Raw genomic sequence first — 71,920 nt, 5'->3', positions numbered from 1 at the left:
TAGGCAAAACAGAAGTGATCAGCTTAGTTGTGATTTCATGGCTAGTTGCACAGATATTCATGTGTTACTTTGCACAGTCAGGCTAATAACCAGCTTTCAGAAGGACAGACAGCGTAATGAATGGGTTGTAAAACAGGCTCATAAAAACATTATAGCATGTCTTGGAGCATTTGTTAGCTGTTTGTGATTTACTGGGTCCCCTGTTTTACATTTTCTTATAACTTGCACATTTCCTCTGAAAAATAAGCTTTCAATGTGCATGCAATTTCTTTTATTTCCCTCCCCCCTCACAAGATGATAAAACTTTTACAGCCATGCAAGAATGGCAATATTGTAGTCACGAGGTTCATTATACAGTAATTAATACATGTTAATATCCTGTAAATATTATGTTATAATGGCTTTAAGTAAATACATACTGTACATTTGCAGTACCTATTAAGTCAGCACCACTTAAAATGAAATGTGACTAATTAATCTGTTTAAAAAGTCTAATGTCAACTTGGATATTCTTTCAAAATTACAGTAAAGTGTTGCAAGCCTGAGCAGTGATTCAGTCAGCATTTAATTATGGGACTTTGACATTAATGGTTACTTTCCTGGTTATTTAACTGGATTGGACACATGGGCCAGCATTAAAGGAATAAGAAGGGTAGAAGGAAGCCTGATTGTTATGAGAAGCTAAATTCCCAAATAATACACCCCATTACTGTTAGGTTGAGTGTCTGCAAACTTGCCCATGGATTGCTATGGCAGTCTCCCCTTGCACAGGCCTGGCAGCAGCCACAGAGCAGTGCAGCCCCAGCAGTGCTGCCTCAGAAGGAACTGGAAGGACTCCACCGTGGGTTTGTCCATTTGAGGCATCATCATTTGAGGCACCCCCTCCCAGGACTATCAGCTTTTTTACAAAAGTTTCAGTTACTCCCCATTGACCTAAATACACAAAGAAAATAAATTCCCTTAATTCCTGCTGCTACAGGCACAAATGCAAGACAAGGTGACCCATCCTGAATGAGGAGCCCAGGAAGGGTCAGCTTTTCTTCCACCTACACAGAAGACATGACAGAAGGCAAAATCATTCCCAATGCATCTCATAGGAGGTGGGAGGTGGGAGGTGGGAGGTGGGAGATTGGCATCCTGGGCTGGGATCTCCCAGAGCTGTCCTCCAAGGTAAATCACTTACCAGCCCTGTGCCTCAGTCTCCCTACTGCTAAATCACTGCTCATGTTTGGTTACCTCCTAAATCATCTCTGGGCTTATCTGATTAACATTCACAAGACCTCCAGAGATAAAGCACTTTCTTAAGTGCATTGTGTGTCTTGTAATCTCTTGGTGTTCCCAGGCAAAAGAGATGTCACAGAGCACGGGAATTACCCTGGGCAAGCTCTGATCTGCTCTTTATTTCCAAGAGCTCTTTTCTCAGTGACCCTTTCCTTTAGCAGCACATTCACCTCTGCCTCTTGTGAGTGGGAGTGGTGTGCAGCATCCCTACCACCAGCTTCCATCAGCCATGGAAACCTGCTGTTATGGCCAGAGAGAAGCAACCAGCACTATTATTTGGATCATTTGCTGAGGTTTGTAACCTAGAATTAATTTTCACATTGAGTCCAAACGCTGCCTATTTCACACATATCTGGGTAGCAGACAAGAGCCTTCTTAGCAACAGAAGCAAACAGAGCTACAATCAAGCAGCCCAAGGTGCAAACCCTTAATAGTTCAGTAATCAGTAATAATCAGCCCTTCTCTTTATGTTCAGGGAAATCTAGTAGAACCCAGCTACTCTACAGTGAATACATTTTCATTTATAAGACTAAATGTAAGCATACGTTATCTACTTAATTAAAATCTAAATTCTCTAACTAACCATTTGTTGTTTCTCCTGGGTGCACGTTACATGCATTACTGGTGTTTTCCTGAAATCTACTGCTAATGGATTAAAATAACTGGATGAAATGTTTCATTTGCTGCATGAGGTTATGAGAGACCACAAAAAGCTCTGATACTGAGCACACAGGGAACTCCTCTCCACTGTTATCCCAGGACTGCAGCTCCATTTTTCTGTGCTAGGAACCCCAATCCTTTCCACAGGTCCCTCTCTGGGGGCAGGGAAAATGTGGCTCTCCCAAACACCAGTGCAAGTGCTCAGACTGAAAACTCATCTCATTAGCACTTGGTCAGGAAAGGTTTTGGGAACAAAGTACAACCCTGGTGGGGTCAGAGTGAGGGGACAACATTCACAGATTTCACAGAATCACAGAATCACTGGGTTGCAAGAGACCTTCAAGATCATTGAGTCCAACTCAACCTCAACACCTCAACTCAACCCTGGCACCCAGTGCCACATCCAGGCTTTGTTAAAATACATCCAGGGATTTAAACACACCCACTCCACCACCTCTCTGGGCAGACCATTCCAGAACTTTATCACCCTTTCCATAAAAAACTTTTTCCTAATATCCAACCTATATTTCCCTTGGTGCAGCTGGAGACTGTGTCCTCTCATGCTGTCAGTGCTGCCTGGAGAAAGAGCCCAGCCCCAGCTGAGCACAGCCACCTTTCAGGGAGGTGTAGAGTGATAAGGTCACCCCTGAGTCTCCTTTTCTCCAGGCTGAGCACCCCCAGCTCCCTCAGGGGTTCCTCAAAATGGCTTAACCATACAAAGGGTGAGATTTGAGGTCCTGAATGTACAACTCCACTGTCAGGTTTGTCAGACATGACACTGAGCCCACAGAGACCTGAACCTTCTTAAACACCAGCTGGGAACCTGGCAGGATCTGCCAGCACATCTCTAATGGCACCAGACACAGATCTTCAGGAGCAGAAATGCTCCCAAATGTTCCATCTCCCTGGAGGAGGGAGCACCTTGGATTATGGGAGTCCCTCTGTACATCTGCCAGACTTTGGGAAGAAAAGACAACAGAAATGAATTAACTGCCATGGTTTAATTAGGAAGTTGTCCTTGGTAGTTTCCCTTTCTCTGAGTCAATTCTGTTCTCCAAATCTTTCTGCACAGGAAGGTGTGGCTGTGCTGAGTTGGCTGGGTTGTGTGTTGGTGGCACATGGTCCCTGTGACCCTCAGTTCCTGTGTCTGCACTCCCAGGGCCCCTCAATACTTAAGGACTCCATTTTCTCCAAAAAGCTCCTGTAAAGATTTGAATGTCATTGCTTCCCTGTTGGTGAAACATTGATTTCCTTGCATTTTCTGGTCTCTTTCCCAGAGAACCTCCATCCACCCTCTGAGGGGGCACAGCTGGCTCTTTCTCTGACAAAAGGCCAATTATGTCCAAATTAGGAACATCTCAAAGGGTCACAATCTTCAGCACTGGTGCTAAACCTGGCTCATTCTCTGTCTCTTGGTTACATCTCCTTTGCAAAGGTGTTAAACACCATTAGCTGCTTTGAGTGTCATGAAGAATCTTCTCCACAGAAAAGCAGGGAGAGGGAGAAGAGGGGTGGAAGTGAGGCATTATCAAATTAAGACTGATGGCTACTGCTCATGAATGAAAGGAACCTCCCTACAGCCTCTCATCATTACTGCAAATCACATTATTTAGAAAGATGCCACCAGGAATTCTGCTTTGCTTCCAGCAGACACAAAGTAAAAGGGCACCTTCTCAAAGCCATTCAGGCTATTATGCATTATAATTAAAAACAATTTCTATCCTCAATAGGGTTTGATTCAGGTAACTCATTACCCCCAAGAGCCATTTGTGAGACTGAATTGAGAATGCAAATTAATGTCAGCTTTAACAATAATGCTTTTTTTCCTTCCTGCTTTCCACTTCTTTTGCTAGCTTCCATTTTTGGAAGCTTTCTTTGATATCAAGCAGGTGCCTAGGGCAGAGTTGCCAGGGGACAAAGAGGGTTTTGTGCCTCTCTTATTAGATGCTCGTTAGTGCTCAATTGCTGCTGTCCTGCTAGAGCCAGTGCTACACCTTCAGTCAGCAGCACCGAGGTTCCTGCCTGTGCCAGCTGCAGCCCTGGGCCAGGGTTTTCTCCATCACCTGAGAGAGTGGAGTTCTTGCTGAGGTTACAGGCAGGAATTCCCCAAACCCCTCTTCACAGTCCTGCCACAAAGAGAAATTGCTCAGGTTATTACTGTAACAAGAGCTGGAACATCTGTGAATCCTCTGCAAGGAAACCAAAGCTCTCCAAGCACTGCTCTGCCTCCACCTGCACTTGCCATGGCTCTCTCTAACTTGCTGCCCTCTTGTTTGGTCATGCCATTATATTATAATTGCATACACTTCTATAATATAAAAATATAAATATATACTTATGTAAATACAATATATTTTGCATGCACTTCTCTAACTCCTGGCTTGTATCCAGTCTGTCGCTGTCTCAAATCTAGCCCAACCAAAGGACTCCTGATATTCTTCACAAGGAACAGAGCAGCAAATACAGGAACTGAAGAGTTTTGCTGCTGTTGCTTGCTTAGACAAGGTGTGACCACAGTAGCAGTGTGGAGTGACACGAGGTTCTGGCTTTGGTTAAAGGGCAGGAGTGTGTGCTCAGGGATGCTGCCCTGATCAAGCATGGCTTACCCATAAGTTCACACCAAAAGGGGAGTAAGAGTCCTCTGTGTCTCCCATCAAACACCCACAAAAGGCCAAACAGGTAAAACTGACCAAATAATTATTGCTAAAACTGAAGTAGGTCAGAACCCCCTGGATGGGGATGGCTGGAATGCAGAGCAAGCTGCTGCTGCTGGTACCTGCTGGTGGTTGTCTCAAAAAGGCAAAGTTGTTATTTATGGTCCTTTATTCCTGTAGCATTTGATGTCTTTAATGCAGTCTTCCCACAGGAGTGTGATGAAGTGCTCTTACTTCCATTTCACATACAAGGAAAGAGAGACACAGTCTCCTATTCTCAAAAGGCACTTGAGATCCAAATGCCCTTGGAAATCAGCTGTAGTGGAGCTCTGAAATACCTGGGAAAAACACACATGAGCCCCAGGGGCCCATCCAGCCCTGCCAATGCTGGCAGCTGACACCTGCAGAGTCCTAGGATGTGCTGGATGAATGCCTTGGGGGCTGTGTCTGCCCAGGAGGGAGCAGCTCTCAGGGGCTGATCCCTGCTCTGGGGCAGCCCCAGGCACAGCTTGCCCTTCCCACAGAGCCACTCACTCCAGACAGAAATGTCCTGCTGCAGAAAAGCTGCATCTCAAGCACTCAGAGCACCAGCAAACTCAGAGCATGGAGGATGTGGGATGTGGTTTGGAGCCCTTCTTCCTCCATGGCATAGGTTCATAGGAGTAATCCCAAGGGATTATTCCTGTTCTTCAGCAAGTGGAAGCATTTTGAAAGTCCTCTGACTCATACAGGGGAATCCCAGCTCTGCTCTTAACTTTTCCGTGGCCCTCAGCAAATTATTCTTCATCTTTATGTGTCCCCATCTGGAAGAGTCAGTTGCTGGTGCTGGCCTCAGATTTGATGGATTAACTTGATACTAATTCCACTGTGTTCAACAAGTCCAGAGCATTCCTCACTAATCAGCAGAAACTTATTAATTCTCATTATGACTGCTTCTCATGTCCTTTCTGATAAAGCTCACTGGGAGATACAATAGTTCTCCAGAACACAGGCAGAGTCCCTTGGAAAAATCTGCAGGAAAAAACAATCAACCCATTCCTTTACAAAAATAACTTCATATCTCTGTGGGAATTTCCCTCACATTAGATTTCCAGAGGAATTTTCCACTCACTCAATTTCTTAGCTTTTTCCCCACAGAGAAACTGCCTTTTAAACCCACATTTTCTGGGTAATTGGACTGAAAATGGGTTTTTCATGGCAGAGAATGGAGCTGTCTCCTCCATGGTTGCCAGCCCACACCCCAGAGGCTCTTCACTTTGTCCCCTGAACATGAAGCTGACACCAGCCTTCCCAGTGGGCTGCCAGATGCAGACATCAGAGTTTCCCTGCCAGGACAGTGCCAGACAGGATCCCACATGGCAGAGTTCCTCAGGAAAGCCCTTCCTGCAGAGTACCACAGCTGCTTCTGGCTGGGGTGCAGGGAAGCATCTCCCACTTGTGGAGGCTGCTCCCACCATGGAACACCCTGTGAGAAAAGCAGCAAAGCAGTCCCAGGATGGAAGTTCTGCATCCAGCCCCAGTGCATCCAAACAGGGGCATTGGCAGGATGCAGGTGGTGTGTGGGGTTTTTCCCATTCAAGAGAGAGGGGGAAATGTGGGAAATGAATTTGATGAGAACTCTCAGAGCCTGCAGAAGGCTCACACTGTGCATCTGTATGCAAACCTTGAGATAAGAAATGCTGACTTAGAAATGCCATGGAAGAGGACAGATATTGCTGAGAGAGAAAGGGAGCTAGAAACAAGTTTCAAAAGATGACCTTGCAAATAAGACTGGATACTTTGGAGAAATAGAACTATGAAAAAATACATTGTAATAAGACCCACAAGAAGTTATTTTAGATAATTAGCTTTCAGGCATTTACAGCATGGTGTGGCAAAAGCTGATAGGCCAAGTGATGCCAAAATCTGATGCCTTGTGAAGGCTGACCTAGAACAGAGATTAGGCAGAGCTAAAGAATAAAGCAGGGATTTATTAGGAGGCCTCAATGGATCCACCGTGGGCAGCACAAGAGCCCAGCCAGGGCTGCACCCCAGGTGAACCCAAAATGGTCACAAAATGCACAACCGGTCACAGGGTCTCTCACTTTTATAAGTTCTGCTCCATTTGCATATTGGAGTTCATTGTTCAATTACTGCTCTAGCCTATGCAGTCCCATCCTGCTTGTTTTTCTCTCTTCAGCCCACAGTGTTTGTGCTCTTGGGCCTGAGATTTGGATCATTTGTCCTTGGTCCCCAGCTAGAGAAGGAATTGTTTTTTCTCCCTGCTCTGTGCACAGAGCTCACCATCCCCTAATAGGAAGCCCAGACCCACACACTAAAGCAGCACAGAATCTGAAAACTAGAAAAGCTAAAACCTAAGGCATCACAAGAAATGCTTATAGTGAATTGTAATTAACAAATAGTTAGTTTCTGATTGTGGTGGTGTGAATTATAACATCTGTATTGTTTCACCTTCTCATGAGACTGAAAATAGAACAAAAGTTTTTAAAATGTCTCTCAGCTGCCCCTTCTCTGGGTCAGAAAGGGGCCTAATCTGACAGTGGTGGCCTTCATGCACAGGGAGCTCCCACCTCACTGGGATGCCTTGGCCTCGGATGGATGCAAGCTCTGCTACCTCTCAGTGCCTCCTTTCCCAAGAGCAGGAGTGTGACAGATGAGCAATGCCATGGGTGACTCTCACAATTAAAAGGCAAATATCCTGTATGTATGTTAGGAGAAGTTTTATAGATTTATAGTTGTGTTTTACCCCCTTTGTGCTGTTATCAGGGGTGCCCTGGGTTTGGGACATTTGGGAGGGTCACTCGTTCCCATGGCAGCACCTGAGCCCAGTCAAGGTGTCAGGCAGTGATCTCAGCACTGGGCAGGGAAGGAGGAGTGGATGGACAGAACTTTGGGAGGGCCAAAGGGTTAAAAGGGGAAACCTCCATGGTGTGGGTGAGCCCATGGTGGGAAAAATCCTCTGCTCCTGGCACTGTAATATTTTCTCTATTAAGTCTGCTTTTGTATTTTTGATAAGATTTTAATAAACTTTTTAAATTTTTGAAAGTGAGTATTGTTTTTCTCACAGGAGCAAGGGGAGAAGGAGGTTGTTCAATTTTATTTTTTTGGGAGGAGGCGGGGCAGGGGGAGGTGAATGTTTTGGTTTTTTTTTAAGCCTGGCTAACATTTTGACTTTGAGCTGCTTGGAGCAGCTACATCTCCAGCTATGCATATTCATGATAGCCAGATCCTTGCTGACACATCAGTCACCTTTGGAACTAAAACAATGAACCAGGACAAGGTGTGATAGCAAGGGCTCTCACCCCTGCCTGCTCAGGCACCATAACAAGCACTTTCAAAGCCAAGAGGGCACATTTCCATACTAGAGAGGGAGTTTTTAGTTTGACCCTCCAAAATAAAAAATGTAAGCAAGACAACAACCCCACACATTTCTTTTTGATCTTCTGGTGGGGAAAAAAGACCCTGAAAATTGTATTTTTTGTTTTAAAAAAGTGTTCATTTGGAGGAACACTGTAGTTCTTTAATGCCTCAAAAGGCACAAGAACTCAAAAAAAAACAGATAGGAAAATCTGACATTTCACATTTATTAATTAGTTTCCCTTCAGCTACCAAATTCAGATCTCAGTCTGAATCCATTGATATACGAAAGTTTCTTCCTTTTTGCACTATTTTGAACTATTATTGAAAATTAATTTTTATTTGGAGTCCAAGTCCTTGGGCAAAGCAATAAGCCCAAATTTCAAAAAGAGAAAACAACTAATATCTCTATTTCCTTGAGAAAAATAAAATCTTAACAAGTCTCCAGATGATATCACACATCAAAATCCGTCAGAAATTGCTTCCTGAGAGAAAAGATTACTCAATTTATCAAATAACTTGTAAATTCATATGTCTGGCATGGGCAAGACTCAAGGGAGTTGCATGAATTATAACAAAGGACTCTGGCTCCTCCCTGCCCATTTCATCTGAAAGAAATAAATGTCAAGAGAAAGTGGCCTGAAATGTCTTTTGAAATAAGATGTGATTCCCCATGATGAATGGAGGATTTGGTCCCTAAGGCAGTTTGGCAGCAGCTTTGGCCTGTGGAGCTTCTGCCTGGGGCAGCACAGCCCCTGCACCCTCCTGTATTGTATTTGCATTGCCCCAGAAAAAGGCAGGAATGGTGAATCTGACTCCATGTTCTCAGAAGGTTAATTAATTATTGTATGATACTCTATTATATTAAAGAATATTATACCATACTAAAGAATACAGAAAGGATACTTACACAATGCTAGAAAGATAATAATGAAAACTCATGACTCTCTCCAGAGTCTGACACAGCTTGGCCCTGATTGGCCAAAGAGTGAAAACAACTCACACCAGAATCCAATGGAACAATCACCTGTGGGTAAACAATCTCCAAACACATTCCACAGGAGCACAACACAGGAGAAGCAAATGAGATAAGAATTGTTTTCCTTTTCTCTGAGGCCTCTTGCTGCCTTTCAGCTTCCCAGGAGGAAAACCCTGGGTGAAGGGATTTTTCAGAGAATGTGAATGTCACACTCCTGCACCTCTGTCCCCTCTCCTGTGTGCTATATCTGTACCCCTTATCCTTCCCCAGCCCTTACTCTGCTGCTCCCACCCCTGCACTGCTCACCTTCCCAGTGTTCCTTCTCCAAAGGCAGGGACCCTGCAGGGCATGGGAGAGCCTGGAGGGATGGGATCTGACCCCAGAATCTCCTTTCCAGCAGGCAGGTGCTCCCTAACAAGGGAGCAGCACAACAAAACCCAGAACACCCTCCAGAAACTCCCTGGAAGTGTTCTGGGGCAGATGGCTCTGGCTGGGCCAGTGGAAGGTGACCCTGCCGTGGCAGGGCATGGAACCAGATGAGCTCTAATGCCCATTCCCACCCAAAGCAGTCTGAGATTTCCTGATATTTCCCTGTAACCTGAGCAAGCTGCTGCCATACTGATGCCAGCACTGAGAGTGAGGGATGGGGTGGCTGATGGGGCAGGAGGAGACCCCAGCATGGGCAGATTCCTGGTCTTGCTGCCTCCAGGCACTTCAGAGGGCTGCTGTTTTGAGGGCTGCCAGGAGGTGGATTCTCCCCAGAATTCCAGCCTTTGCCAAACCCCCTTGCCATGCCTGGGTGGGCTGGTTTTAGTCACAGACTCATTGTAGCAGCAGTATTTTACCTGCAAGTCAATACACAGACATGCCAGTCATGTGTCTGAAGAGACATTTAAGTTGTGAGTCTTTCTTAGCTGAAAGCACACCAGTGCACCCATAAAAGCAATATAATCTCAGGAGCAGAGGGAATGCTGCTGGAAGGATTGGTTTGAGCCAGGCTGATTTCTGCTCTATTTTCTCAGGCAAAATCTCCAGGACAACTGTGCAAGAACCAGAACCCCTGATCTGGCTGCTGGGCTCACCCTAGCTGTCACCAGGGGTTTTCTGGGTGTCCTCACTCTCACAAGCACTTCTCTGACTCTGTTCAGTCCTGCCTGGGAGGCTGAGTCCTGCCTGTCATCAGATCCAGCTGAACCATGTGTCCATCTGTGTAAAGCCCAGCTTTGGGAGTCCAAGGCCTGAGTTCAGTTCTGGTCCTGAGACAATCTCTGCCTAACCTTTGGCAGGAGGCTGGGTATCAGTGAACTCCACATCCTGCAAGATGGGGAGCACACTGCTTTGTGTGCTCAGACTGTCAGCTCAGTGACCCAGACACTGGGCAGGTAGGCACACACTGGCTGAGGACCCTTTAAATGTCACTGCCACACAGCTGAACATTATTCTTTGGGAGAAGCAAATGGATGTTAAAGTCCAGCCACTGTTTAGCCTAAACATTTTGTGTATTTGCCTGTAGATTCACAATTCATGTCTTCATAAGAGCAAGCAGAAAGACCATCCTGCTTGGCTAACACATCCAAGAAAACCCTTTAAGTGATCCCTGCAGTCCAAATCCACGGGGCAGGCTGGCAGCCCAGAGCTGCTGTTTCCTGCACTGTCTACACCTCCTGAGCCATCCTGTCCCTGCAGGGACACCAGTATTAGCTCTGGTCACCTGGCAATGTCACCAGGCCTTTGGGCAGCCTCTCATGTGGATCCTGCAGGATCTCTGCTGGCCAGCACAATGTGAGAGGCACTGCAGCCCCAGGGACTGAGCCATTTCAGCCTCCTCTGGAGCAGCTACCTGCACAAACCACAGCAACTGGGCAAGCTCAGAACTGTGCTGCAGGGTGAGGGAGGGAGGAGAACAATGAAAGCAGTTGTCCACAGCAGAAGTGCCAGGCTCCACAGGACAGGATTCCATCCCATGAGGCTGTTAAACAACAAGTACTCAGTGACACTCCTGCTTACACATTTTCATTCTGCTGTAGCCAGAGAACTTTGCTTCTGTGAGAAGCTGTGAGTTTGCATCTAGTGGCATTTGGAAGTAGCAAACCCATTTCCTGCTAGACAGATGGGGCACAAGGAACCTCAAAATGAGCTGGGAAAGCCACAGGACCCAGACTCACATCTGCAGGGACTCACACACAACTCCACTGAACACACAACTCACTCCAAGATGAGAATCTGAATCAGAATTGCATTTTTTCCAGATGATAACATTTGGATGAGAGCACAAGTCACTAAAAGTCTGAAACAAACATCCTCTGTCCTGTGGTGGATGAAGTATTTTTGTTCTTCAGCATTTGGGGTGGCTCGGGAGCACTGGTGGGGAACCAAAGCCCCTAAGTTTAGACAAGGGAAATAAATTTACAGCTTGTCAAGATAAAGAAAAAAGGTGTATTTGTTTTTTGAATTAATAAAGTTCAGTTTAATCTCTGTTCCACTAGGCTGCAATTCCACAAGGTGTGGTGAATTCTTGCAATAGGAGCAGAGGGTATCCTGCAGGCCCCAAAGCTGTACTTGTGCATGAATTAACAAAAACTCAGTGTTCTGTGCAAACCTCATCTGACTGTAAGCTGAGCTTCCTAATTGAGAAGGCACTTTTTTCTTCAATTAGAGAACCTTCAGAATTCAGCTCTTGAGCCTTCATTCTGAGTGACAATATGCCCCACTTCCATCATAAATCTAGCCTAGGTGCCACACTGTCTCTGCTCTACATTAAACCATGGGCTGTGGTGATGAGGGGAGTGGGATGGCCTGAGAAGAGTTGGGTTTCAGCATTGCCAACACTCCAGGTTTGTCCCAGCTTTCTGCCCACAGGCAGCTCTAAATCTTCTTTGATCAACCACGCACACCCAAGTCATGCCAGTTCTCCCACCTCCAGCTTCTCCTTCTCCCAAGTACAAACATTCTCTGGAAACACAAACCTCCCCAGCTTCAGAAGAAAAACCTACTCACTGAACTCACCTGAAGGTATTTATTTTGACCTGATTGTGCCTTGCAGGAGGCAATGTGATGTCATCTCCCTGCACACACCTCCTGGGGTACACCACACATCCTCCAGAGCAGCAGCACTGGCAACAATAAACAATAACAAATAACAGTGTTTTCAGCATTCTGCAGGGTCTAAATGCATTTCAGGTGCTCCTATTGCTAGAAAATGCAGTCATTAGTTTGATCACTCTTTTGGGGTTTGGAGGAAAAAGGCTGGTAAAGAAAATGTCCCATCACCTGCAAGCTGAGCAACCTACATGGTATTTGTTCCTTCTCCAGCCTGCACTAGAAAAACAGCCGAGGGCAAAATCAGGAGAACTTGGGAGAGACGAGCAGAGGCCAAGAGTTCCTGTCCTCTCCAGAGGATGAAGGAAAGTTTTCTACTATACCTGAGACAGGGCAGGAGGGAAGACTGGTCTCAGGCCATATATGTGAGTACTGAAGGGAAATTATTATGAAAGCAGAAAGGTTTGTGTCCTTAAAAAATTGTGGAATTCATTACTTTTGTTCATGTGGTCTCTGAGTGGCATTACTGTGCATTATGCTGTGTAAAGAATGAGGTGCTCTTCACACTGGCTATTGAGATATTCCAGGCTGCCAAGGCCTTCTATGAAGCTATTTTAGTTTTTGTCAGAGGAAACCAATGCCTTTTCAACAAATAGAGAATAATAAAAAGGAAAAGAGTCCTCTTTTCTTTTTGCCATTGTTACTAGCAATGACAAGGCTGCTCCAGGATGGATCCACAGGCACCATACACAGCATCAGGTCATTGCCTTCAAAGCCTAACTAGTTTATGCCAGCCTGGGACTTGGCCCTGTGTCTTCAAGCCCACTTCAGCTCTCTCCACATTCTCCCTTGCTATTAACTCTGCTGAGCTGTGGCCCAAATCACTCTTTGCACTGATTTTTCTTGATACTCCCTCTCTCTGACCTCTTTCGGAAGAGCTGGTAACAGCTTGCCTCCTTGAAAGTGGATTGTTTCCTTCACATCAGCTGAGACGCAAGGTCAAGATCCAGCTGATAGCTTTAAAACAATAACTGTTGGTGGAGACCAAACCAATCTGCTCCCAGCTCTTCTCTGGGGAGAGCTGTGAGGAGTGGGTTGAGGATGGGCCTTTACAGCTTCTACCCAGAGCAGGCAGCCTGCTCTGGTGACAAACTGTGGCATTCACATTCTCTGAACAGCGACAGACACAATTCTCTCTCCCAGGATTTTTCCTGGGGAAGGCAGTGAGAAGCTCAGAGAAGAGAAAACAATTCTTATCTCTACTTGCTGCTCCTGTTGTTTGGCACATATGCAATGTGTTTTGGAGATTGTTTGCCCAAAGTGATTTGTTAATTGGACACCAGTGAGGGTTGTTTGGATTGATTGGCCAGTTGGATCAAAGCTGTGTCCTGACTGTCTGGAGACAGTTCAGGTTTTTCTTTAGTGTCTTTTTAGTATAGTATCTCTTTAGTATAGTTTTAATATAGTATTAGTGTAATATTACAAGATTTAATAAAGCATTTGTTCAGCCTTCTGAATCAGGGAGTCAGAGCACATTATTCTCTATGTTGGGGTCACCCTGAATCAATAACAAACTGGGTCAAATAAAGTGCTGGTAGAAGAGATCACGGGGCTGATCACAGAGAGCACTCAGGCAGTGTGCTGGTTCCCACAAGAAAACATTTCTTCGGAGACTAAATGCTTCACTTTTGCAAGGAGAAAAAACAAAACCCACTTAATAATCTATATATGACACAAGCATCGTTCCACCACTGTATTTTGTTACTTTGCTACTGTGAAAGGCTGGTAAGGCTGGGAGAGCAGATGGTCTGCACAGAGCCCTACACACTGCTGGTTTCCAGCACAATGAAGACAGAGGTGGGCAAAGTAGATTAAAACACATATTAGCTTATGATGTGCCAAATTTCACTTTCAGGAACTTAGGTAATTGTGCTTTAACAGAAGTATAAACAAACCAAGACCAACCAAAAACTCAGGAGAAACCCCCTGTGTAGCAATGTATCTGAACAACTCAGACTGAACTGTGCACCAGCCATTTCCCTTGTAAATGTTTATCAGAAATTTCTCAGCGCTCTCTGGAATTCATCAAGGTTTCTAAGACATAAACTGTGCTAAAGAAAGAAGAAGTTAAGAAACTGAATTCCAAGACCACAAGAAATAGATAGCAGAGAACTGTGAGCCACCTGGACTGTGACCAGTTACACATTCTGAGATGTGCATGCAGAACACGTGGACAAGCAAAGGCACCAGTTAGAAATGAGTGATCAGAGTGTGCAGGAGGGTTAGAATGTATAAATAAGTCCATAATGTAAACAATAAACAGCTTCTGCCTAATCATATTGGTCAGTTGTCCAGGAGTCCTGAATTTCCCACCCCCTGAATCAGGAGGAGCTCAGCAGAGCCATGGCCAAACCTAGAGTCCATCCCTGCTGAGGGACAGCCCAGACTTTCTCAAACCAGCTTGCCCAGCAGGCACCAGACACTGTGTGACTGGTAGGACCTCCTCAGGAAGCCTTCACAGTGCCAGAACACATTCCACACCTCGGGATGGCACCAAGAGCTGCCGGTTTGCCCTGCACTGTTCCCCACCCTCCCAGCAGCTGCATCTGGTGTGGGTTGAGGCACCCTCCCCTTCCCCACCAGCACTGCTCAGGTGCTCAGCTGGCTCCTGTTCCTCCAGCCCTGGAACTGAGCCCCAAGGCTTCACTGGGGTGTCTCTGGGGAATAAAGCTAAAGGGATTTGGGCCCTCAGCAGGAGGTGGGATGAGCATGTCTCTCATCAAGTGCCTCTCTGAAGGGTTTTGTTCACTGGTCCTATAGCCTGAACTTGAAACATTGCCTCCTGAGCTGCTGCTGAAAGCCAGCTGTCTACCATTTATATTGTTAATTCATTAAAAGCAGTTCTTTATCCTCTCAGGAAATAACGGCAGTCCTGCTCACTGGCAGACAATAACATCCGAGGGCTGCAATCGCTGACAATATCAATTATTTAGTTTTCTGCCAATTCCTATTAGACTTTCCAGGCTAGAGAATTTACACTGTGTTATTGAATTAAAAAACAGCTAAAAGCTTTAGGGAATCCAAACTAATTAGCCAGCATTTGTAAACCCCTTTGTTCATGGTAATTTGTTTACAAGAGTAGCTCAACCTTTTAATTATGGGCACACTCACAGGCCACATCCTGTACTATTACAGGCAGCTTTTTTTTGTTTGGTGCAAGAAGGGCAAAGATGCAGAGGCTAATTTTACTTTAATGAGTTGTGATGACCCTGCTTGGCACTGGATGACCCTAAAATGGAAGTGTGTCTATAATTATAACTAAGCAAAAACCCACTCTAGATGCTTTGAGTGGGCCAGAAATTATCAGCATCCAACAGCGCTGGCAATTCAAGTCCAGAGCCCTGCCTCTCACTCCCTCTCCAGCCTCTGTTACAGATCTCATCTCAAGGCAGTGCTTCACCTTCTTGCCTATTCAGATCTATTTGGTTTTACTCCTTCTGCTTTAGGGTTGAAAGATGAATGGTTTAGATGTTCTAGAGCTCATCCTCACTTGTGATGACAACCCTGTAGTGACAATGGGCACCTATCACTTGGCAGGTTGTCCTCTCTCTGCCTGTGCAGTCATTTGTCATCACAAGCCATGGCCCTGCTCCCCAAACCATGAGCATCACCAATGTTTCACAGGTCCTTTCCCTTTAACATGGAAGTCAGGGTTTAGTTTTGGAAGAAATGCTTACAGTTCTGATTGATAGAGGATTTTTAGTCCATTAAACAGCAAGCTGTAGCAAACTGCTTTCTCTTTTGATGGCTTTAGCAGGCTGAGCTCTGGGGCAGAGCTGTTCCACAGGAGCTGGGCAGATCTGTTTGGGCTGAGGTCCCAGGAGCAGGAGGTTTCCTGCCTGCAGTCTGTGACCATCTCTCCTTATGGAGCAATGCGTGGGCATATAAATAAGAGAAACAGCCAGTGTTTCCCCACTCTGTCTGGTTTCTTCACTGAAAAGCTGTGCAAGGCTACTCAAAATCAACCGTGAAAATCTTGATGTTTGCCTTGACATTGAACAGAAATTCTGAATATGTTCATTTCTGAGGCAAGGGGTAGCAAAGAAGGGAATGAAAATGAAGTGATATGTTTCTCAATGAAGGAACATGCAGTAGATTACAGGAAAATTGGAATGCAAAGATTACAGTAAAGTTCCTGCTTTATTTTGAATAGTTCCAGTGAAATTGTTCAGATAAAATCTGTATCTGTATTTTTTAAAATGTATCAAACTTAATTTAAGGGGGAAAATACCAACAAAATGTTTAAAATTGCTTAATCACTGACAGGTACACAGTGTATTGGGCATCCATCAGTCTGAACTAACAGATACAGCCTTAGCCTATGGGATCAGTGTGAGTGAAAGCAATCTTTCCACTCATCCCATGGGTGGAACATGACCCTATAGCAACTGCCCAGTCAGAGACTCCCATGGCACAGGGTACAGGGATCCTGGGGACAGCAGGGTCTAACCAGAGCACACCACTGCTTTCTCCCAGTCTCTAGCACTGGCTTGCTGTGCCCTTGGCCAGATTACTTTTACCCTTTGTTGTTCTGTTTTCCAGTGTGGAAACTGCTCCCAGCTCATCTCCCATCCCACCCCATGTCACAGCAGGTGTTGGTCAGAGTGCTGTGACCTTCCTGAAAAAGACACCTCAGGGGCACAGGCAGGTCTGTGCTGACCCCAGGCAATTTCAGCTCCTCTGGGAGCCTTTGTTGAGCTTCTTCTCCAAAAAGGTCCAGGGAGCAACAGCCCCTCAGCAGGGTTTATATAGGAATCGTGAGGGGTGGGACAGAACACCAGGGCCAATGGGATGAGGGCATAGGGGTGGAGCCAGGGGGAATATCCAATGGGATATATGGAATCTGCATGTCACAGCAAGGCATGCTGGGAGAAGCCTTTTTCCTCACTCTAACAAGGTGGTTATGCTTGAGGGGTTTTCCCAGTAGGGGAAGGTTGGGGGGTTCTTTCTCAGCCCCCCATCCTCCCCAGCCCTGGAATTGTTCAAGGTCAGGTTGGACAGGGCTTGGAGCAAGCTGATCGAGTGGAAGGTGTCCCTGCCCGTGGCAGGGGGTGGAATGAGAGGAGTTTTAGGTTCCCTTCCAGCCCCAAGCACTCTGAGATGATTCTGTGACTCTGTGTCTCTCAGGCACTCTGGGATCTGCGTGGATATTACAGAGCTGACTGGCTCTGGGTGTCATCTGACCACATCACATTTAGCTCTGCTTTAAGGGCAGCTGAACAGCATGTTTAGGTAGAGCAGCTGATTTAATCTCTTTAGGATTTTTTTTATGAGGCTCAAATAGCATCCATAAAAATGGAGATGGGCACAAGTGTCCCTCAGACATCCAGGTCTTCCGGACCACGTTTAGTTAAAATATCATTAACTGTGCAGCATGTTTGACAAGAATGTATGACAGCAGCAGCCATATGGAAAGCATAAATATTAAATACTGTATATTGCAGCCATTTGCAAGAAACTGCATTAATCCCTTGAAGGTTAATGAGAATTATTCATGTGCATCTGAGGGAGAGAAGTACTTCACTTTAGAAATTGAACAGCTTGACATGCCTGATTTTTCACTTACCAATAAATATGAAAATGGAATATGGATGGACATCTTAGCATTGTGCCTGGATGAGAGGCTCATTGAGCAACTCAGAGGTTTGTTTTTTCAAATCAATATTTTACATCATTAATATTTTCAGTTCCAGGAATCAGTGGAATAATAAATCTTGCCTGATCACAAATGGTTGGCCACTGTGTGGATATTCCTGCAAGAGGGAAAACAAATGTCAAGGAGTCAAGACAACCCTGGTTTGTTTAGTTAAGACCTGAGAGTAAAAAGGAGGGATCAATACTTGTGTAGGGACCCAGAAAAAAGAGGGAAAAGAGAAATGAGGCAGAATTGTCCTTGATGGGCAAGATCTACCACTGACATCATGGAGACCACTCTATTCAGATGTCTGAAGTGTCTCACCAGAAAATATGGACAGATATTTAAAAAGAGTTTCAGTGAGTAATAGATGTGGTTTTTTGCAGTAATCCCTCTTGAAATGATTTCAAATGGTTTTGAAACAGCTTTGTTATGGCCTGTTTTTACATGAGCCACCTGCATCAGCAGAGTTATTAAAAACTGAAAGTGATAAATTTTCTTTGAATTTATGAAAATCATTTGTTGTCAGTGAAATCTTCATGCTGCTTTGCAAGGAGCAATTTCTAGAGATAGCTAAAATTTGTGGATAATTTTCTTTAATTAAAGTGTGGGATTTTTTGGTTTTTTTTCAACAGCATCCTTCATAATGAAAATACTTTCCCTTCCTTTTCCTCCCACCTTGTACATTTTTCATAGTACAGTCACCATATTCATGCTGCACACTTTGGCACATCCCAGTCATGACACCTGCATGGTTCATGGTAACTAGAAGAATTTAGTCTCTACTAGCCATGAATAGCATCCTGTGGAAAACTGGGACATTTAGCTGTCTCAGCAAAGAGAAAACCATATTGGAACTAGAAACCACACCTTCCAGAGCCTTCAGGGCAGCTTCCAGCACAGATTTTTGGCTGATGTGAATGGCAGGAACTCCCCCAGCTCTAGGAAGCAGTGGGGCTGGACTGATCTCCATCAGCAGAAGATTTAGCTCTGGACTTGCTCCCTTCAGTGCTAAATGCTTGTGCTCCAAGCTCATTCCTGCTCAGCCTGAAACAGGCAGGGAAACAGCAGGAAAATACAGGGAGCTGCCAAAGGCACCGTGTCTGCAGAAGCTCCTTTGTCGTGGCGGAGATGGAGACAATACAAAGCAACACACTCCATTTTCAGAAGGCTTCAAACTGGTTTTTATTCTTGCATGCATGCTTTTTATACATTCTTACAAAGCTCATAAGTTTACACTTTACTCATTGGTTACAAGAGAAAAACAAAGTGTTCATTGGAATAGGCAGTTGCAGGCTTCTCTTATTTGCTAGTCATATTTTCTGGAAAAAATCCCTTTTTTTTGTCCAGGATTCTTCTCCTGGAAAGCTGAGAAGCCTCAGAGAAAAAGGAAAACAATATTATCTGATTTGCTTCTCCTGTGTTTTGCTGCTTTGGAATATGGTTGGAGATTGTTTATCCAACAGGTAGGTGTTTCATTGGTTTCTTCTGTGAGTTGTCTTGACTTATTGGCCATCTGGGGCCAAACTGTGTTGGACTCTGGAAAGAGAGTCATGAGATTCATCAGTATCTTTTAGCCTTCTGTTAGTATCCTTTCTGTATTCTTTAGTACAGTTTAGTATAGTATTCTTTAATATAATATAGATCATGAAATAATAAATTAACCTCCTAAGAACATGGAATAAAATTAATCATTCCTTCCTTCATCTGGGAACCCCATGAATACAATACTTATTTATCTTTCTTTCTTGGTTTCTATGTCAGGGACCTTGGTAGAAAATTCTTTCAGGGGTAAACATGGATCCACTTATCAAACTTCTCTCTGGCTCACAGAAGTTGCTGTAAAACTTCTTCCACACTCTTTGGGAAACAAAGCCTGTCCACCTGAGGAGGGAGGATGCAGCTCCACCTTGCCTGATCCCAGCTGTGCCCTCAGCCCTGGCTCTGTGGATCTGGTTTGGGCAGGGCAGAGTGGGCAGGAGAGCCAGTGCAGCTGAAGCTGCTGCAGGGGCCGAGCAAAGGGGCTGATGGTGACCAAGGGATGCCCTAGAAATAGGGCCAGGGGAAGGAGAGGGAGAGGGAGCTGTCAGATCAGGCACAGTGCTCTGTCTCTGCACAAGGATGCTGGCAGATGTGCCAGGGCATCCCATCACACAGGTTTTTCCTTCTCAGATGTCTGGGGTTCCAGTCCTGGTGCTGCAAACATGGCTTGTGTGAAACAGGTCCAGGGTGTCAGCAGCCAGCCATCCCCCTGCAGCACAGTGCCAGTGATGGGAAGCTGCTGGGAGAAATCCTGTGCTACTGGGCACATCCTGCCCTGTTTCCTGTGCCAGAGCAGCCCTGTGCTGGTGTGCAGTGATGCATGTGGACCAGGAGAATTGCACATACAGCCAGCTCTTGGTCCCACAGAAACCTCACTGAATCACATGCAAACTCAGCATTGTGGTTATCAGCAGCTGGACTTGCAAGGAATTAATGCACTTGATTCCTCTTGCACTGTGTGCAAGGCCAGAAAAGCAGCTAAGGGAGAGTGGTTTGTATCAGAGGTATATTTATTAACAGCTTCTAAAGGGTTAGGTAAAGGGTGTTTGGATAAGTAGCTAATCAATTTGCACAGATTATGATGAGACCAGCAGAGGCACAGGCTGCTTATGAATGCCTTACAGTGTCAGCTCCCATTATGCACAGAACCATTTGATACATGTATTAGTCACCTCTGCAGCAGCTATCACCGAGCATTTATAACAACAGCATCTATGTGGAGCTCCTTACAACATCAGTGAATCCATGAGACTGGGACTCACTGACCCCAAAACAGCTGAGGAGCTGGACCCCTCCTGCTGAGGGGGATCAGGTAGGATGTCTCTCCCTTGTCCAAGGCATAATTTCTCTCTCAGGTGTCTCATCGCCCAGAAATCTGGGAACCCATGAGCTCCAGTAGCAGAATTTTGCTCTGTTTTCATTGTCAGACACAGCACACAAGCACTGTCAGATTGTGGGAAGGAAAACACAGCTGGTGATTCTGAACTATGTTATGTTTTTATTCTGAGTCATTTACCATCTCCTTTAAATAATCCCAGAAGCCTCCTCAGGGATTTCCTTTTACAGCATCAGATTGCTCTGATCTGTGTCTGTCTCTGGCCTTTTCCTTCTGCTTTTCAATTTCTGTTCTGGGCCAGCTTCACTTGAGGAGAGGATGGGCTCAGAGTCATTCAGAGGAACATTTTAAGGCTCTGAGGATGATCCACAACTGATGTAAAGCACAGCAGATCCAGTGGCTTTGGAGAAGCCTTGCACTGTTACACCAGTGGTGCATCTTCAGCTTGCAAAGTTGCACTGATACTGCCTTCCCAAAAAACACAAGGCACAGCTTGGCTGGGCAGGAAATGCCCCATTTCCAAGCCATGGCATGGCACAGTTTGGGCTCTGGCCACATATATCTAGAACACAAATCCATATTACCAATTGATATTGTGTGTTTGACAGCATTGACTAAAATATTTAAATGCATCTCTTACTAATAGCTAAAGGCTATTCTGCTTTGAGCAAAGGAGAACAACACCTTGAATATTGAAGGTGATTTTCTAAAAAGAAATTGGGTGTGAAAGTGTACATCTACTCACTGAAATTTTGTCAGAGTGTGTTGTTGCACTGCAGCTGTGTGTAAGTGTTGTTATTGCATTGCACTGCAGTGTGTCACAGGCTCCCCATCGTATTTGGCTGCACTCAGCAGCCAGGTTCTCCCTCCTGATGGAAAAATATAATTCAGGCTGAGTGCCAATAGGCTACAAAGTTAAAAGGGGGAATATCCCACTCTTTTTTTGGTGCAGCTGTGGATGGTTTGGGATGTCAATGGCCTTAACAATAAGGCTTAAATACAGACACACAGGAGTGCTGTAAAGGCATTGCACGTGAGACACACGAGCCCTTGCTGCATCCTGCTTTACACTGTGCTTTGGTGCTCCAAGAAGCCAGCAGACAAGACTCACTGTGCCTAAATTTTCTCTGGAAACACACAGATAGAGGGAAAACCAACAGGAAATGCAAGTAAAGCCAATCCATGCACCTTTTCCTGCTTTATTGCACAATATTTGCTTGACAAGGTTCACAAGGTACCCTACCATGAACTCCAACTTTGGGAGCATATGAATTTTCCACAGCTGTTTCATAGCTATGCTGACAATAACCTGCCCAGGAAATGTTGTGTGTCTGGCAGAAAGGAGCAAACAGAAAGTCATGAATCCTTCAGCCCCTCCCTGGCCTTTGGACAGGCTGCCCAGTGTGACCACAAAGGTCAGCACTGGACCTTCCCTGGCAGGGACAGCAGTGTCTCCCCTCACTATCCGTGTCTATACCCCAAATTTTCCAGATACTTATGATGCCTTGTGAAGGCTGACCTGGAACAGAGACTAGACAGAGCTAAAGAATAAAGTAGGGATTTATTAGGAGGCTCCAGTAGATGCACCTTTGGCAGCACAAGAGCCCAGCCAGGGCTACATCCCAGGTGAACCCAAAATGGTCCCAAAATGCATGACCACTCAAGGAGTCTCTCACTTTTATAAGTTTTTGTCCACTTGCGTATTGGAGTTAATTGTCCAATTACAGCTCCAGCCCATGAAGTCCCGTGCTTCTTGTTTTTTCTCTCTTCAGCCCACGTTGTTTGTGCTCTTGGGGCTGAGATTTGGATCATTTGTCCTTGGTCCTCAGCTAGAGCAGGAATTGTTTTGTCTCCCTGTTCTGTGCAGAGAGCTCACCATCCTCTCATATGAAGCTCAAACCCACACACTAAAGCAGCACAGAATGTGAAAAATATGGAAGATAAAACCTGAGGCATCACTTAAAGCTTTAATTTCACTGTGAGGAGAGCAGAAGAACAGGAACTTATGTGGATAAAATTCAAGAAAGCACCGTTCTGCTCTTCTCCAGGAGCCATTCCGTGTGCTGCTCACAGCCGTTTACTCAAGCAAAGCAATTCATTAGAGCAAATCAGCTTCTTCTTAATGAAGACTTGTTCTTTTCAGTAAGTCAGTGCTTTTGGTGGGAGATTTAATAAACTTCATTCTTCTTCCTCTCATTGTGATAAGTAAATTTAATTTTACTCATATGATTAATAGTATTAAGCATCTCTTGAAAATGTACAATAGGCAATCTGAATCAGTTGGTTCAGTATGAAAATCCTCTTTTCTGATACTGTATTTGGGTAAATGGAAAATATTCAGTCTCTCATAAGTGGATGTTGAGACATAAGGAAGATACACCCAGAAGGTAATTCCAACCCTTAGGAGGGGGACAACAGCAGAACCACTAATTTCTATTATTGCTAACATTTCCTTTGCCTCCAAAAAGGGAACTACTGAACAGAAAAAAAGTTATCCTGAATTCACAAAGGTTAAATGCTATTTGCAAGCACTTCTGCCTTGTGTGAGCTAGGGATGGCTCCCCTCAAAGCCCACAGCTCCCCACTCCCACAGCCCAGGTAGAGGCTGTGGCTGCCACATCCCTGTCCTTCCAACACAGCAGTAAACTGCAAAAAATGATGCATTTGGTGTTAGAGCACAATGTTTTGTGCTTTCTCACACTGCAAAGCATTCAATCAGATATGGGACTGTGCAAGGCAGGCACAGAACATCAGCACCCCATCTACACCTTTGCCCAGATAACCCACAAATGGTCCCTGTCACCTACCCACAGTCTCCAGCACACATTTTCCCCTGGCAGGTGTTTTTTGGGCCATCACACCTGCAGATCACCAGCCAGTGCATTCCTCAGACTGGCAGCCAGAATAAGGCTGAATGTGTGTTAATGAGAGGGAATATTCTCCTTATGCAAAAGGTGAATCAGGGAGATAAATTCAAAAGCTTTCTGTGCCATTACTATAGGCAAGTGCTACAGAGTTTAATCAGGTCTTTAGAGAACTTAAAAAGATATGGAAACTAGTCTAAAATAGGCTGTTTCCTACAGAGAAGCTGCCCTTGCCTGTGATGCCTTCCAGCCTGGCCCGAGTGCTTGGCTGTCTAAAGATTCTGCACAACTCTTACAAAGGAGCAATTTTATCCCCATTTTGACAATGCATTAGTATAATGGCTTGATCAGCAGATAATCTCCTTTTACAGACCAATAATATTTACAAAGCCTAAAAAAGTAATTTTCTCCTTCCCTTGCTGACCTAACTATCTCCTGGAGTTTCAGAAATAACCAAAGGCTTTTCAGTCACTTTGTATGTATGAACAATGGAGACTCTGAATGTATCATTTCTTCCCTCTTCAAAGAGACTTTTCAACAGAACACCCTTCATTTCTTGCAGACATTCTCTTTTCTCTAAGCATTACTGACACAGACGTTGTTCTCCTTACCTCGCCCGTACTAGTCATGCCTTACTGGCTCATTTGGTCCAAACATGATAAATCAATTTCCATCCAATTAGGCTACGCCTGAAGAATTAATTTGATACACTTTAGACTGTAGTATTTTGTATGTTCCTAAACGCAATTAGAAAACTTTAATTTAATCTTACATGCCCAATATGATCAGCTGCTACATAAGACAACCCAGTTGCAGCTTGTTCAGCATGCAATTGTAGTTGTAATTGATTAAAATTGTTTTTGCAAGTGTGTCTTGATGTCATGGATGACTTGATTTGCTTTGGGTCTTACTCCTGCAAGCCCACAGCCACATCAGAAACTTTCTCTGTGTGAGCAGTTCATCAAAATGTGCAGCATTTGTGAGCTGAGATAGGCAGGGACAGGGCTTGCTGCCCCAAAGTAGTGATTCTCCCCTCCAGCAGTGATTCTGTGGTCAGAGATGTGGAGACAAGAGGGTAAAGATGATGAATTTTCCAAAAAATGAAGGTGCTTAGGCTGACGTGCACAGAGGGAAGAGCAGGGAGGATCCATCCTCTGTGCCTTCAAAACCCAACCCAAGCTCTGGACTTAGTGACCTGCTCACACAGTTTGCAATTCTCTTTGTTTATGGTAACAGCTCAGGGTGACTCTAAACACAGCCTGGCTGTCCTGTGAGGTCAAAGGGGATCCCAGCAGCCCATGCCCTTGACCCCACAGTGGTGCTCAGGCCTCTGAAGGGCTCTGAGTGATGGATTCAGGAGAGGTAATGCTTCCTTCAGCCTGCCCAGGCGGGCTCTGCAGGGGAGGGACCCCAGCTCAGCTCTGCCTCTGCTGTTGCCTCTGTTCACCCAGACCATCCCTGCAACACTTGGCAAGGGCAGAAAGGATCCTCAGCACTCCTGTCACCTCAGCCTGGCTAATTCTGGGGCTGAAAATTCATCATGGAAATCCCACTCCATCAGCCAGCAATACATCTTGCGGAAACAAACTCTAATTTCACCAGAGACCCGGCTATCTTTGTGTGTCCAGAAATCCATCTAGGCTTCTGTCCTTTAGGCTTATCCAAATCTGGTCCCAGGTAACCAGTTGTTCTTATAATTGGATCTAACTTAGGATCTAGCAGTTCCTTAAAATATTTCCCTCCTGGAAAATATTTTGCAATAAAAAGCAGTTTCTTTGAAATCTTTCAATAGCAAAACAGCTGTCTAGCTCAGCCAAAACTGACTGGATCAAAACCCCACTGTTCTTTATTTTGAGAAGTAGACTCCAGTGTGAAGGTTGACTGTAACTGGACATGACAGAATTCTAATGCCTTCAATTCTCCTCACCCACTTCTGTGAAGTGTTTATATTTGAAATCATGGTGAGTTAACATGAGTTAAAGGCACATGCTCTCATCTCTCGGTATGTAAGTAATGGATTGTTCCCTGCATAATAGCAGGGCTTGTCAAAAATATATAACATAAATACTGATTTTTCACAGCTTGTAGTTCTCACTGTGTCAGTACGTAAGAGAGTTTCAGAGTGGTGGGGAAAAAAATCTGAAGGTACAAGATGGAACAATTTTGTGCCATGCAAGATACAGGGCCTATAAGTTTGTTTTTGATTTGTGTCCTCTGTTTTGTTGAGAACAAAAGTCAGAAGGAAATTTCCATTTCATATGTATGATGTACTTTAAGAGACAGGTGGTTTATAAAGTATTAAACAGTACAATGGGACATGAAATGACCTAGTGACTTCGTCTGCCTGGGAAGATAGGTTGGTATGGTGTGGGAGGGAGAAAACATCATCCAAACCTCAAAATTACCAAGAATCTGGGCCCTTGCTAAGCTGAGTCTTGATTTTAAAAAATCAAAATATAAATGCCACGTTTGTATGAATTACCATGCCACACATTGACAAAGGGAAAAGCAGATGTTAAAATGGAAATGTTTTTTTCTGCCTGAAGTTTCACAAGTTTTTCTTCAAATGAAAGCAAACAAGCTTTTTAACCTTCATTTCATTCTCTGCTGGACTGTCTCAAGTGGGAGACTGGCAGGGTGAAGAGCCAAAAGAGGAAGGTTCTTTCAAAAAAAGTAGTATTGACATTGAATTAACAGCACTTGCACCCAGACCCTGGTGAAGACCATGCTGACACCTTTAGATGATCCTGATGACACTGAAGAACAAGGCACAGCCATGAGTACCAAGGTGCCAGCAGTTCTTTTCTCAGCCCAGTACATAACTGCTACTCCCACAATATCCAGAAATGCTAAACAAACCTCTTTTTCTCACAGCTTGGTGCTTATCTCTGCAGAAACCTCCCCCATCCTACAGCCTGCTTTGATTTCACCTTCCAGGCACTGTTTGGCAAACTTTGTCCCAGGCAAGGTGAACAGCCCCCAGCTGGCTGCACTGGACTGGGGATTGAAATAAATGGGCAAGGACACCTGCTCCTTTTTGACTCCGTTATGTTGCCACATTCTTTTCATGGAGGAAAGCAAGGCACAATTCTTCCCAAGAATATTTCTGAGATTCACATTCTCTGAACCACAGAGAGAGGGAAAACACAATTCTTATCACTTGCTATGCCTGTTTTGTGCCCTAGCAGAATGCAATATGGAGATTGTTTACCCAAAGTGGGGATGTTTTGTTTCCTTGGCCTAGCAGGGCCAGGAGAATGTGTGTGTGTGTGAGACTGTCACGAGACAGTCATGAGAGAATCGAGAGAATTGGATGATGAGTGCAGTTCTGTGCAGTTGTGTGCAGAGTGAGTGCAAGGCAGATCAGTCTAGATGAAATGTATATAGTATAGTATAATAAAGTAACTAATTAGCCTTCTGATAAGCTGGAGTGAGATGCATCATTCTCTCCCCTCGTCGGAGTCGCCTTTGATTTACAATACCTTTATTATGAAATCAGCTCTGGGTGGGGGCCTGAGGGTACTGCTGCTCCCTTTGGCAGCATGGAGCATGAGGCAAGCAGCTTTTCTGTATAGCAGAGCTGGGGGTTCCATCCTCACCAGCATGCCTAGGCAGAAACTTTTGAGCTCACTGTCCGAGGTCCTCACCCTGGTCCAGTTCTTGTCAGGTCATGGTGACAACCTGGAATTATGCCGACGGAATAGGACAGTTCTCAAACAGGACAGGTCACTTAGTCTCTTGTACTGCAGGTTGGCTTATCTTTTTAGGATGTTATTCTCATGTCTCTCAATGTTATTCTCTGATGTCTCTCAATTTACATATAGGCCTGTGACATCACCTTCTTTATAGCTAGGGCCTTTTGGGAAGCAGCAGAGATAATACTCGACAGACAAAAGGGGTACAGGTAAGGGACCGCTGGGCAGGGTGACCAACAATCTTGGTAATTAACAGAATCAATGCATTCACCCTGGTGATTAACATTTAACAACCAACAAACATGGTAACTATTGATTAACAGAGTTAACCTATACACTTGTTCATAACAGGGATAATGAACTCCAGCCTCCTGTGCCTGTGGGTCCAGGTTCCTGCCACTGCAGGCAGCAGCCCTGGCAGCCAAACCCTGTTAGAAACAGAGAAGCTTTCTTATAGGACTGGGTAAATGCACATTCCACACTGCTGCTGCTCCACAAGTTCCTTCCTGCAGTAGCCTGTGGTTTCTGGTTTATTGATGGCCAGCCTGTACCTATTTCTTCTCTTCAAGGGCTCCTCACCATCTCAGCACAAACTCCCTTCCTCCCTGTGGGCTCAGAAAGAGCAATCATGTCTGCTCAGCCACGCTGCCAAAGCTTTGTTTGACATCTTCCTGCTCACCCTTAACAGCCCATGTCAGAGCTGCTCCTGGGTGGGAGGTACAGCTGCCTGAGCAAAGAGCAGTGCTGCAACCTGGTGTGCCTACTACAGGTGTAATGAAAGCAAGCTGGTGTACCTACTACAGGCCTAACCAAAGGGCACAGCTGCAAGCTGGTGTATCTGCTACAGGCCTAACCAAAGAATCACAGAACCACAGAATCAGAAGGTTGGAAGAGACCTTCAAGATCGTCGAGTCCAACCTGTTCCCTGACACCTCAACTAAACCCTGGCACCGAGTGAGCAGCACTGCTACCAGCTGGTGTACCTACTACAGGCCTAACCACTTCAAGCTGCTGTACCTACTACAGGCCTAACCAAAGAGCAGTGCTGCAACCTTGTGTAGCTGTTACAGGCAGAGCCATGGCACATTTCTGCCCTTCTCTCTCTGCCATCAGTATATGCCCTTGACATGTCTCAATGGCCAAGGGAATGGCTGGAGCCGTGCCAGGGAGGTTTAGGTTGGATATAGGGAAAGGTTCTTCCCCCGGAGGGTGCTGGGCACTGCCCAGGCTCCCCAGGAATGGGCACGGCCCCGAGGCTGCCAGAGCTCCAGGAGCTCCAGGGATGCCCAGGCTGGGATTGTTGGGGTGTCTGTGCAGGGTCAGGGGCTGAGCTCACTGGTCCCTGTGGCTCCTTCCATCCCAGGATATCCTGTGACTCTGTGATTTTATGAAAACAGGCTTGAAATGATTTTGCTGTCATTTTAATGTCAAGCTGACAAGATGGTGCAATTCATGGCAGTGACCACTGCAGGCTGCCCACAGCCACAGAGCAGAGGTCTCCTCCCTGCTGTCCCACTCACCTGCACAAGACCAAAAGAAGAGCAGCTCTGGATGCCTCTGTTCGTGCTGCAAGCACAGCTCCTGGCTGCAGGATAACTCTGTCCTAAATAGGTATTTTATAACAGCTCTTTATTCAGTCACGTGGTCCATGCTGCTCCTGCTCAACAAAACTTGTGCACTGGATGTCCTACTTCTGGGAAATTCCACCACTAAAAAGAGGATTAAAAAAAAAAAAAGAAAGAAAAAAACCAGAAAACAGACATCACTGGGCAAAAAGAGACAATAGATTAAGCTGGTTCTCCCACATAAGAGGTAATCAGCAGTGGGTATGTCGGGGGAAGAAAAAGGGAAGAAACAGACACAGTACTGCAGGAATTTTCAAAAATCCTTTCCAGCAAAGTGTGTAAGTGTATCCCTAACACTGAGCCCTGCACAGGAATAATTGCACTAAAGCAATTAGTTGGATTTCCATAGGTGAGAACACCCAGCCATGCCAGAGCCAGGGTCAGGCCACACACCTGGTGCTAACACAGAGTGAGATAGTGGCATGTTTTGCAGAATTTTGACCATGTCTTTTCTGTTCCTTTTTGTTACAGCAGGTGTTAATACATCAGGTGCCTCAAACTGTACCTCTAAAATATTTATTTTCCTGAATATCACATTTCTAGTCATATTATTTAAATGTATCAGGAAAGCTTCAACTAAATCTTTTAATCCCATTTGATCTACAAACAGAGCTGCAACATGACAGCTTGGATTAATGCATCTGGCATTTGTGAAATTATAAACCTCACGCAGCAAACAGACAGCAACTGCTGCTCTTTCCTTTCTGCTTGTGTAGCACCAGGCTAAACTAAAACAAACCCTTTCCCTACATCTACATTTGATTGAAAGATAGACATGCACAAAAGGGTGAAGTGCCCTAAGTGATGGGCTCAGTGGGATATTGAATTTATGTCTACGCTTTGATGCTTCTGGGTTTCGTTTTCTGCTCCCGAGTAGAATTAATTCTGTTCCCCACAGGAGTCAATTTGGTATTTTATATACCCCCCCCCCATTTTATTGTTTTAAATCCAACTTTAGGGAAAAGACAAGAGGTCAAGGAGTGACAGAAGGAATGAAAAGTGGAGAGGGGACCTTTTACAGCACAAATGCTGTTAAGACCCTTTTTAATATCCTAAACCCCATTTTGTCTGTCTTGGTTTCAAAAAGAGACAAGAAACTCTTTTAAAGGGGCCCCTGCATCCTCATTTCCAATTCCATGTTCTCCCTGACAACCCTTTACTTTGTGTTCCTGACAGTTACACCACTGACAGGATCGCTTTTCCCTTTATACTCCACAGCAAGAGGCAGAGACAAAGTAGCCTGTGCTGATCCAGCAACCCCAAATCCAGCGGGGAAAACCCCCCTAGCTCTGCCCCATGCTCCTGGGCTGGCTGTGGAGAAGGGGGTGAGCTTTCCCAAAGACCCCCAAACCAACAAAACACCGCTGAGGCTTCCAGAGATTCATCAGCATTCAGAGGTGCCACCTCCACACCGTGCAGGACACTTCAAAGAGTGTAAAAGCACAAGTTTATGTATGGAACAAAGCAATAAAAGGGCACAAAACAGGTGGAGGAAGGAAAGGACTGCTACAAATGCAGGGCTTTGTCTGGAGGTTTGCTTCCTGGCAGCCTGTGCCCTGGTTGCAACATCATGTTGGTCCAGATTTTCCAGTGGTCTGAATGCTGATCTATGGTCAGCTCCACAACAGAAACATCCAGGTTTCCAAGCACACAGAACCATTCCTCATCCTGCAATTACACAAATCCCAATTAGCAGGTAACTCTGCCGGGGTGCATCCATGTGGTGTGAAGGGATGTTTCACACATGCCCATTTTCCTTCCAACACCATTCCACCAGCCATGCCCCTGGACAACCTGAAGTGCCCAGGGCTCCCACCAGAAAGGTGTGAAACCCCTTGGCCCCAGCACAGTGTCCTTGCCCATCTCCACATCAAGGCATCCATGGCAGAGATGTTCCCCACCCTTCACAAACCAGGGCAGAGGGTCCTAAAAGGCAATGCCACAACCTAGACCTCAAATCTTGGCCAAGTTCTCATCTCCTGAGAAGAACAGCTGTCAGTTCTGAAGTTCTCAAGTGAGTTTTGAAAGCTAAGGACCTGAATATAACCAAACTTACCTTTGGCTGAGTTTGCAGATAGGTTGACACAAACCCTATGACCTGTACCAAATTCAAACTGTGCCTTTCCTTTGAAATGTACTGTTCTGTTGAGATTTCCCCAGCAAGGCCCTCCTTTGAAGAAGGATAAATCCTCCCTCAGAAGCAGCACAGAAATCCCTGCAGAAGCTGCAGTCCATGGGGACCCACATCACTCAGCCATTGACTGACTGACCCTTCCTTCCCAAGTGGGGATGCACTGATGGCTGAGACAGTCAGGAATATTCATTTTGGGCCCAGATTTGTTTATTCCATGGCCTCAGATGCTTTAAAGCAGACCTACTTACAGCCTGCAATGTGTGAGTGACTCTCTGCTATTTTGGCACTAATATTGTCAAATGGCATTAATTAAAACAAATCACTTATAAAACAGGCTGGATTCATCAACAATAAGTGAGGAGATATTTTTTCTTTGCCTTTTTTTTTTTAAAGGATTTTAATGAATAAACAGCAATTCCTATTCATTATTTATCTACTTCTGAATTTTAATGAATAGTTCCCAGCGCTCATTAACAAATCTCTGTATTTATGGAAAACTGGCACTTCATAAATATCAAATTGTGCTATTTTATGTGCTGGTTCTATATAAATATAGAAATTCTGTAATTATCACTCGAACTGATCATTAAAATTCAAAAGCAGATAAATAAGCCCAAGCTTCCTGCCTTGTTATTCAGATAAAACCTCTTTTTTTCACTATGGTTCCCTTTTTCCCCACATGTCACACCCTTCCCTTGGGGTGGCACACAGTCACTGCTCACCTTGCAGGTGGCACCTTTCTGCTGTGTTATCTGTGGCTTCTGCCCTGTGCCAGCAGCAGGAACTCTTTCCCCCAGCCTTGCCTCTCTAGGTGGTGAGATTCCTGGCAGGCATTCTCATTCTACACTGATCTGTCCTTTTTTCCCCTCGACACTGTTATTGACTTTTGTATTATCACAGCATAAACCATTAGCCATTGTATGCAAATCCCTGTGTTGAATGAAATCCGTGTCAATCCATAAAATCAAATTCCAACGTGCTGAGCTCCCTAAGTGTCTGAAGCTGCCTTTGTTCAGAACTGCTGGGGGGAACCCCCCAGTCCCACCCTAACCAACGTCAAGCTCTGCAGCCTGCTCTGCCCTTGATCCCACTCATCTCTGGGGTACAGAACAGCTCGTGCCCTGACCCCAGTGGGAGGGCAAACTGAAGCACCACTGCTGCTGCCCAGGAAGCTGTCCCAGTTTTACAGCACTTCATTTCAGGTTAGTGCTTGACCCAGTGCTCGAATCCATGTGAGGAAAATGAGCATTAACTTGACAGTGAACAACACATCATCCTCCTGCACTTGGGGTTGCTTCACTCCCCCCACATGCAGCCAAACCCCCAGAGCACACCAACATCTTCTGGGTGTGTGGTGGTGCTCCCATCCAAAGCACAGGAGATGAAGAGGGTAGGAGATGTGTCCAGAGCCGCAGGGGGGTTCTGGCTCAGAGGCCACAGTGTCTACTCAAGGGGAAAAGCAAACAGCTATTTAAAAGGCATATAAAACTGTGACTCTTGGAAAGCAAAATCTGTGTTAGCCTGAAAACCCCAGAGATTCTACAGGGCACTGCAGCAGATGTGTTGTATTAATGGTTATTCCTTTAAAAAATCAGTCCAATGAAAGCATTTAATGTCAAGGAAATCTTATGTTTCCTGACTGCTTTAGGCCATGAGACCAAGAGCTGCCCAGGCTCCACCTCTCTCTTTAGAGAAGTCTGTGTGCAATGTTTTTCCCCAGGTTTCTTTACCTTGTGCTCTGTCCTTGCCACAGTCCTGGAGATGTTTGTGACAACTGTTAAAAAAAGACATGTGATTAGCAAATGAAGAACCATAATTCCTTTTAATTAAAATCCTTGGTTTTTCTTTTGTTTAAAAAACCCTCATCACCCTGGTGTTTTTCATGTCAATGCACCTGTAATGAAGCAGATTTTGGATCTCAAAGACTGGGGCTCCACCTGAGCATCAGGTCATTTATCAGGTTGGCAATGGGAAAATTATTTTTCAGTTTGCTGACTAGACTTAAGTGGTTCATAGCAGCTTGATCCAAAACTTCCCTTGTGCCAAAAGTGGCATTTCTGTGCTCCCAGAGCTAAATCAGACCAACACTCTTCCAAATTACAGTCAACTGAGTCAACACTCCCTACACCACCTGTGAGAAGAAATGACACTTTTATCCTTTTTTGGTCCACTGAGCTGTAGAACAGTGCAGTTTAGAGGAAGTGTTGAGTTTGATGTGTTTTAAGCCCACCTTCCCCTCCTGACATTAAGGAAGACAGGTGGCACACCAGCACTTCACCTCATTTCTCCCACCTGCTTTCCTTTGCTGTACAGAAACTTTGCCTTTTCTCTTACATGGAAACTGTACTATGGGGTAGGAGGAGTGTGCTCAGCCTCTGCTGGCAATGGCACCTCACAAAAGGAAGCTCTGCTTCATCCCTGCAGGCCCAGAAAGAAAGGAGAGACAAAAGGAGGACGAGTTAGCTCAGGCCCTTCCCTGCAGCCATTACAGACAGGCCAGTCCTGGGAGAATGCACTGAAATCCCTATGCACAAACCTCATCTCCCACAGCAATGCCTTTCCCAGCAGGGAATGCTGCAAGCAGCTCTCACCAAAGGCAAAGAAAAAAATCCCACAACTTTTTCTTGTCACTGGGATATTTTCTGAAAAATCCCTTCGCCAGGATTTCTTCTGCTGGGAAGCTGAGAAGCCTCAGTGAAGAATGTAAATAATAATTATCTGATTGCTTCTCCTTGTGTTTTGCTGCTTTGGAAGGTGGTAGGTGATTCTTCCCTTGGTTCCATGTGAATTGCTTTTACTTAATAACCAATCATGGTCCAGCTGTGTCCAGGCTCTGAGGAGTCATGGGTTTTTATTATTCTTTCTTTTCTAGCCTTCTGATGTATCTCTTTCTCTATAGTTTAGTATAGTTTTAGTATATAATTTCTTTTAATATAATATCATAATAAAATAAGTCATCCTTCTAAGAATACAGAGTAAGATTCATCTCTTCCCTCGTCCTGGGACCCTCGCAACCACAACATTTTCTCTTACACTCCTGTTGTCCCCTTATCTCCAGCACTTTTTAAGTCCAGTTCCACTTTTTCAGTCTGACCCTTCTTCCATTGTGCTGAGCTTCTCCTCAGTGTTGGCTGCTGCTATTCAGGGGCTGCAAGGCAGGGGAGGGTTGGAGGTTTCATTAGAGCAAAGCCCTCCCAAAGCTGAGCATTGTGCATGGCTCAGCAGCACAGCCATCAATCCTGTCCCACCACCCTCTGCCACCCTGGGCAGCTTCTCCTCCAGGACACGTCCCCTTGGCATTCATGGAGAGAGACAGAAGTTTCTGAAATATTTTTTATTTTATTATCTCAATTGCAGCAACAGAAACATTTGACTTTTCTGTCTAACTCAATACAGGGTTCTTTCTCTTTTCCTTTCTTTATTTTAAGGACATGCCTACACAACAGTTTCACTGCCAAGCTCTTCAAAAGCACAAGCAGAGGAAGAGCTGTCGGATCATTCGGCTGTAATTTCAGAGTATCTTTCAATTGCCCACTATAAGAGGGTCAGTCTTGTACTTTTTGACCACATTTCCCCTCCATCCAGGTTTGATGTTGACCTACTTTCCCATGCTACAATTCACTAATATTCCCTTCAGCATCCAGATAATAAAGTGAGAGGAAAAATCCAAACCCGACTTGCACTAAGCAATTATTTTCAAGTCCATATGTATTCACTGTGTTAGTGCCAGGGTTTTGTTAATGCACAATAGAGGATAATGAGATCACTTTCTAATTCTCCATCTCCTTCCATCTGAAGCTCTGGGAGCTCTGAGGAAAGACAAAAGCTGTCATGTTTTACCAGGGCATCCCTTCAAACTGCAGCACCTCACAGTGATTACAGCCATGTGTTTACAGCAAGGTGTAAAAAATAAGTGGATGGATAAATAAATGAATGAAACTCCTCATGTTGACACAGATTAAATAACATGTCAGACAACTTGTTTCCCTTTGCAAATACTGTTCCTTTAAGCTAAATCCTCAGGTAAGCCCCAGACAAGCCAGAGGCACAGGTGGGGAGATGAAGCTGTGCAGGAGACAGATGGGGTTCTCTTACAAATAGCCTGAAAACGCAGCACTGAGAAACATGACACTCCACAGAATGTGTGCCTGGGGAAGGAGCCTTCTCCTGTCACTGAACTGTGAGGTCCCAGCCTGATCCCCTCCCCAGGGCCAGGTCAGCCCTCTAAGTGTGCTGGGAGAAAACCCCAGAACTGTTCCAGGAGCTGCAGAGCACCCTGGCCACCCCAAAACTGCTCCAGCCTCACAAACACTGAGAGTTTCAACTGACTGGACCCATAGGTGGGTAACACATATTTAGTTTTTGGAAAAATTTTGTTTGAGCAGATAAGTAGCTGGTACCTGACATCAAGGAAAGAAAAATTAATAATTATGTATGTGAGTGTCACATGCACAGAAAAATATTTCATACAGAAGCAGCAGCCTCCTCCAGACATATCCAGTGACAAGGAAATAAACTCAGCTCCAAAAGCACAGTCCAAATTCACAGCTGAAGTTGGTGGTTTGCAGCTGGTACCCTTTCAAGCATGTCTAAGTAAAGTGAAACAGAATCTCCCAGAAGCTGGGAAGTGTCTGGGGGATGAGGAGACCCCTCCTCAGTTGTGTCCACAGGCACAGCTGGACTGGAGCCACCTGAGCTCGGAGCTGCCCTGCTGGCAGGGGTGTCTGAAGTGATCTCCTGAGGCAGGGCTGGGGACAACCAGCCTGGGCTTCTCCTCAGCTCTGGCTCCTGACACAACCCTGGGTCGCCCTTTGTAAGTACAAAGAGCACGGACAGGCAGCCAGCCCAGACACAGCCTGGGGAGGGATGCCCTTGACCAGATGGAATATTCCAAGAGAGACGTTGGAAAGTGGCCATGGGAGCCAGCAACCCAGATCTCATTAACTGTGTCCACACTGTATTGACCTGATGGCCCTGAGGTCCTGGCATCTGGCTGCTGTGCCAGCCTGTGCTGCTGTATCCCCCCCTCCCCAGGCCACATTATCATCTCATGAATGCTCATTTGCCTCGCTCTTGATGAACAGCCCTTGGGCTCAGCTCCTCTTGAGCTTATCAGAAACCCTGACAGCTCCAGGGACTGCTGCTGTCCAAGGAGCTCCTGCTTTTTAACCAAGTCCTGGAAACTCATTTCTCCTTCCTCAGTAACAACCCTGGAATAACAGTTTTGTTATCAGAATTTCTGAGGAAGTGACCGAGCTGAACTGCAGCCAGGATGGAGAATGGCAGTGCCCAGACCCATCTCCTGTGAGCCACAGACAGCAGAGCCCAGCGAGAGCCTGGAGCCCTCCTGGGCTGCCCCAGGGACCTCCCTCTGCTGGGGCCTCTCCCAGCCCAGCACTCTCAGGTTTGCTGTGCTGGAGACTGCTGAAGGACAGCGAGGGACCCTGGGCTGATCCCCCCTCCCTGAGCTCAAGCCTTTGCCCTTGGGGAGATCCAGAGGCTTTGGGTGGGAGCACTTCACTGAATCCCAGGGAACCTTTCACAGGTTTGTACCCTGTACACATCCTTCAGGTCTGTGTGTGTGCAAGTGTGCCACAGCAAATGCACATGAATACTGCTCTCCTCATCACTGAATACTTTAGATTTGTAAGTAAATGAGGCCTGTGAGTTACTGTGGTGTGCAGTAAATTCTACACAAATCCTTTGTTAGGTTTTTTAGGTTAAGCCATTGGTTAAATGCTGTTAGGTTTAAGTGCTGTTCAACCTCACAGTTGGTCACATCCAGGGCTCAGTTGTTTGGCAGGGTGTCTACTCTGAACCTTGTGCTTCAACCAGAGGGTCTCTAATATTCCTTTTTAGCCTCACCCTCCCTATGCTCACCCCTTCACCTCTCTGCCCCCACCCTCCACCCCCCCAGCCTTCACAAAGACAATTTTTGGGCTGATTCTGATTTTAGATGGATTGATTTTGGATTTTAGTTTGCTTTTCTTCTGTGTGTTTATTCACCTAGTAAGTAGCAGAGAGAATCTTGCCCATGAACTTTGTCATGCTTTCTGTTTTATACTGAACCTGCTTTGGCCAATACCTTTGTTGGTGATGTTTTAAGTGACCTAAAACACTCTGTGACACAGCCCCCATCAGCAGCTTGCACACAGCTTCATGGCAGCTTGACTTTTCACTGCCTGTAAATCCCTTTTGGAAAGACAGATTCCTCTGTGAAAGTAATTTTTTTCTGTCTGACATGATTGCCATGGGGGAGATCAAACAGCTGGAGACTGCAAGGGATGGACCGTGCCAGTGAAACCTGTTTCCAGGGTGCTCTAACTAGTGGATGCACCTTGGAAATGAGGTTTTGCCTCAGGAATGTAAACTGTAACCTGTCAAGACTACCAGGAGGACATGAGTAACAAGGGAAATGTGTGTAACTGGAGGCAGAGGGGATCCACTATCAGTGATGGAAAGAGACTCTCTGAGATGGCCAAAGAATCCAAATTTACTGTGGAGTACAACTGCTTATACACTTATTCTAGGAAGACTAGTGATGTTTTACTACAATGATTGGGTTAATCATCACATAAACAAACTTGTACATTTTAAACTTCTCTTGCTCTGGTGTAATTTTCTGTTTCTGGTAAGTCAGTCTGATTGAATCTTCTTGCAATCTTGATTTAATCCTCAAAAGTTCTGCTTGCTCTTGCCAAGGCATTTTGTCTATCAAATCTCTTATGCTGACCAGGTCCAAAGTCCATCCATCATCTGTCTTGTGTGTCCCAATAATTCACCAGCAGAGCACATGGCTGTGCATTGGCAGCAGGGCACGTGCACATCCACTGGATAAAGCTGATCCAGGAGGGATGTTAGCGTCTCCCAGTGAACTGAGAGCCCTCAGAGTGTTCTGTGCATTTATCTGGAAACAGACACCTTGATGAAAAGAGATCAGTTGCATCTTGAGCCCTGCACAGCCATGCCAGGCAGGTACAGATCTCCACTGGATTTCTGACGTTTCCACTAGGCTGGAAATGGATTAAACTCTACAAATGTACAAATCTGCCCAGACTGACAGACATGGCAGGAGGTGGAATCAGGAGCTGTCAGCTGCTGCTGAGTCACTTGGGCAGAAAATCCTGCTCTGAAGTTCTGTGTGTGGCTTTGTGGAGCTTACAGGTGCTTTCTCACCTTTCTTGTCAGGAGCAGCTGAATAGTTCAACAATGTTGTTAACCCTGTGCAAAGGAAAATACATCCTGCCTTAAGCAGATTTTGCAGACCCAGTATATTTCACCATTTCTGTAAATTTGGAAATTATGCTGTCTGGTCACATTTTCCTCCTTATCAACCTGGGCAGTGTGATTTGTTGCCCTAGAAGAAAATCACTATTATTTTAGTAGCACACAGCAGCAACAGTTCTAACATCTGACACAGCAGCATTAAGTTCCTGACCTGACATTTCCAAGAGGCTTTTCCTGGCTCTGGTGTGCTTTGGAGTAAGCCCTAAAGACCTTGCCCAAGCTGTACCCCAGCAGTCTTCCTTGTGATCAGCACTTGACTCTTCATCTGCTGAGGCTCCCAGGGTCTCTTTATTCTTTCTGAACATTCAGCTTACAGTCAAATGTCAGCTACTCAAAAATAAGTAGTGGTTTGTGGTTAAGGAGTGGGAAGAAGAGGGCTTGGTTAATTCCCAGCTCAACCACAGATATCCCAAGTGAGGTTGGCCAGATTGCTCAGTCTGGTTTATTCCAGAAGCACTGAATTCAGTGGCATTTTTATGTGCTTGGCCCTTAAAAACCTCTCCTAACACCCACAGCTGTAGGGCAGGGACAATCCTACCACCTTTTTGTCACTTGCTGAAAGCTGGGAGCTCAGTACCAGGCTCTGTGCTCTGAAACATTTGTACAGCACTGAGCACAGGGATCTGCAGGGGCTCTAACAGAACAAAGAGCCAAGGAACAGAGACCCTCCCTGTGAGAGGGTCAGCAGAAAGGGCTTCTCCCATATCCCAGGAAGAGATCAGAATATGCCAGAGGGAAAAAAAGACATAATTGTCTGAAACTGTAAGATTACCCAGGTTGACTCATGGGCACATGCCATGAGTTTCTGGTGGAGTGATTTTACCTCCTCATTTGAACCACTCAAAATGAAGGCAGAGTTTTAGTCACACAGAAATTACATCAAAAGGAAAAGCCAGATGTTTTGTGAATCCCACCACTAATGAGCTACAAGTGCTGGTTTTTTCCATTGTACAAGAAAATGATGAATTTTTAAACATATACAAAACAAATTGTTTGTGATTGCATTAGACCTTCAAAAGAAAGAAGGAACATAAATTCAGAGATGAATAGCATAATATTGGATGCTTGCCTCAGAGCTCGACTTCAATAACTTATCTCAATAAATCCCCCTGCAGAAAGCATCTTATGTACTTCAAGCCTGGAGAAGATGAGACATGAATGCTGGAGGAATTACAAGACAGGGGCATTCTTGCAACAGTGAACAAGCTGAAAATTACAAGGTAATGGAAACTCAGCAGGAGGCTGCCATACCCTGCCATTAGCTAACTCCTCCAATGATTGCTGCAGAAATCACTCAGGCTGTGGAAGCACTGTACACTGCTGCTGCACTTTGCATCTCTCTCCACCTGAGCACACAGACAATTTAATGAGGCAAGAAGAGATACCTGAGCACCAGGGGCTTTGGCTTGCAGATGAAACGGGGCTGCCTCCCATCCCAAGCACAGCCCTTTGTCCCTGCTGCCTGCCTCTCCTTTGTGGCACTTTGACACCAGCTCTACAGATCCATTTATTAAAGCATTTGCCATTTTTAAGCCAATATAGCCCTGACCTCCTCAAACTGCTCTACCACCGTGACTCTGGAGATCAGGAAAATGAGGAATTAACAGCAGCAGAGTATTAGGCTTGAGTTCCTTAAAGGGCAATTAGTGCCTGTCCTTCATGCTTCATCCCATAGAAACACTTGTTATTCCAGTCCTGGAGAACAAGTCAGCTTCATATAAACATGTCTGTGCTGTGGTTCTTATTTTACCAAGCAGGAGGTTAATGACAGTAAGACACATGTGCAGTATTAAAAAGGAAGGCAAAAAACAACCTGGCAGGTGCAATGTGGCAGAGCAGAGTGGGAAATGCACTTCCAAAAAAGCACAAGAAATCTGGAAAGAAGAAAATTCTTCCTCCGGGCAGATGCACCACAGAAACAGAAGAAATCTGCTGAAAATTTTGGCACATAAAGGAGACACAGAAGAGAACATGATAAGCTTGCCAAGAGCTGGGAAAGGAGAGAGCAGCAGTAATGGCTAACAGGGCATCCCTGTATATTTAGGAAACAGCAGTGGTGCTCTGAGGGGACTCACAGTGCCAGAGCAAGGAGGCACAGTGGTCAGGATGGTCAGCAGGGGCCTTGGCCACACACTGCAATGAGGCCCTCCAAGTCAAACAAAGGTGTCCCCCAAATTTTACCCTCTAAAAACTGCATTCTCCTACCATCCTGTGCACTGGGGATGAGCAGTCTGTCCCCAGTTCTGCAGGTTAATGGTGGTTTGGTCTCAGAAGAGCCAAGGGAATGAGATGTCCATGCCAGTCCAGCCTTCCTCCTTATGGGAATAAATCACACAGACTCCATTTTCTTCATGGTGGACAAAGCCCTCTCTTTATTCACATCACTCCTTTTTATACAGTTCTACAGACCTCCTGCGGGACTCCAATTGGTCGGTAATTTTCTTGTTAATTACTTTATTGGTCAGTAACAAGTTGTTATTCTGTATTGATTGGTCACGCAAACTCTCACTGTGTACTGCAGGGACAGTTGTTTGTGGGAGATATTTTCATTTTTCTATCTAACAGTGTAAAAACAGTTTATACAGGTGATGTTGCCTGTTTTTTACCCAGGCATAGATTGTTATATTAATGAACTGCTCACACCAGGATTGCTTTCACATGGGAGTGCTAGCTGCACTTAGAAGAGATGGCAGGCCAGCCAGAGCAGGCCTGATTTTATAAGGCTTTTCTCTATAATTTTTATACATTACTGCAACAGTACCCCTCCCTACCACGATGATCCCCAGCAGACCCCAGGCTCTGTGCTCCTGGCCAGCTCTGACCTTACCCCAGCTGGGTTTCAGAACTCAGCTTCTCCTCCAGGGAAACAGAGCATAGAGCAAACACAAGACACAGGAGATCAAACCTACAGCCTGATTTTTGATCTAAAGTGCTTAAAAGATAGGCATCTAAATCCATACTAAGGTGCTTTCTTGTCTCAGTGAAGTATTTTGGGGCATGAAAAATCCTGACTCTCAGGCAGCTCAGCTCGATGTGACCTGACTCTTGTGAGGTTGTCACCTCATGTGAGACAAGCCCAGCCTGGGCTGACATCCCCACAGCTCTGCAGGGAGGGCAGAACCCAGCCCAGACTGGGGTGGGTCAATCCTGTCTCACTGGGAGCTCCTGCACTGTCCCTGCCATTCTTTGGCTCTGTTTCAGCTCTGGAGTCCCTTCCTCACACTGTGTCCATGCTGTCAGCACAGGCTGCAGCCATCAGCAGCTCCTTTGATGCACACTGCTTGCATTTAAACTCAGCCCTCCTCCAGGGTTTGCCAATCAATATCCCCTGCCAGCATTTCTGAGATACCTTGGTATTTTCCAGGAACTATGACAGAAAATGTGAGATAGATTGCAAATGCCACCAAAGACCCTGGATGACATTTATTTCTGTGCCAGGCTTCAAATTTGGTGGGATAGATTTCATTTTGAGTTGGAGGAGAGATGTATTTCACCCTCTGTGTCTCAGAGATGTTTTCATGGCGGTGGCTGTTACATCTCTGGTATGAAATATGCAATTATAAAGCAATGTCTAACTCTTATTTTGAAAAAAAAAATTCTCTAAAAAAAGATACTGCATATTAACTGTTAAATATCCTTGGTTTTATTCTGCATCCAGAGAAAAGGAAATTTAGAAACATTGGTACTCTGTGTGTGGAACAGTCTCTCAGAACCCAGAACGTGCTTTGGTTTTTATGGGTTTCATTTCAGGAGCTGAATTTTTAACTCAAATCAATAAAATGCATGGGTGCACTTACATGCTCATCCAGCTTTCCTGGACATGTTAGAAGATTACTAAGCTTGCCTGATTCTAATTAAAAACAGACTAGTGGGCAATTAATTTAACTTGTACCAACTTGTAATTACAACATTTGCTGTACAACTCTACAAATACAGGTGGCAAGGGGGGAGAGGCTTCTCTGGGATTTTTGTGGTGCTGCTCTGAAAAACCTGAGAGCAAATCACTTGTGGCAAGTTCTAGTGTGAGACCTGCATTGTTTAAAAATCATCTCAACACTACCTTATGCAACAATAAAATGGAAGATGTGTGTCTTGGTTTGAAAAGACAGGTGTCTGCTAAGGAAGGCAGGAGCCTCCCTTGAAATGGAAAATGTAAACCTCTTCCCTCCAAATTATTATAAATTTAAAATAAAGGGACTCTCAGGCAAAGATATAGGAGTAGGAATAACAGTTCTTTACTAGGGAATAAAATAAAAGATGCAGTAATACCAAACCCCACTGCCAGAGTCAGTTTAGGAGCTGAGCCCCTGTGGTCAGGGTGGTGGCACAGTCCCATCCCATGGGGGCTCAGCCCTCCTGCAGTGCCAGCTGTGCTTCTGCTGCAGCAGGGATCCTGCACAAGGGGGGAGTTTTCCTCTGCAGCTCCAGGGCTGCTGCAGATGGGCCTGCTCTTCCTCTGGGAATGCAGGGCAGGAGAAAGCTGCTCCTCTGGCAATGCAGTGGGCAAAGGCTGCTGTGCTGTTCCAGGCTCAGATTGGATCCAGGTAGGAATGCTTGGCTCCTGCCCTGGGCACAGCATCTCCCCATGGGATGCTGGAATTTGATCAGCCCTGCAGGGACACTCAGTGGCCATGGACAGCAGAGAGCTCCTGGAGGGAGGATTGGCTGTGGGAGAGATAAAGAAAACTGCCCCAAGAACAGCAGAGAACTGCCCCAGCTCTGACAGAGGGTGATAGAATACACACCCCCAGCTACACCTTCCAACCAAAGTGGGAAATTAAAACTGCAACATTGTCCATGAATCCCCACTCATTCCATTGCTCCCAGTGTCTGACCAGTTTCTCCCCTGATGAGCTGTGTTCTCTGCTTTTCAGTCTGATCTCTTGTTTGCCTGTGCCAGGTGGTTCTGTAAGCAAATCCCTATCTGCTGCAGCTGCTTGACCATTCAAGGGTGGAATTTCATCCACTTCTGCCTTTCCACTTTCTCCATCACTATTCAGGCTGCAATGAGAATGAGAAATACCACCAAGTTCTTCAGCTCCATAACCAGCCTTCCCTTCTGAGCAGATTTTTTTATTAAAAGGCTTCCTGAAGAGTTATGATGCTACTAAAACCAGACTCTTTTCCTCCTCTTTTGTACAGCCACTCACAGCCTCTTTTGTAGAGGACTACTCACAGCCTCAGTGGAACATTTTGGCAAGACAATGTTTCCTGTGCAATGGAGAAAAGCTAATGTGCTTCCTTTCCCCACCATCCTATGATGTTTTGTCCTTTCCCCATAACCAGCAGGAGAAATCCATTGACACATTCCCCTAATTCAAGCTGCCAATTAAATGACAACAAATAAATGATAACTTTAATGTCACTTCACTAAAATGACTCTGCAATAATTTTTGCTTTATTGCTCAGTTGTGTCCTATCAAGTATCAATCACACAGCTCTGAAAAATATCCCCAGAAGAAGAAACAAAAAAAAAATAATGGAGGAAGGAAGGAAAACTAGTGGAAGAAGAAGCCAGAAACTGATTTCTGATGTTGGGTTTACACGGTTCATCTCTTCTCTAAGACTGGGCACAGCTCAGTGGAGCTGATGAGGTGACTGGTACATGCTTAAAGAAAAGGTGGTCTTCCAGAGCAATTCACAATTTCCATCTTTCATTTGTCATGCCAGGACACTCAGACATTGTCAGACACTGAGTCAATGCTTGGTTTGCAGAGAAAGATATACACAGTTCAAACCTGAGATTTAATAATTTGAAGTACTGCATTGTCCCTGCTCCCTTGGTGATACCTGATGCATGGGAAACCAAATCACTTACTCTTGGCACTAACTTGTTCCACTGAGGATTCTTATTTGTTCTGAATGATCTTCAAGCTCTGGAGAGTGTTAAATGTACACCACCAACCAGAAAATGCTTATGATGATAGTTATTTGTCATACATTCTCTCACTGCTGATTGTCTACGGGACAGAAACAAAACCAGGGAATAATTCAGGTGGGAAGGGACCTTGGAAGCCTTTAGGCTAAGCTCCTGCTTAAGGCTAGATTAGATTGCCAAGGACCTCATGGGGTTTCAGTATCACCACTGTAGAGATCCCATAATCTCTCTGGCCCCCTGGTCATGCTTAATCACTCTCAAGATGACACTGTTTTCTTAATATCTGCAAAGGTATATCCAGAATGGATCCATAGCTGAACATGCCTCCTTTTTCCTCTTCCCTTGTATCACTACCATTTCTTGCACTGAACACTGGATTTGTTTTCTCTTCTTCTAGCAGAGGTAAAGCTGGAATCAAGCTGTGTGGAGACCTCTGACAGCATCAGGATTGTGCAATATTCTGTAATAAGCAGGTCCAGTGCTCACATCCTCAGATGTGTTAAGTCTTACTCAGACCTAAGGTCTGACTCTGCACTTACTGAAGTTAATGAGGTTCTCCCATCAATGATAGCTGACATCCTGTGGTGCCAGGGACCACTTATAAATGGTCAACAACATTTTTACATTATTAAATAAGGACTCAAGTGAAATCACTGCCAGCTGGGGTTCTGCTGGGTCATTGCATGTGCTGCAGTAACTTGCACTGTCAACCAAATACAAGTTTTCACTGAAATAACAGAGTGAAGGAGGAGCAGTGAGTTAGCAGAGGGCTTGGAGCACATCAGCACACGAGACATGACAGAAGGGAGCTGCTGCCAGCAGCTGCAGCAAGGACAGTGGGCTGTAAGCAGCTCTGCCTGGTCCTTTGCTTATCATGAAGTACAAAGTTGTTTCATTTCTCTCCCAATATTTGCTGCCACAGACCTCAAATAGAACTTTCTGAAGAGAAAGCATTCCACGGCCAAATCAGTTCCACTTGCCACAAAGGCAAACTTGTCTGCTCCATAATTGATTTTCCACAGACAATTGATTTAAACTTTTCAAACCCCTCCTGATGGTAGGATTAGATCTGAGTCTGAACAGTTTGCAGGGCAAGCTTGGAGCTACATTTCTCTTTCACAGAGTTCTGCTTAATTGGATGAAGGGGACAGAGTTCAAGGGCGAGCCAACAGAAGGTGTTTTATTTAAACATAACCCTAAAGTACCTATAATGAGAAAGCATGTCTCTCACTCCCATGTATAAATGACAGAAGAGATATTTCAATTCCATTTCCCTCTCTTGGCTCAGTGGCTAACACAGGAACCTGATGCATTTGATCCTCTAGCATTAGTTCAGGGAAATGTGTTTATTATGAGTTCCATTATAATATACTTAACACAGTCCTTTCAAGTGATGACTAGAGGTTTATTTAGGAACTAATTCAGCATCAGCTACAGTTATAAAGCTATCACATGTCAGTGGAAACTGCATTAGATCTTTACTGACAGTTACAGTTTAAAAAAAAAACAGTAATGGAGGGGAGGGAAAGCAATTAACCATTTTTACATGCAGCTTATTGACATAATCAGCGTTAATTCTCCCCGTGCATTATTGTTTCCAATAAGTTTTCTTATTAAGATTGGTGGAAAATACCAAACCTCCATGGCTGCTGTGAAAATTGTTTCCTTCTGAAAAAAGTTCAGTTTGTCATTCCAGAAGCAGGAATTCCCAACAGCCACTTGGAAATGTTTTCACTCACATTAGAATACCCAAGCAGCAGTGGTCATGAGCCCTTTGCCCATCATGGTTTTATGAGGGGATAAAAAGACTAAAGTCTCCCTCAAGTTGAAGAATATTCTGGTTTTCATAGTCCAGTGATGAGTTCCACTCCCCAATTCTGCTGTCCTCCAGGGGAGAGGAGGTCCTGTCCCCCAGGCCTGAGGTCTCCCCCTGCTGTGTTTGCTGCCTGGACCAGAAAGAGGAGCAAGTCACAGCAGAGATGTTTTATAACATATTTTAGACAGTTAATAATGTCTGAGGTTCCCAGGCTAAGAAAGAAAAAAAAAGAGATTTGGGATTTAGTGCCTGACAAAGCTGACAAGCATGTACAGTAAACACTGGCTGTCTTTATAAGCTCTTTATGTTTTGAATGCAGTATACAATGTAAAATGACCAGTATTGAATTAAATTTTCTGCATACAATGAAAATGTCTTAAAAATGGTACTGTAAACCCAGTGAGAAACACTGCAGTGACAGCAACTGTGCAGTCACATCTCTGTGCTCCATCTGCCCAGTCCTTCTCTCCTAGAACACCCCAAGGAGGCTTTCTGTGCACAGCAAACAGAACTAACAGCTTTTCTTCTTAGAATACTCAGGACTATGGGTAGGATGAGGGTCCCACAGTGTTCATGTGGAACAGTTCCCTTTCCTTAAAGCTTTCTCTCAAAGCAGTGCTCAGCAGCTTGCTGGAGTGCAGGCAGCCAGGATATCGAATGTCAGAAATGACTGCTCACTTTTAAAATTTCAAAGGTTTATTAAGCCTTAACAAAAATTACAACAATAGACTGAATAAGGAAAAATCACAGCACTGGGAGCCCCCATGACTATCAGGCACGTGCTCATCTGCAAAATGGATGCTCTGTCTTTTATACCCTTAGCCTCTCTCAAAATTTTGCCAATTAACTCCTTCTGTGCCATCCACTGGTGGAGATCACTTCTCACACCTTGACTGGAGCTCAGGTGTTGTTACCCCACCCCTCCTGGTGACAAGCTGCCCTCTCTGAATGTCCTGACTGCTGAGGCTGTCACAAGGGGAGGGAAGAGGGCTGAGGGAGCACATATTACCATAACATCACTGTACATCTATATAATATCTCTATAATATCCATCTCTTAATTGTGACAGCCACTATTGCATTACTTATCTGTGACATCTAGGAACCTCTTCTGTGTGCCACTGCTGAGGCTGCTGTCCTGAGCCACGGCTCTCTGAGCTCTTCCAGCTTGGCTGGCCCTGCTCCTGGCCCAGAGGTCTCTCTCAAACACCTCCAGCACATTCTGTGAAGGAGCAGCCTCACATCCTTCTCAAGGGTCAGGCCTGACCCAGGATCCCCCTCTTTGAAGGCAGATTATTATGGTCAAGGACATATAACCATAATTACCACAAACACACATTCCTCTGTTCCTGTCAGTCCCTTTCCTTTCTCTGAATAACCCAACCCCATTTCCCCCACGGAATGTGGGCAGCAGAGCTGGGAGTCTGATGGGGAGCAGCTGAGGGAGCTGGGAAGGGGCTCAGCCTGGAGAAAAGGAGGCTCAGGGGGCCCTTGTGGCTCTGCACAGCTTCTGACAGGAGGGGACAGCCGGGGGGGGTTGGGCTGTGCTCCCAGGGAACAGGGACAGGAGGAGAGGGAACGGCCTCAAATTGCACCAGGGGAGGAGGTTTTGACTGGATATTAGGGAAAAATGCTTTACCAAAAGGCCTGCCAATCATTGGAACCAGAAGTGGTGGAGTCACCATCCCTGGAGGGATTTAAAAGATCTGTAGATGTGGCCCTGAGGGACATGGTTCACTGGTGGACTTGTGAATGATGAGTTAACAGATAGACTCGATGATCCTATGGGTCTTTTACAAATGAAACAATTCTATAATTCTATGATTTCACATTAGAATGACAAGTTTTTTAATAGACTGTAAGTGTCCTTAATCACCCAGGCTAAACAGCACTAGGCACAAGTTCAAGGTGACTCCAGCAGTTCTATTAAAAATCTGCATTTTCATCTTGCTTAGATTAATTCATATTTTAATTGCTCATATCATTGAAGTGACAGAGAAGGGAGCACTTTCATTCCTTTGATCTCCTGCCTTCAATACACGAAGGCAAAGGTGGACATCAGGCAATTCTCCAAAACTGCTCTGCCTCAGGGTAAGGCATAAGTGTGGAATGACCAAAACCACAGAGCATGAGAGGCAGCAAGGCCTGGGGACAGGCCACCTCGTGCTTCTCCTGCTATCCCAAACACTTAATTTGCTTATAACACTACCAAAACGGGACAGCCTGCCATATTCACATTCTCTGGAAAAATCCCTTCACCCAGGATTTTTCTCCTGGGAAGCTGAGAAGACTCAGAGAAAAGGAAAATAATTCTTATCTCATTTGCTTCTCCTGTGTTGTGCTCACATGTGGAATGTGTTTGGAGATTGTTTACCCAGAGGTGATTGTTTCATTGCATTCTGCTGTGAGTTGTTTTGACTCTTTGGCCAATCAGGATCATGCTGTGTCAGGACTCGGGAGAGAGTCAGGAGTTTTCATTATCTTTTTAGCATTCAGAATTCTTCCTGTGTTCTTTAGTACAGTATAGTATTCTTTAAGATAATATAGTATCATAAAATAATAAATTAGCCTTCTGAGTACATGGAGTTAGATTTATCATTCCTTCCTTCCTGCCACAAGGGTCCCTGCAAATACAATGGAGAGCCTTCATTAATTTATCAAAGTTGGAACCAGGCAGACATATGAAGCCTCCTTGCCAGTGCCCACCCCAGGGTCAGAGCCCTGCACATGGAACCCCTGGCCAGGGGTGGCTGTGGCCCTGAGTGTCCCATCCTCCACATGGAGTTAAACCAACTAACAAAATACCTCTTCATACATAAAAACCTGTTGGTAAGCCACTGCTTTACAATGGGGACAAACAGGAATGGATCACACCACAAAAAAATATAAATTTGGGCAAGGAACTATGAGACCTTTAGTTCTAGCCACAGCACATCAGTGAGGAGCTTTCAAGGAAGCTGAAAGGACAAAAATTCAAAGCCACAAAATTAAATATTTTTATACTGGGATTAGCCTACAGCACTCATTGACATGGGATGCTCCTGAAGGAAAAGCAAAAACCTTTTAAAAGGTATTGGAAATACACATGCCCATCATGGCTGCCCAAAGTCAATGGCTGTCAAAATGGGGGAAGGGATCTGAAAATTTCCTTTCCATGGGGGTTCCTGTGAGATGTTTGCTCCTTGTCTGTCTGTCAGGGGTTTCAACACTCCCAGTCTCAGGTACCTGCTCCTGGTGCCTGTCAGGGAGGAGCCCTGAGCTGGAGCCACTGCTGGGACAGCCTGGATGGTTCCCTGGCAAGAACTGATGTCATAACAGTTCATGCTGCTTAGCATGAGCCACCAACATATTAAACACTCCACAAAAACACCACCACCACAAAAAAGATAGCCCCGCCCCCCCAAAAAAGACCCAAACAAACATTGCATTTTTCATTCTGAAAAGCTAAGTACAACTCTATTTTTAACCTTTTTTTGTTTGTCCAGGGAATGTAGCCCCCTGAGGGGCTCCCTCTGAGGATGTGAGCATTCCCCTTGGCAAGAAGAGAATGATAATTTCTGAAAAAATATATTCTTGGTTCAAACCCTAATGTTTCTATATGAAGAGGAGGTTTTGCACCAAGCACTGTGTGCACAAGCTATTTCTGCACCTTTCAAAGCCCCACTGAAGGTGTAGGTGTCAGCAAGAGCACTCAGGCTCTAGCCATGGGGACAGTCTGTCCCTGCACTGGGACAATTCCTTTGGTGAGGAGCAGCTGATGCCCCTGGCATTTCCTCTGCCCCTTTCAGCTGTGCACAAGGTCCTTCACACCAGCCTGTCACCTTCCTCCCTGCCACACCAGTTTGTTCAAATTCAGATTTGCATTTCCTCCTTTAATTTGATTAGTGACAGCTGCTATTATCTGAGAAAATCTAAATTGTCTCTTCCTGTGCTAATGAATCACTGCACTATGTGTGTGGGGATTAGAGAACAAATGGATTTATTAATACACTGCTAATTAAAGGGACACATCTACTGTTCCAGTGGCTTTTGGTGGAGAGGCTGCAGTAGGTTTTGGGGGTGGAGAGAACAGCCACAGGTTGTCACTGCTAATCATAAGCCACAGTTGGGGGCTGACTGAGCCTAAGTACTCTTACCTAAGATTTCTAAGTTACAATTGCTCAAGCCTCTAGCATCACAGTCTCTAATGGTTTTGTCTTAAGGGTAACTGGGCCCTTAAAAATCACCAGGCACTCTGTAAAATGCTAGTGAAAGGTTTTGTAAACTAAGCCTAATTACAGCAACAACAGACCTGTCTGCAAGGAGCTGTGATCTGAATACTGAGGCCCTGAAGAATAACTCTCATTTAGTCTTCTTAGGAGTGCAGCTTCAAAAAAAAGTCCTTGCACATATTCTTCTTCTTTCATAACTTATGCCAGGAACTCAGAGGGGTTCCCAGCCTCTCTTTACTAAATACAACACGAGGACTTGTCTCCTGCTGTAGAGCAGAGAGCTGGGACTGGCCAGGAATGGCACTGCACTCTTTTCACAACCACAGCCCAATCCAGAATCCCCCACAGAGAAAAAGCACAGGGAAAAAAGAAAAATCTAAATATACTCATGTGTCACACCCCAAACCAGGTCATGTTTTTGGAGAGGAGAATGTCTGCTCTGGTGTGGCCATTCTTGCACAATTAAGTTTATGTGGGGAGAACTAACATCTCCATGGGATGAGCCAATAAGGAATTCTATCAGAGAGATATGAGGAAGAGCTTCCTTCTTTCCCTCACCTTTTAGTCTTATTCTTTTGGCCCTGATTTACCTCAATATCAACACAGTACTGGGATACAGACAATTAATTAATATTTTAATTGCTAATATCATTGAAGTGACAGAGAAGGGAGCACTTTCATTCCTTTGATCTCTGCCTTCAATACACACAGGCAAAGGTGGACATCAGGCAACACAGAACACATGAATAAAGCACCTCCAGAGAGATAAGGTGCTCCAGGAGGGTCCCTGAGTCTCCAGTGCCATGGACAGAAATATTCACACCTCAGCAACACTGGGAGCAGAAGGCTGAGCTGTGGGAGTTTATAGACTGTGAATCTCAATCCACTGAAATCACCACAAGTCTCCTCATGGACTTATCTCCATCTTTGGACCAGACCTGGATTGTAACATTTACTGAAATGTAAATTCCATTTACATTTTCTGAAAAATCCTAGGATTTTTCTCCTAGGAAGCTGAGAAGCCTCAGAGAAAAGGAAAACAATTCTTATCCCATTTGCTTCTCCTGTGTTGTGCTCATGTGGAATGTGGTTGGAGATTTTTTACCCACAGGTGATTGTTTCATTGGATTCTGCTGTGAGTTGTTTTCACTCTTTGGCCAATCAGGGCCAAGCTGTGTTGGGGCTCTGGAAAGAGTCAGGAGTTTTCATTATTATCTTTTTAGCATCCAGTAAGTATCCTCTCTGTATTCTTTAGTATAGTATAGTGTAGTATTCTTTAACATAATATAGTATCAAAAAGTAATAAATTAGCCTTCTGAGAACATGGAGTTAGATTCATCATTCCTCCATTGGGGCATCCCCACAAGTGCAATACCTGGATCTTCAGCAGATGGAAATCCCTTCATCTCCTGAAGTCACAGAACTTTGCCAGGTGAGGTCAGCTGATGCTCCTGCCCTTTCTCTCCACAGTAATTCAACCTGCATAACTGCCTGCAAAAGCATTTGCTGACAACAGCCTTCCCCTTTCAAATGAGCTACTTCCCTTGCATTCCCAGGTTCTACATCTTCTCTAATAATGTCTTACTCTAGCTGGATTATCCATTGCCATAAAGTCATTTATTCTTTCAGACACTGTTAATTTTAGTGAGGCTGGCATGGATTAACAAGCCATTGATCCACATTTACACATACAGTAAACAACTCTTGATTTCTTTCAGTTCCTACCCTTGAGCATGCTAAGTAGTTCCAGGCAAGGCTCCGCACTGGACACACACCCACCTTGTTACTGAGAGATATCCAAACCTTTCCTACAGGGTTATCACTGCACACTCTCCTGCAGAGGAAGAGAAACTCAGAGCTTGGTATATACAGACCTTCAGGAAATCCTGATTTCCTGTAGTCACTTCAAATAAATCAACAAGATTTGGGATTTTGTTATCACTTTATAAAGATTATTCATCATGCCAGTAAAAGCCTAAAGAAAAAAAAATGCTTTTCATTGTGGATTCTCTCTTTCATTGGTAGTTAAAAGATTAGGAGGTACCCAGACTGTTGTTATAATGGAAGAAGAAACAGTCCCCAGCTTGACCTCAGCCAATTTTGCTGTTGGGGAGCTCACTGCTGTGCTCAGTGGTAGCTCACATTAACAGCAGCAAAAACAGATGGAGAGTCCCAAGCCCAAAGTTTATATTCAAAACATTAAAAAAACCCAAATAAATCATTTGAACAGGGCCCTAACCATCATGCTCCTTTCAATTTAGATAGCTGAATTTAGCCTGTATGAATCACCCTGGGGTAAATCCCTACCCAGAGTTAATGTGTAAATGATGCACTTTTCAGCATGTGAAGGAGACAAGTCCTGGAAGGAGAAGATGACCTGTGACTCCAAACATGAGTGACCCAGTCAGTCCTGTCTTACAGGCTGGGAAGGGTTTTCAAAACATCATATCAATGGCCCTTGTAATTTGACTGTATCCCACTGTAATGTTTCCAAGACACTATGGGAATAAATCACACAGACTCCATTTTCTTCATGGAGTGGGAAAAAACCCTCTTTATTCACATCACTCCTTTTTATACAGTTGTACAGACCTCATGGGGGACTCCAACTGGTCAGGAGCTTTCTTGCCAATTACTTTATTGGTTACTAACAAGCTGTTACCCTCTGTTGATTGGTCACTCAAACCCCTGGTATGTACATGCAGGGAAAGTTGTTTGTGAGAGATAGTTTTCATTTTTCTATCTAATGGTGTAAAAACCAGTTTATACAGGTACAAGTTTACCCAGGAATAGATTATTATGTTAATGAAATGCTCACACCAAGATTGCTTTCACATGGGAACTTGCAAAGGGCTAGTCTGACAAGGCCAGACACTGATTCCAGGAGAGCAGGCTTGATTTTATGAAGCCGTTCTTTATGATTTTTCCACCTTACTGCAGAAAGACACTGCCCCAGCTGCAGGGCTTTCCAAAGCTGCCTGTTCCAGGCCTCGCCATGTATTCCTCACAGCAGCAATCTGCATCATAGGTTATGAGTCCCATCCTTCTTGTTTTTCTCTCTTCAGCTCACATTGTTTGTGCTCTTGGGCCTGAGATTTGGATCATTTGTCCTTGGTCCCCAGCTACAGCAGGAATTGTTTTGTCTCCCTGCTCTGTGCAGAGAGCTCACCATCCCCTAATATGAAACCCAGACCCACACACTAAAGCAGCAGAGAATGTGAAAAATAGAAAAGCTGAAACCTGAGCCATCACTGGGATAGTGGGAGGTGGGACAGGATGACCTCTAACACTGCTGCCAATCTAAACTATTCTATGATTGTACCATGATTCCGAGATCGTCAGCTAAAATTGGGAGGCCAGGCTATGAAACAAAATAATTGGAAACTTGTATGTGGATATGCCACTTGGCTGGACATATTCTGCTGTTCCTTAGCTGAACTGAGAGGACAGAGCAGCAGAGGTGCTCTGTGTGTGATGCAGTGTCCACCAGCACAAAAGGAGACGTGAGCAGGGTCCCAGTGCAGGGCACACAGGCTGCAGCAGGACCCAGGAACAGAGGAGCTGCAGCTCTCTATCCATCTTCTATCATCCCATGTGTTCTGACATGCAACACAAACAGCAATTTGCTCTCCTTTGCATAATTAGAAGATGGTAATTTCAGTCTGGGCCTTGGTGCTTGCCTAAAGAAGCACTATTACTTTTGCTTTCACAGTGTAAAATAAAAATCTCAAGTAAGCTCCAAAGACAAGGGCTTGGGTTTGGTGTCTCTAAGCAAACAAACTGGCTTTGGCTTCCTGGGATTCACATACCATAAAAACCTAGTGTTTGTTACATTCTCAGAAGGCAAATTCTGGAGTTTCAGGGGAATCATTATGGAACAGAACTTTAGCTCCTGCCTTCATCTCCAATGGTGAGTGGGCTTATGCTGAGATCAGACCAAATGGATTTTAGACACTTAGGCAATCTAGGTATCCATGTTTCCAAAAGGTGCAGAGCAGAAAACTGGGTGCTCAGGATTTTTTAAGCTTTTAAATGAAGCACTCAAATTTGGGCAGCCTGGCTCCCCATATAACCTGCCCCAGTCAGCAGAACTGGCCTGTCCTCCTCCTTCCCCAGACTGTGGAGGGATCTCCCTGGTACCCACATTCCTGTGTTAACTGTTCCAGTTCTAAGTGGGTAAAGTGGTTCTAATGGCAGCTGAGTCTTGAAACAACCTGAGGGGTGAACCTCTTCTCTGAATCCATTCAGTTCCCAGAGAAAGGGAATTACTGCCAGGACTGTTCTTGCCTCCAGCTTGGGGCTGTGTCTAGCACAGGTGAGTGGCTGCTGCACCTGACACATGGGCTTGTAAAACAAGGCTCAAAGAGACACCTGGGAAGGGTTTGAGAGGACTCAAGCCCAGAGAAGGACTCTCTAGCTATTGTTCCTTCCTCCTTTGTCCTGTAAGACATGCAGAGAAGAGGAGAAAACGAGGATCCTCTGTGCTCAATAAGGAGTGGTGTCACCATGATATTTTTATGAAAATCCTTTGCTAGGATTTTTCTCCTATTCTAGCTGAGAAGCCTCAGAAAAGAAATGCAAACAATAACTATCTGAGGGCTGTGGAATGTGGTCTGGATGTTGCTTACCAACAGGTGTATCTTTGATTGGTCCATGTCAGATGTTTCTACTTAATGACCAATCATGGTCCAGCTGTGTGGACTCTCTGAGAGTCACAAGATTTTGTTATTCATTCCTTTGTATTCCTTTCCAGCCTTCTGATAGATCCTTTCTATTATTTTTAGTATAGTTTTAGTATAGCATTTTAATATAATATAATAATACAATAAATCAGCCTTCTGAAACATGGAGTCAAGATTCTCATCTCTTCCCCTGTCCTGGGACCCTCGAACACAACCATAGAGTGGAGCCATGAGATAAATATGCAGGGGGTGCTGAGCAGGGCTGTCACAAGAGCTGGGGATGCACTCGACCCTGTCACATGCACAGCATCCCTGTGCAGGCAGGTTGGAGGTGCCCTAGGAGCAGCCCCAGGTACCAGGGGATGAGCCCCAGGCTCCCCCCAGCAGTTTGCACAGGAAGGACCTGCCAGGACATCCTGCAGTGTTAAATAAGCTCCTTCATCAGCATAGAACTCTATTCTATCATATTTTCTCCTCTCCTCAAATGAAGGAAAGCAGGATAAGAAAGAGACTACTTTATATTCAGGGCTCCAATAACCAACACTGCAGGATGTATCACCATCAGAGGGTAAGGAAAGAGAAAAAGAAGCTAAATAGTGGCACTATTAAATGCAAAATATAAAAACATTTAAAGTGACACCTTCCTGAAGAGAGCTTTCAAATTATTCACAGTCAATGCAATACAATCCACAGCTAATTACAGTCTATACATGCAACTGAAAGTAATGATAATCATAATTACTCTGCACTTACATACTGTAGCAATTTCCATCTGAAGACCTCAAAGTCTTTATAAACATTAATTAATCCCATTGCCCTGCTGAGGTAACTGTTACCACAATTCTCATTTTAGGGCCAGGTAAACTGTGGTTCAGGTGTTAAGTGCTTTGCTTGTTACATTTTGGCACGGCAGGTGGGATTGATTACCCCCAGCACTCCTGGTAACAGGTGTTGGGGCTGTGGGAGGAGAAGAGTGCAGGTAGTGAGGCAAAGGGCAGATTCTTGAGCTGAGGAACAAGACTTTGACAAAACCACTTCACTCACACTGCTACACAGACATGTTTATAGCCCACCTCAGTGTGCTAGCTCCACTGCTGAGATCGATGCATTGACCCTAGAAGCATTGACACTAATTTTAAGGTTTGATTTTGCCTTCTGTAGAGTTGCTTTATTTTTTTTTCTTTTCTTTTGTTTCTTCACAGAAAATAGCATCACAAAACTTTGTCCTGGAAAAAGGTTTGAAGAGGGGACAGCAAATACCAGAATCACTACTGTTACCAGCTTTGCCTAATAAAGACCTTTTTTTGGATTTTGAAAATGCAAAGTGAGAGGACGTGGTGCATCTCTGGGAAACAGGGCTGAATTTACAAAGCTTTTCAGGCACGTGGGCTCCAGTTAAGCCAACCATGCCAGCCCTGTGCCTTCTGATTTCTGTACAGAGCCTCCAGGCCTCCAGAAGGCTTCTCTACTGGTAATGGCAAGCAGAGGAGTGAAGGTAATTTGGGCCAGATGCATCTGGTCAGCAGACACCTCTGGGCTTCACAAGTTAGATATCTATTTCCCACTGATATTCCATTAAATTTTGAGACTATGGAGAAAAAACCCTACTTATACAGGGCTTATGACATCTTGGCCTGTATCAGTCACAACACAGTCAGCAGGAGCACCCAGTGACCATCCCTCTGTGCTGGGCACTGGGGAGGCCACACCTCAATTGCTGCATTCAGTTCTGGACCCCTCCCTTTAAAAAGGACATTGAGGTGCTTGGGCATGTCCAGAGAAGGAAAGGAGGCTCATGAAGGGTGTAGAAAGCAAGTCTGATGAGGAACAGCCAAGGGAGCTGGGCTTGTTTAGTCTGGAGGAGGCTCAGGGGGGACATCTCTGTTTTCCACAACTGCCTGAAAAGTTCACAGAATTCACAGAATCACTGGGTTGGAAGAGATCATTGAATCCAACCCAGTCCAAACACCTCAACTCAACCCTGGCACCCAGTGCCACATCCAGGCTTTGTTAAACACACCCAGGGATGGTGACTCCACCACCTCCCCAGGCAGCCATTCCAGAACTTTATCACTCTTTCTGTAAAAAAAAAAAAAAATTCCTAATATCCAGCCTGTTTCCCTTGGTGCAGCTGGAGACTGTGTCCTCTGGTTCTGTCAGAGGACAGTCCAGCCCCAGCTGAGCACAGGCACCTTTCAGGAGCTGTGGTGAGGAGGGGCTGCTCTCCTCTGCTGCCTGCAGTGAGAGGACAAGGAAATGGTCTTTACCTGAGAGAGGGGAGATTCAGATTATTTACTAGAAAGAAAATTTTCGCTGTTGAAAGTGGCTGTCACTGTTGACAGGTGGTCAAGGCACTGGAATAGGTTGCCTGGGGAGGTGGCGGAATCACCATCCCTGGGTGTGTGGACATCTGGATCTGGCTCTGGGTGATGTGGTTTAGGGGTTTAGGGGTCCAGTGGCAGTGCTGGGTGAGTGCCTGGAGTAGATAATCTGGTAAGTCTATTCCAGCCTTGATGGTTCTATGATTCTGCCTAGAGCATCTACCCTAGAGCAGCAGTGAAAGATGCTACAATCTAAAAAAATCCTTAAAAAATTAGTTTTACACCACATAGCCCCCCCAGAACAGGGAGTTCCTTCTTGGACTAATGATTCTTGATGCAAAAGATGAATGGACTTGAAAAATCCCCTCAACAGAATATCTGACAGTTCAAGAGACAACAAAACTTAACTTCAGTCTCCTCTCCCCTGTAATTACTTTCCTGGATCTGCATCCCATGGCTCAGGAAATGCACTCAGATTGTGTCCTTACCCCCAGTCTCCACAGGCTGTTGGGTGTTAATCATTGTCTGGTACCATAAAACACAAGAGCCATCACTATCAAGGCTGCCAACTTAAGAGACTCTTGTGATGGGAACGTTTCTATAGACCTACACAATAAGACTAATTGCATGGGCTTGCTGTAAAAGCCAGAGGTCGTTTGATTACTGGCTGTTTTGTACCATGAAAGTGCACATTAATTATTTAAAAGATGGACTTATAATTATTGCAAGCTCTAAGTAATTACCTATAATTTTGGCAAGTGTTAGAAAAACTGATAGTCTAGCAAATTCAGGTTTTAGTCATTAGTAAGCTACTAATTACATTTAAATTGTAAAATGAGAATTATGCAATTTATCTCCCCAATAATGCATAAACATTACAGTGATTGTAGGTTTTAATGGACTATATTATTACTATAAAAAGCAGAGCAGTGATGGGCAGTGAGGGGCAATTTGAGTTCATTGCTGTTATTTTACATGATAATTGCTTATCAGTGACTGCACAGTGATGGGTCTTCTTGATTAACATGGGGTAAGTCCATTCCATGCCTCAAACTGTACTGGAGAATTACAAAACTTAGTGAAGAGTCACTAAAAAGAGTTGATTAATCTTCTATCAATACAGGACTAATTGCTGTGGTAAACAGTCTAGAAATCACATTATTTTTCTTTCTCTATCGCTTAAGAAAAGCAGAATTCCCAAGTCACACTGTCTTGGCTAGGGCTGCTTTTTCATTTTGATTTTTCAGGATCTTCTCATGCACTCCCCACCCATCCCTGAGGCTCCTCAGTGCTACTCCACCACCTGTAAGGAACAAGAATGAACAGAAACATGCCACCAAGTAATACATGCACATGAGGATCTTTCAAATGCTGCTATTCCAAAGCAGCCTGTGTCCACCTAATACCCCAGCATGCCAATGGTAAAATCCATTTCAACACGGGAAAAGCAGTGTAAGGACTAGATTCAGGTTACCAGAACAGGTCTGAAACAGTAAATTGTTCAGCATCATTCCAGAAAGAGGAGCTTCCTAATAATAATAACAAATGCAAACTATCAAAGGTGATCAAGTATGGGTCAAGTATGAACTATGGATGTGCATGCTGTGATGTTACAGATGATCACCTGTCTCTCTGCAGCAGCAGGTGTTCACAAAGAGTCGACATCTGCTTAGCAAGAGCCCCAAAATATTTACAGTGGCAGCAGAGTCAGTAAAAAAGAGGAAAGAGCTGTGTGAGGCTGGGACACACCAAACTGGAGCACAGCACTGCAGGGCACACAGGGACACCCTGACAGCCCTCCCGTGGGGCTCAGAGGACACATTGCCACCTAGGGCTGAAAGCCAGGGCAGGAGGTGTGCTGCAATTTAATAATGGCATTGTTCCTTTGGTTTCAGGTGATTTCTGTGTGTGGAATAAGCAAGGCATCTATCAGACAAAGGTGTCAGTCACACAAGGCGTAGGAGCAATGCTGGTGAACAGATTAGGGTGGAAATGGAGGATATTCTGTCCAGCTGAAAATGACTGCAATTAATCCATATTAGAAACTAGAAGAGTTTATACCTCAGACACTATTTTCAGCCAGCAGAACTTCCCTCCACAGCCAAACAGTGGTATTGGAGTTCAATACTCTGTGAACAGAAAAGGCAACACCAGCCACTGTGAATCACTCAGAAACTTCCCTATGGATTTTCACCTTCCCCGTTCCATGAGCTATTTAGAAAATTGAGCTGAGGGATTGCTAGAGGTGAGGACCATGCCTCTCAGCTTGAAATCAGGACCTGCCCATGCAGTAAATGATTTCATTATTTCAGTATGACTCCAATCTGCAACATGGGGAAAACTTGTCTCCTTATCATGTGGGAGGAATGAAATGCTGGGACTGTATTTCCAGTCTTGTCCACAGTGAGACACTTAAACATGGTGTGCACCTTAAAAGTTGGAGTCTTGCCAGTATAACTGGCTTGGTGTGACACCAGGGAAATTTAAGAGCTGCTTTCTATTGTTATTTTACAAGCCCTTATACAGTGTTTGTTTTAAATGATGTGCTGTGTGATTTAGTGGTGTCTGCTGCAATGATGAAAGCCAGTGCCTGCTGTGCTGTGTGACTGCTGTCTTCTACTGGAGATGAGATATTACTTTTCACTACAGTTCCACAAAAGGCAGCAGCAGCTTTAGCCTTTGGGGCATCAGATCTGCTCAGAACTCCCAAAAATAGAACCCAGGGAAATGATGGTGCTTTTAGCCCTGTGATAGATGAGTAATGTGATGGTTGACTCTCACAATTAAAAGGCAAATATCCTGTATATATGTTAGGAGAAGTTTTATTGATTTATAGCTGTGTTTTACCCCCCTTGTGCTGTTATCAGGGGTGCCTGGGTTTGGGACATTTGGGAGGGTCACTCGTTCCCATGGCAGCACCTGAGCTCCAGTCAAGGTGTCAGGCAGTGATCTCAGCACTGGGCAGGGAAGGAGGAGTGGATGGACAGAACTTTGGGAGGGCCAAAGGGTTAAAAGGTGAAACCCTCATTGTGTGGGTGAGCACATGGTGGGGAAATCACCTGCTCCCAGTGCTGTAATATTTTCTCAATTCAGTCTTCTGTTGTGTTTTTAATGAGGTTTTAATAAACCTTTTACACTTTTTCAAAGTGAGGATCATTTCTCACAGCCCCAGTCTGCATGTCATTCAGCAGAGTGGCTCATCAGATGTTGGCTGGCAGGCAGGAAGCTGTCCTGGCACAGGACACACCTCAGTGACCAGGTGGGGACAGCAGCAGTGCTGTGTGAGCCATCCCCAGGGCATGGGGGCACCTCCCCTCCCCTGCTAACAGCAGCCAGAGCGTTGCTTTCATGGGATCTGGGTCAGGCTTTTATTAATGAGACTTTTGAAGGCCACGGGAACATAATTTCTGCTGTCAATGCTCAGGCCAGCCCCTACTCCCTGTTGTGTGAGTTGGAACACAAAGGGGCTCCTGCCTGGGCAGGCCTGTTGAACTGGGCAGATTTGGATAGGGCATATTTCTCTAACAGTGAGAACCAAAACCTCTGCCCCAGAGGAGAGGTGGGAGGAGAAAGAATTACTTTTTGTCAAATGATAGACTTTAGCTTCCTTAAGAGCAATACAGGATCATCCCCAGGAGCTCAAAAGCTGATGAAATTCCTGCCCTGGATAACTTCCAGGTTGCTAGAGACTGAAAGAGTTGGAAATAACAGGACCCTAGGGATTTTGATGCTGCTCAAGAAATCTAATCCAAAAACTTCTTTCTGCCAATGCCCAGGATCAGGTGCTTCACTGAAGATGTACTAAGCCTCACAAGAGCTAAACAAGGGATAATGTAACTCTACCACTTCTACCCAAGGCTTCAGCCTAATCCCAGTTTAGCATAGTTTCACCTATACGCTTGAGCATTGGAATTTATACCCCCTACAAGACTTTTTATTAAGTAGATTAACTCTGCATTGAAACATCCAGTGACTCTTTGCACCTCCCTAAATTCTGGCCCTTTCTGGGAATTGCCCATTTACAACACAGGCACACCAAGGCTTTGGAAGAACTTCCTTTCTCTACAAACCCTCTTTGCCTTCTGGTTCAAAGAAGGATCTGGTCACAGGTCACTGATTAAGCAGAAGGCATCTGAGATGAGCAGCCCTTCAGCCAGTGCACATTTCCTCAGGGATGATGGCTGTGTGGGAGCACAGGATCACTGTGCTGACAGGGACTGGATGGGGCGCTGAGTCCCAGGCCATGACAACAGAGACATCCCATCATCTTGTGGTATTCACATTCTCTGAACAGAGAGAGACGTTCTCTCCCAGGGTTTTTCCTGGAGAAGCACAGAGAGAAGAAAACAGTTCTTATCTCTATTCTCTGCTCCTGTTGTTTTTGCACTTGTGGAATGCATTAAGAAGATTGTTTACCTGAAGAGATTTGTCAGTTGGATTCTGCTGAGGATTGTTTTGTTTCCTTGGCCAGTTGGGTCAAAGCTGTGTCCTGGCTGTCTCAGACAGTCACAGATTTTTCTTTAATATTCTTTAGTATTTCTTTAATATTCTTTAGTATTTCTTTAGTATGTAATATAGTATAGTTTTAATAAAACAATTGTTCAACCTTCTGAATCAATAGAGTCAAATGCCAATCATTCCCTGCATCAGGGGCACCATGAATTCAGTATCATCTCTTTCACACATGCTTCCAGATGTATCTTTATTTTAAAATGGCAGTATTTTTCTCTCTGGTATTCTGGCATTAACATTGCTCTGTTCCCAAATCTTCTTACTTTAATGGCTAAATACTGTCTTGTTTCCAGGCTAGATTAATTAATGGTTAATCTATGTTTTGCTCCTAGCCAATGCATTCCCCTATCACTGCTCTGTATTCCCATATGATATTTTTAGACAGCAATCAGCTCATCTCTTGGTCTGTGATTTGCCAGACTAAACAAGCCAAACTCTCCCAGTCCCATTTCCTATAATTCCCCTTTCCTTTAATCTCTCAGTTCAAGTTCACCTTTCCTGGATGGGATTTAGTGGAGTGCTGCTGTTTCAGACAGCTGGCATGGACACTTGCCCTTGCTTTGAAGGCAGCCTTCCTGTGACAAACCCCACCATCACAGCACTGCCACAGCTGCAGCACAGGGGCACTTCCCATCATCAGCCAACACAAAAGGAAATCATCTCATTTGTTTTCAACTGCTGGCTGTTAACTCTACTTTGAAAAGGTTTTGCTATTAGTCCAAGCAAGCACTTGACCTCTCCCTTCATGTTTTTAAATTTCAGAAATGAATGCTGCAAACTGTTTAACACTGTTCATGGGATAAAATTTTTCCAACAAAAAATTTATTTCATTTCAGCTGCTCTGAGCCTGCTTGCTCCAATTCTTCCCACAGGTTTGGCACACAGCTCCCCGGACTCTGCCAGCCTCTTCTCTGTTGATCTTGGATGAACAAAAGAGCTGTTCTCCAGAGCAGCTGTAGGAGAGAAAGAGATGTGAAGCCCTGGCTTTGCCCACATCAAGTGGGCTCCTCACTGCACAGCCCTCAAGACTCCAAGGAGCTGGTACAGCACAGCAACAGAGCTGCTGAGCCCATTTTCATGGGGCTGATCAAACCCAAACCTTTCTGCTGCCAGAACTGCAGTGGAACTGTCCAAAGGGTAGGTCTGGGGCTGTCACTGCCCCCAAGGCCACCATCCCCACTTTGCTGGGCTGAGCTCAGCTGGACCAGCCTCCCCAGCCTTCCTGTGCCACCCCACTTCTCTCTGGGAGTGTGTGCTGTGCACCAGGCTGACAGCGAGAGCCCTTGCCAAGAAGGTCCCAAAGTCTGACAGGAGCAGTGGGGGGTTGGTGCTGGAAACCCCAATTCACTATTGTTTGTGAACTTACTTGTGTTCTCAGTGATGTCCAGGGAAACATTTTCTCAGTTTGTATCCCATGGATTCACACAAAGGGCCCTTCTTTGGTTTCACACAGCAATATCCCCTCCCATGCTCTGTGTATGTGCATGTTTTAGCAGCAGATGGGTTTCTAAGCACAAAGTCCTGTCTGAAAGGGGAGCAATGCCCCCCCCAGCAGTGCATGAGGTGCCTGCCTGTGCAAAAGCCACCAGTGACATCACTGCCAGAGAGGCTGGGCTACCAGGGACTGGCAGGAGCAGCTCTGAAATCCACGTGCCCGGTTTTAGAGATCCTTCTCCAGCCTGCCTAGGTCCAAGGAAAGGCAGCTGAGCCTCATTAGTGAGGCAGCCAAGCAGGATAGGTAGCCTCAGGTTACACTAACGAGCCAATTAAAAGGACTTCTAAAGGAAAGCTGGCTGGGTAACAGGGAGGAGGAAGTCTGGCAGCTCTGGCTGGGGAGGTAGAGCTCTACAGCTGAAGGTGAGTTGTTGTGTAATTACTGACGTTTCTTCTATTTTGCCATTGGGGAAGAGAAATCTAAAAAGGTTTAAAATGGCTGATTTGGGGCTGTGATGTTGTTAATTTGTCTCATCAGAGACTGAAATAAACCAAATAGCAGTAAATAATGATATTCCTTCTCTATCTGGCAGGGTGTTTTAGGGCACTTTGGAGTCCCATTTTTGACCCAACAGGCACCAGGGGTCCCAGGATCCCACCAAGACCCTTGAGGCCTTCTGGATGGGGAGGCTCCATCATCCAGCAGTTCCCAGGCATCAGAGACCAAATCCAAATACACACCCAGCATTTTACAGAAAACAAATTCCAACCCAAATCTGCCCAAGTTCTCTGCTAAGGAGAGGAATTAAAATCATGACTCCAAACAACCTTTCAACTTAATCCAGTCATAAATCTGTCTCAACAATTTGGGGGGTAAAGAAGGTTGTTGGGCTTTTTGGTCTGGTCTTAAAACTAACTTAATTATTATGCAAACAGACTTCTTTCTTTATTAGCCCCTTTGCATCTCATACCTGAAACTCCTTTTGATGTCTTTGAGGACCCATTACAAACCAGATAACCCATATTAATTCACTGTGATTTAACAGATTTTGGTTGGTGAAATTCCCATAAGTTTCCTTCCAACCTGTGCAATGGATCTTTGCCCAAGATTTAGGGCAAGTTTTATGTATCCAGCCCAGTGTCCTGTTCCATGCACTGGCTAAAAACCAGTGCTCCTGAGTAATTCCTTCTGCACAAGGACTGCTGGAGTCTGGAAAGCAAAAACAGCCCATAAAACCTCATGATCATTTTTCAGCCATATGAGAAGAACACTGAGAGCTCTGTTCTGCATTGAAATACACAGCACAGTGCTAGCATTAGACAAACAATGGCAATAGCTTCTTACACCAAGAGGCCTCAGCTGCAAGGAATCCCAGCTTAATGTGATGGAAAAAAGCTGCCTACAAGAGGCACAAACACAAATAGGTCCTGGCACACCTGACAGAGCATCATTACACCCACATGGCTGGGATCTCCTGAGCCTGAGAATGGCAAACAGCTGACCCAAGTTTGTGTTCACCTCATCTGAATGATCACACAGCAGAGGAAAAGCACATCTACATGGCTGGGTATGGCTGAGAAATCAAGTATTTCAATTTTCAAGTGGAAGACAAGAAAACCATAAGTTCTCACTTTTTTTTTTCAATAAAGAATAGACATAGTCTTTTATTATTTAAACAGATGGATACCACTCCTACCTGGAAAAGAACTTGCACTGCGTTTTGTAGCTGGATCAAAGTAAAGTTGAAAGGATGAAATAACACCTGAAATAATAGCATGAAGTATTGCAGGACAAAGAAAACAAGTGGTAGCTCTGAGAGTGCTGGGTTTGGGGTGAGAACAGAAGAGAGAGAGAGGAAGACTTGTTTTTATGAATAATTTCAAGAACTATCAATTTTAACTCCTCAATACACAACCACAGTGCTTCCAGTACATTCACAATGATGTTGTCTCACTGTCCAGCATCAAAATCTTCTAAACAACTCATGAATATAGAGTTCAATAAAAGTTTATCCTGGAACAGAAGTTGGTATCTGACCAAATGATGCAAAATGTCTAAATTCTACTAGTCTAAGGAATTTGGAAAGCTAGAATAAGACATTACTTAAAATAATAGCAGAAATTAAAATGCCAGAAGATGGCTTTGGGGCAAACACAATGATATTTGGGCAATCTAGACACAACTGGTCTGTCTTGTACAAACTTCCTGAGTAAACTGCAAGTTCACTGCAGTATAACTGTGTTCCCAATGGAAAATGAGGATAAAAATTCTTATTTGTCTAGTCTTAGTTAGAAATAAAAGAACTGTAATGAGGACTTGGACAGTATCTTCTGAAGTCATTACATAACATTTCAGTCCCCACCCCAAGGTAACTGCTAGAGTTGCCATATTTTCATCACAGTTTTAATCCAGTATATCCCAGGCTGGTTAGCCTTATCTTTTCATGGAAGAGTGCAGAAGATGATTAGCTGAACTCACTTCTACCCAAGGGATAAGAGTGCTACTGGGAACCACCTTGGCTTGCAATCCTCATGATAAATTTACAAGTGAAAAAAGGAATTTTCAACTGTTCAGATATTGAAATAAACAGAAACAGTTTTTAATATGAGATCTATATTTTACAAGGAAAAGATTTTGAAGACTTTTGAGAGCTGCAATACTGTTTACTTGGACTAAAGTAGATATAATGGTTTTCCCCTTTAACTGAGAATTGTCAATGATTATATTTCAGGGAGGTCAAAAGAGACTTTGAATTTAACCTAAGAATTTTTCCCCACTTAGAAATGTTTTATGAATCTTCTTCTAAATATGAATCTCTGAGAAGGTGAACAAGGAAAAAACAGACATTGGCACAGGTTTCAAGTAAACCAGAAACATACAGAAGCTAATGAAACATTAAGTGAAAATGTACCTGTCTCTGGATACTTAAGTCCCCATATCTTGGTCCTTGGAAGCAAAATAAAGATAACAGGAATAAATCAACAGTTGTGAGAAGCTGACACAGAGGCAGCATTTCATGCAGATTGGTTCATCTTCATGACCTGTTCAGCCATGAAGATCTAATCCCAACATCTTCTGACCCATCTCCACAGTTCATTATTTCCTAATCATTTATGGCCCTCATTGAAGAATGCTCTGAGCTTCTTGGGCTGGAACAAATCTGTAAATCAAGGACAATAGCTTCTTGGCTTTCTTTAGCAGCCTGTCTCTTCTTTATAATCTTGTCCATCTGTCAAATCTGAAATTCACTTTGTATGTGTGTAAATATACTGCTAGCAAAAATTAAGAAACGAGAAAAAATATTTCCAGTGCAGAATAAATTGTCCATTGAATTTCTGAGCTGGTGTGAGACATTAACCTGGCACCCACTCAGGGAACTGAGGATACCTACTGCAATTTGTTATATTGCTGCTCTCCAGCAGAGTTTCTCAATGTTCCTTTATAGAAATGCAGCTTTCCTCCCATGGGTAGGCAATAGGAAAAAGGAAGACTCACAGAATAACAAACTGATTATTTTGATGGCTGTCTGTAGTTTGTGTTAAAAATTTTGCAATGCAAATTAAGAACACATGCTTATTAACAATCAATCTTTGTGTCAACTTCTGAAAGGAGGTAACAATCAAATTTGATATTTGTTTATTTTCCAGATCCCAGAGAGGCCTTTTTCCTCCTTATATTCTTCAGTAAAATCATCCTTATTGGGCCACAACAGTGACTTACAGATAAATTTCTGCTCTTTAAAGGACATTACATGAGTGACATTTATTGTATTTATATCTCCCAGATCAGCAGAGAGAAATACATTCAGACCCCTTAAAATGGAGCACCTCCCAGGGTGTAATGGATTTAACAAGGACTGAAACAACAGCAAAGAGGATGAGAGGGGCTAGCTGAAGCTAAGAAGATGAGAAGGGCTTTCCTTTTCACTTCAGCCAGACAAATAAGAACTACATTCTTCCACTTTCACTAACAAACTTGCAGGGCTTGTCAATAAAAGCAGCAGGAGGTAAAGCAGTGCACAATGATGGGAAGATTTAATGCGCACTCTTCTCACCTGTGGCTGGTGGGGGGTGTCTTTTTTACATATTATGGCAAGAAGAAAGATTCATTTTGATATAAATGAGCCACAACCTGACTGGTGAAGTCACTCAGGAGCTGTTTCATTGTTTCCCACATGCAGTACTGGCCAGAAGCGAAAACAGTGGACAGAGCAGGGAATAGGCAGAACAGGACAGAGATGAGAAAACCTGGTTTTGAAAAAAAAAACACTTGCAAAGAAGGGAGATATAAAAGAGTTGTGCAAAACTTGTGCTGCTCTACTTTCTTGGATATTATTTCAAAACTGGGCCTAGTGAATGATTAAGAAAACTTCCCAAAGTGTAAAGTAGCACAGACCTGAAAATTCCACAGCATCTGGACACACACTTAGTCTAACTAACAGTAACAGCTCTTGTGAGGCTGATAACTCACTCTCTCATAAAGGCACAGCAACACTTTCAAACTGGCATTTGGCTTCACCCCAGACTGGTTCTGAGCTGGCCACCTCACCCTAGAAACATACCTGAACAGAAACTTAGGCTCCTGTCCTGATTCAGAAGGAGCTGATTTGATATAGCTAAGACAAAAAATCTATCTGGGATTGAATTCACCAGCTGAAAGCACTGGAAAGCAAGAGGAATCCTCAAGAAAAAATAAAGATGGCACAGTTCTGGAATATGGATAAATATGAGACATATACTGTAAATGGATCTAAATTTCTGAGGCAACACAAAACGTGGTGTGTCTCACCTCTGTGTTCTCCTTACCCAGACAACTTATTGGGATTTATTTGGGGTTGTCTAACAGCCTATCTAATTGATAACATTCAGACATCATATATCTCTCAATGCACAGCCCAAGTTGGCTGTGTTATTTAGGAGCTGAACAACCAAGGAAAAAAACACAACATGCTTCTTTAAGATCAGTCTCATTTGAAAATATTTAGATATTTAGCTCTTATCCCCATTAGAATAAAAATATTTCAATATTTTTAATAGACAAGCTTACTCTTCCTTTTAAGTTCTTCTTCAGTGTAAGCAAAACTGACAATGAAATTAGGCTGACTTGAAGTGATACCAAAATAATAACTACAAATACTGTTCAGGAGCCAATTGCTGCACCTGTGTGAACCCAAACATTTGGTGTAAGTTAGTTTTAAGTTTCTGAAGAAGCTGCAAGTCTCCACTGCTCAGGGTGACATCCAGTTCAAGTAGCTTATAGTTCTGAGACCAAAAAAAAAAAACCCCACTATAAAAATGTGCCATGTCTCTGTAATACATCTCACTGTCAAGTGGTTATCATAAAATAAGACTCCAGAGCAAGTGAGGAGTAAGGTAAAGACAGTCTGCTTAAACAGGGGTGATGCTAAAAGTACAGCTTATCACCTCCAGGGCTGGGTTATTTGGAAAAGTCCTGTCCTCCCTAAGACCAGGAGGTAGAACAGACATACGCTGAAATAAATCAAACCCTGTATCACCCATCATATCTTCTGACTATCTCTATGACACTGATCATATTTTCCTTCTTATCTTTTGTTATATTTTTCTATGGGATGTCAATAAAGAAGATTTTCTTTCTTTGCTTGTCAGTCACACTTCTGGAACAGTTAAAAACCACAACCCTTTCCCAGGAGAGTATTTCATAGAATATAACATCATACACAGACTATCTCAGGCACAAAATCAAAGACTGTCATGTCCAACTTCTAAAGAGTATATAAGAAGAACAACTGTAGGAAGAATAACTTCCTTTACATGCTTTTCTGCATATTTTTCCTGCTTTAAAGATGGTTTTCAGGTTTCATTGGGGGAAAAACAAACATTTCCCCTGTCTGGATGTAGAAAGCACAAACAGCCCTGGAGTGTCCCTGTTGCCCAAAGCCCACAGCACAGTGCCAACCTGAGCCCATGCCAGAGGGACACATTAAACACAACCTGAACCAGGCAAGAGATGAGGATTTAGATCCTCAGGAAGAGATCACTTTTTCAGCTGTTCCCAAATGTCTTTTCCAGGCTGTATCTCCACAGAGGGATCAAGCTACAGCCCAGGGGCCAGCAGTGGCATCCATCTATCCTGCCCATGCCAGCCCCCAGAGCAGAGCCCATTGTTGTGCTGCCACCTGTTCAGTGTGCCTGTCTGTGCCAGGGTGACAACGAAAAGCAAGGTTATTAAAAAAGCACTTTGGCTAAATAAGGGAGCTCATTATGTGTGCTATTTTTGTTCCTCAAATGCCTGCCTTCCTCTTTTTCCCTTGAGATTTCCAGAGAAATCTGACAATCAGGGCTGGGGTTTACTGTCAGCTTCCATTAGGCAAATCAGCCTGGCTGGGGATGGGGGAAGGACAAGGGGAAAATTCCCCTAAAAGTGAGCTGATTCAGCACCAAGCATGTCTGTGCACACAGAAGGGCTGGGCTGGAGGTGCTGTCCCAAAGCAGAGCCTTTCAGAGCCTCTGCAAGCTGGGAAATGCTGCTGCTGAGCACCATTCTCTGTCAGAGCTGCAGCATGGGCACAGCTCTCAGCTCCCACTGCCCTGGCAGAGCAAAGGCCCTTCAGCGTGTTCACCTGCCACAGAACTCATTTCCATGTTGTAATCGAGGTGTAAATGTGGACTTCATTACTTGAACTAAAGAGACACACGAGCCTGCAAAACAAATGATTTGCCCCAGAATACGAACAGACTCTCTGGATGGGGAGCATTGGATTTCACATTTCAAAATCTCTGCATTAAAAAAAAAATAATAAAGGAATTGTCTTATTTGCTAATTTTCCTTAAAAAGTAATGATTTTCCATTAGTGATTTTATATGCATTCCATAATAGGGAATCATAGAATGGTTGGAAGGGACCTTAAGGAGGATTACCCAATTCCAACCCCCAGTTGAGGGGGGGGGTTCCTTATATATGGAGCAGGAGCATAAACTCCTTCACAGAGGAGAGGGCCAGTTTTAAGCAGAAAAGGTTTCATCTCTCATATTTTTAACCATCATGCTCACAAAACAGGCCATTATTTCAAGGAGAGGCCAGTCCCCACTGCACTGTATTCATCCTGCTTGCACTTCATACATCTTCCAGCATCAGTCACTACACACAGTTACAGAATGAGGAAGAAAAATTAGAGTCATTATCCTTTTCCTGCTATAGGAAACACAGCTCTTACCCCTGTTAGAAATACTGGGGATTCCCTGCAGCACACAGCTTTTTTTAAAACTGCAGCCATCATGATAGGAAGGCAGCTTGTACATTATGGTTTCCACAGATATATCACTAAGAAAAAAATATTTATTTCTCCAGCTGTGAGATGTCTATGAACTGTAATCATGCATGTCTTCTTCATCATAAAGCAGTTGTTAGGCATCATCAAATCAAATTCACAGTAAACAGGGAATTAAATTCAATTCTCTATCTCCTCACAATCACAGAGTCATTTAAAAAGTCCCTGACCCACAGAAAACATCATCAGTATAACCACAAATATAAAATGATATTTAGGGATTTCCATGGCACCTGTGGCTTAAGGAATCTGCATGTTAGAAATTCCAATTACCTGGGCAGTGTTGCACATTGTTGTGATATGTCTGTTCTAGGGTACCAATACATCCCTCCCAGGAATGGAGGGACCTGGCCAAGATTTAAATTAACTGGTGGAAATAGGATGCAAATTTCTTGCTGCCATCCTTGTCTGGCCATCCTTTCCTCTCCTCCACACCTCAGGAGACAGCAGCAAACCTCTTCCTGAGGAACTCCTGCTCATTGCTGGAGGCTTTAACAGGATTTAAGTTCCCAGAGTCAGGAGCATTTCTCCCCTGTGATGTACTGAAGTTATCCCAAAGTTATCCTTTGGGTTTCCTCACCAGACCCCAAAGCAATGCCAGCCACAAAGAGCTACTGGGGAGAAGCTGGCACAAAGGAGGACAAGGGGACACGTGTCCCCTGCAGTGGTACAGAGCCCCAGACACTGCTTCAGTGTCCCAGAAAGCTCCAGGGGAAGAAACTCCCTACACAGAGTCCAGGTTCTCCTCAGCCAGACACCCCTGTGTCACATTCACATTCTCTGGAAAAATCCCTTCGCCCAGGATTTTCTCCTGGGAAGCTGAGAAGCCTCAGAGAAAAAGGAAAACAGTTCTTATCTCATTTGCTTCTCCTGTGTTGTGCTCATGTGGAATGTGTTTGGAGATTGTTTACCCAGAGGTGATTGTTTCATTGGATTCTGGTGTGAGTTGTTTTCACTCTTTGGCCAGTCAGGGCCAAGCTGTGTCAGACTCTGGAGAGAGTCACCAGTTTTCATTATTAGCTTTTTAGCCTTCTGTAAGTATCCTTTCTGCATTCTTTAGTATAGTATTCTTTAATATAATATAGTATAATAAAATAATAAATTAGCTTTCTGAGAACATGGAGTCAGATTCATCATTGCTCCCTGCTATAGGGCACCCCACAAATACAATATCCCTGCACTCCAGAACTTCAGCGCTCATCCCTGTTCCTGTCCTTGTGTCCTCCTCAGTGCCTCTTATCTCCAGGGCCCCAAGTCCCTGATGCCACCTCCCCACAGGGGTGACAGCTGAGTGCTCAGCCTGAGCCAAGCCCCTTCAGAGCCCCTACTAAAAACCTCACAAATGCTGGTCCCAGTTTCTAAACACCACTGGAGACTGAGCAGGAGGGACTTGGTAATTATCTGAAGCTGGATCTGTACAGGAAAACCCAAAGCTTGAAGGATAAAGTCTGTGTTTTGCCTTTCAATATGTACTTTTCCCCTGCAAAACCCACTGTATGTTCAAGTTTTGTACTCATGTTTAATCAACTAAACCAAAAAATCAGCATACCTTTGATTGGGTATTCGTGAGGATCTTGCACTGAAGGATTTCTAAATTAATATTTTAAAG

General features: G+C 44.5%; 3 long non-coding RNA genes across 8 annotated transcripts; 1 reads left to right on the top strand and 2 right to left on the bottom strand.

Annotated features, from left to right (window-relative positions):
* Positions 1-18,917: 18,917 nt before the first annotated feature.
* LOC135283647 (uncharacterized) lies at positions 18,918-33,602 on the bottom strand. Of its 5 annotated transcripts, none has more exons than XR_010349325.1 (5): positions 33,398-33,602; positions 33,154-33,279; positions 32,592-32,635; positions 28,623-28,811; positions 18,918-19,204 (listed from the first exon to the last, which is right to left on the bottom strand). It is a non-coding gene; the product is annotated as an uncharacterized LOC135283647 (long non-coding RNA). The 5 variants fall into 5 exon arrangements; XR_010349327.1 differs by lacking the exons at positions 18,918-19,204; positions 28,623-28,811 and adding exons at positions 30,137-30,395; positions 32,756-32,992 and having other exon boundaries at positions 33,092-33,279; XR_010349328.1 differs by lacking the exons at positions 18,918-19,204; positions 28,623-28,811 and adding exons at positions 30,137-30,395; positions 32,756-32,992 and having other exon boundaries at positions 33,140-33,279.
* Positions 33,603-60,411: 26,809 nt separating this feature from the next.
* LOC135283727 (uncharacterized) lies at positions 60,412-63,288 on the bottom strand. Of its 2 annotated transcripts, XR_010349378.1 has the most exons (3): positions 62,934-63,279; positions 61,472-62,520; positions 60,412-61,377 (listed from the first exon to the last, which is right to left on the bottom strand). It is a non-coding gene; the product is annotated as an uncharacterized LOC135283727 (long non-coding RNA). The 2 variants fall into 2 exon arrangements; XR_010349377.1 differs by lacking the exon at positions 60,412-61,377 and having other exon boundaries at positions 61,718-62,520; positions 62,934-63,288.
* LOC135283726 (uncharacterized) lies at positions 63,227-66,339 on the top strand. Its single transcript, XR_010349376.1, has 2 exons — positions 63,227-63,424; positions 63,595-66,339. It is a non-coding gene; the product is annotated as an uncharacterized LOC135283726 (long non-coding RNA).
* The last annotated feature ends 5,581 nt before the right edge of the window (positions 66,340-71,920 follow it).

The sequence above is a fragment of the Passer domesticus genome, chromosome 19, assembly GCF_036417665.1.
Source record: "Passer domesticus isolate bPasDom1 chromosome 19, bPasDom1.hap1, whole genome shotgun sequence".
NCBI classification, from domain to species: domain Eukaryota; kingdom Metazoa; phylum Chordata; class Aves; order Passeriformes; family Passeridae; genus Passer; species Passer domesticus.
This window is presented reverse-complemented; position numbering and strand designations above follow the sequence as displayed.